Below are 72089 nucleotides of genomic sequence, written 5' to 3'. Positions count from 1 at the left end.
GATGATGACATGTGATCTTGATGATGACGAGGTGATGCTAGAGGATGAAGTGATACGATGATTAGATGATGATGTATACAGTTTTAATAAATTAAGGATGATGATGGTAAAGACGTATTAAGTTGATGATGTTATTATGATGATGATGTCCGACGAATAAACTATTTAAGTAGATTAGTTGCTAATTAGAAACAGAAAAGGAGTGGAGTAATGGTTAGGGGAGTGGGCGTTGGACGAGAGGACCAGGGTTCAATCCTCAGCCAAGATAAATATATATATATATATATATATATATATATATATATATATATATATATATATATATATATATATATATATATATATATATATATATATATATATAGTTTAATTCAACTGGGCTGCTAATTGGCCTGCTGAATGGGCCGAAAACCTGCTGTTGGGCCGTGAACTGAGTATTGTGATTGGGCCGTATTCCTGGGCCATTGATCTGCTCAACATGTTTGTTAATATAACGATAATGATGATGATTAATGGTGTTTGCAAGAAGAAAAGGGAATTAATTGTATACGGGTTATATATATAATTAATATCTGAATTAAATCTAAAAGGACGAAATAGATGGATGGTTTAGAGGTGTTTGTGAGTGAGCGGGAGGTCGCGGGTTCAAATCTTGTTTAGGGCATTTCTTTTTAAGGAAGCTTTCAAAGGGTATAATCTTTTAACTTTCATTTTTTTTATCATTATTATTATTATTATTATTATTATTATTATTATTATTATTATTATTATTATTATTATTATTATTATTATTATTATTATTATTATTATTATTATTATTATTAAGGATAAGTTAATTATTATTGTCACTATCATTAACATAATCAAATATTATTATCATTATTAATATTACTATGTAGTGTCATTAAGAATTAGGAGTATTATTAAAATTATTATTATTAATATAGGTATTATGATCGTTATTATGATTACGATCATTATTATTATTATTATTTTGAAAGCAATACAAATTATTATTATTTTCATTAACATTAGTATTAGTATCATTTTTATTAGTATTATTATTACTATTATTAACATAAGTATTTTATTAATGTTATTATCACCTACTAATATTAATTTAGTATAATTAGAACTCCTGTTTTGGATAAACAAATGAAATACATAAATATATATGTTTAACACATACAATATAACAAAATATTTTATTGTATAAAAGGAATATATGAAATATAAATATATTATTAATATAAAAATAATATCATTAATAGGTTATAAATATATAAACTTATTCAATTACGATTATGTGTATTAATATATAAATATGATATAGGTTCGTGAATCCGAGACTAACCCTGCATTGTTCAGTTGTTCAATATCGTCATATGGATTTTTTACTACAAAATACAGTATGGTGAGTTCATTTGATTCCCTTTTACTCTTTACATTTTTGGGTTGAGAATACATGCAAATGCTTTATTAACTGTTTTACAATATTTATATGCGTGAGTTCATTTGATTCCCTTTTACTCTTTACATTTTTGGGACCTGAGAATACATGCGCTGCTTTTACAACTGCTTTATTAAATGCTTTTGAAATACATTTTGAACTGCGAATACATGAAATGCTTTTATAAATGTTTGACGAGATAGACACAAGCAAAACATTCCTCGAATGAATTATGTGGATGTAATAATTGCCACCATTGAATTATGTGGACGTGATAATTGCCACAATTGATATGAATATTTTTCCCCTGATTATTATTGCTTGGTAACCTAAGAATTAGGGAACGTCACTAATTTTGAGAATTAGTGCACGCCTAATTGACGCGAATCCTAAAGGTAGCTACCGGGTTTAACACCCCCACCCAGAATGTTCACTAGACGGAAGGGCTAGTGGGCGTGGTCTTTAGTACTTCGAAGTTTATATGATTATTATACAGACGAGATGTTCTGTTTTGGGGATATTATTATGCGCATTATATGTTAAGGTCGGTTACCAAGCCAAGCTATGAAAGCAATGAAAAGTGAATGTTATGTATCGAAAGAATGATTTTATACATAGGTTATGTGTATGTTATTTTTGTGCACGAGATATGTGTACGGTTACTAAGATTTATGAAAGATGATTTCGTACACGAGAAAGGTGTACTGTATTTAAAAGATATCGCATGTACATTACAGGTGGGTATAGGATTCGGGCCCATTTGTACCATGCAACATTTAAATCTTGTGGTCTATCAAAATGATGAATTTTATTGTTTTATGATAAACTTATGAACTCACCAACCTTTTGGTTGACACTTTAAAGCATGTTTATTCTCAGGTATGAAAGAAATCTTCCGCTGTGCATTTGCTCATATTAGAGATATTACTTGGAGTCATTCATGACATATTTCAAAAGACATTGCATTCGAGTCGTCGAGTTCATCAAGATTATTATTAAGTCAATTATAGTTGGAGGTATTATGAAATAGTATGCTTGCCGTCAACTTTCGTTGTAAAGAAAGTTTGTCTTTTAAAAACGAATGCAATGTTTGTAAAATGTATCATATAGTGGTCAATTACCTCGTAATGTAATCATCTATTGTGAATCGTTTATATTGTATATGAACGGGACATTTCAATACGCGTCATGAAAACATTCTTATTGTTAGCCATGACGACCTCACTCAAATTTCGGGACGAAATTTCTTTAACGGGTAGGTACTGTGACGACCCGGAAAATTTCGACTAATTTTGAACCAAACACTCGATACAATATTATATTTTGACACGATAAGCAAAGTCTGTAATATTAAGTCTCAAAATTTTTGAACTGTTTCAGTTACTCTTCGACTGTTCTCGACGATTCACGAACAACTCTTTGTAAATAGATGCATATATATTTAAAAATATAAATAAATATATATATATATATATATATATATATATTAATTTGAAATATATAATTTGAAATATTATATTATTTAATTATTAGAATTAATTTTGTAAAATAAAGTAAAATAAGATATAATAAAACCTATTATTAAAACGCATATATATATATATATATATATATATATATATATATATATATATATATATATATATATATATATATATATATATATATATATATATATATATATATATATATATATATATATATAATATATATATATATATAAATAATTTCAAACACAATTATTATATGATGGTAATATTTGTCCTTTAATTCGATTTCATTAAATAAATTTAATAATAAACTTTTAAAGTGCCAATAGCATTATATATATATATATATATATATATATATATATATATATATATATCACCGAATGGTTTATTGTTGCTGGAGAATACGAGTAGACTTGGACCCTACTATATGTCTCATCTTCTTTCTTAGCCATAAGAGAATTAAACTAAACAACAACAAATAATCACGAGTAATATTCATGAATTGAAAACAAGAAAATAATGACTATTTTTTTTATCTCATCCGTACATCATGCTGCTAAAAAAAAAATTTAATTCAATTGTTTCCATATTTGTCTTTTTAGTAGACATCTATACACACACATGTGATTTCATGGATTAACTTTAACTTTTAAATTATTGATGATGATTCAAGGACCACTTGTTGTGGTTGTTGGTTTCTTGTGACCTCCTATCCAAATATGCATGCATAAATGATACATACATGCATCTAAATCAATCCCATCATTTAACACTATCAACCACATCAACATCACCTTTTCTTTCTTTCTTCATCCCACTGAAACATAAATATATATTATATACATGTACTTGATATTATATCTCAAGTTGCATCACTTTATTTTATCAAATACTAGAACCAATCCAAACCATCTTGTTCACTAATGTGTTCTTCTTTTGTCCGATTACAAAACTAACTCGAACACCTTCTGTCATAAATTTTTTTTCCCTTTGTCTATTATCCTCACAAATCACGGGATAGTTTGATTCTTGACAAACAATAAAGATTGGGACCATGGTAGATGTCGGATATCTTTTTGTTTGTTATCTGCACACATCCATCCAGCTCATTCGTTAGACCACAACTTGCCTTCCCTTTTTATTATATATTTTTTTTATTGCACGTTATAATATATTATTAATATATATACATATTTAGATATTTAAATGGAAAACACCAATACCATCAATTGTTTTACATGCTGCTGCTATAATTCTGTGAACCAGCAGCCACCCTCCATCTCCATAACCTTTAAAACCGCCATCTCCTCCATCAATCATCCACCACTCACGGCTGCTGCACACTAACTGTTTTCTGTTTTGATCATGAACACCGACACCATCTCCAATTAGGTAAGCAAATGCCACCACTTTTATTTCGATTACTTAACAAGTTTCTGTTTCCTTTCGTTGATCACCAACAACAAATATTTTTTGAATCACAACAATGATCACAATCACAACCAAACCCTCACCACCACGACACCATGGAGAATCACTACCACTTTTTACGATCAAACCACCCAATACTTCTCTTTCTTCTTCCTTGAGATTTCTAAAACGAACCCATAACTCACAACCTATTTCTATTATTTTTTTGTGTCGTGCTAAACTGTTGCTTCCACAATTGTGTGCACCAGTATATTTTTTTTTTAAAATGAATCATGAGTGGGTTACCTGTTTTTGTGTGATATTCCTTTTGGCTGACACAATATATTCTGGTTTATCTAATAATGGATTGTACCGCTGGATAATTCCTTTTTATATGAAGGCTACTACACCTGGACTAGCGTTTACAGGTTTAGGTTGCGTATAAGGAAGCCTATCAGCCGCATTATATTGTCCAAGCCCAACTGAAATCTTTTCAAACCCAAATAATTATTTCGGCCCAAACAGCTAATAAAGACTCGATTCGATGTATTACTTAATTGATTCGATCAAATCTAAATATTTAAAACCCATGATCGAATAAATATGAAATGATGGTACGTATATAATATAGATTAAGATATTGATGATGAAGTAATGATTAAGGATATAACATGGTTACACGAGATAGGTATATGATTTATATATTTATTTCTGTGAGTTAAATCAGAAAGAAACAGATGGTGTAACGGTTAAGGGTGATGTTGGATTATCAGAAGGTCGCGAGTTTAATCCTGATTTGTAGCGTTTTTTTTTAGAAAATAAAGAAGAAGAAAGGAACAGCTCAAATTATGGGTTATATATTTATTTCCGCGAGTTATAACAGATAAATAGAAACAGACGAATGGTTAATGAGGGTTGGGTGTGTTTGTGTGTAACCGAGAGGTCATGGTCCGAGCCCTGTTTAGTGCATTCTTTTTGGGAAAACTCTTTGAGGTAGTTTTACTTATTATTAGTAGTAGTAGTAGTATTATTATTATTATTATTATTGTTATTATTATTATTATTATTATTATTATTATTATTATTATTATTATTATTATTATTATTATTATTATTGTTATTATTATATTATTATTATTATTATCATTATTATTACAATATATATTATTTACATAAAATGTATGTAACACATATATAATACTATGTTAATATTACAAACTATTTTGTTTTCAAAATAAAATGTTGTTATGTAATATTAATTAAATTACATATAAGATATAAATATATTCTAATATAAGCTTATATATAAATTTTAATATATCGTATATGTTTTAATTAAAATACTTTAATAAGAATCCGATATATATAAATATTATGAGTATCATTATTATTATACTATTAAAAATTACTATCCTAACTATTAATAACAGTAAAATTACTATAGTTATTATTATTATCAAGTATTGTTATTACTAATATTATCATTTTAATCAAATACAAATTTTTACTAACATTATTATTATGTATATAAAAATATATTTATAAGTAATATTACATATACGTATATATTAATTATATTAACAATTTTCATATAAATATTCATATATAACAAATTAGGTATTTTTATATAAAATACCAATCAGATATATATTTATTAATACAACTATATAAGTATTAATCATTTTGAATATATATATATATATATATATATATATATATATATATATATATATATATATATATATATATATATATAAAATTTAAGTTATAAAATATGAAATTGTTCAATTACGGTTATATGGTTTAATATATATACAAATGATATAGGTTCGTGAATCCGAGGCCAACCCTGCATTGTTCAGTTTTATCGTATGAATATTTTTACTACAAAATATTGGATGTTGAGTTTCATTTGCTCCCTTTTAAATGCTTTTGCAATATATATTTTTGGAACTGAGAATACATGCGCTGCTTTTATAACTGTTTTACGAAATAGACACAAGTAATCGAAACTACATTATATGGTTGAATGATCGAAGCCGAATATGCCCCTTTTAGCTTGGTAGCCTAAGAATTAGGGAACAGACCCCCTAATTGACGCGAATCCTAAAGATAGATCTATTGGGCCCAACAAGCCCCATTCTGAAATTTGGAATGCTTTAGTACTTCAATTTTATCATGTCCGATGGGTATCCCGGAATGATGGGGATATTCTATGCATCTTGTTAATGTCGGTTACCAGGTGTTCAATTCATATGAATGATTATTTTTGTCTCTATGCATGGGACGTATATTTATGAGAAATGAAAATCCTGTGGTCTATTAAAATGATGGAAATGAATATTTATGATAAACTAATGAACTCACCAACCTTTTGGTTGACACTTGAAAGCATGTTTATTCTCAGGTATGAAAGAAATCTTCCGCTGTGCATTTGCTCATTTTAGAGACATTACTTGGAGTCATTCATGACATATTTCAAAAGACGTTGCATTCGAGTCGTCGAGTTCATCAAGATTATTATCAAGTCATTTATAGTTTAGATATATTATGAAATGGTATGTATGCTGTCAACTGTCGATGTAATGAAAGTTTGTCTTTTAAAAACGAATGCAATGTTTGTAAAATGTATCATATAGAGGTCAAGTACCTCGCAATGAAATCAACTATTTTGAACCGTTTATAATCGATATGGACTTCGTCCAGATGGATTAGGACGGGTCGTTAGATTTGGGCCTTTAGGGATCCGTTTTCTACATAAAAATACAAAAAAAGAAGAATTTAAGAAGGGGAATTTTAGGCCTTTGATTAAAAATCATTTTATTAAGTACGTAGTCGGAAGAAAACAATTGAAGCGCAAGAAATGCCGTGAAAAGCATACTTGGTATTAAAGGTTTATTATCGATGATTTGATGAAGAACTCGGATCAGGACGAGTGTGTTTGCCATTGCAACTGTGATTGTGACTGTGGTTGCGGGTGCGATGACGACCGCGATTATGATTACGATTGCGACTCGGTTTCATCCTCTGACTCGAAATCGTAGGAGGCTATAGTGTGGAGTTTTCGTGTTGTGTGTTTGACTCTATGAGTTTAACTCCCATTCGTGTTCAAGTTCGTTTTATTTGTGTTGTGTGGTTGTTTGAGCTATTTTGTCGGGGTTTTTCGTGGTAGCATTTTGTGGGTTTTGTTGGTTAGCTAGTGTGTTCTACGTAGGTGTGTTCTTTTCGTGGTTCTGAAGTCTTTTCTAGCTTCTTGCTAGCTTGTACTTCATTTTATATTTATAGAAACACTTGTCTTTTAAAAAAAAAAATTATCAAATGGTTAATTGTTGTTAGGAAGGTAGCGCGTGAATGGCATGTGATTATTTAACTGACATTAACGATATGTAACCGAAATATCTAACGGAAAGTAACGGTCCGTGACATATTCATGACATCTTGATTTTGCACATAAGAGTTGTGTATGGATAGCAACACCTCTCATTTTGTCAAACTTTTTATCATGTCATCATATTGGCAAACAAATAGATGAAATAAAATATGACATTTGACATATCACATTAGATATTGATATCTTCACATTAGATCTTAAGATCAAGTATCACTAATAACATATTTTAGATTGTCAGGGAAATAGTTGAAGATAAAACAATAACAACAACAAAATTCAATCTTACAAAAGTGAAGTATAGGAATGTAAATAGAAGTCATTTCTCCACCTAGAGTAAAACACCCCAAGAGTAGTCCTCTCACTCAATATTTTATGAATAGAGAGATTGATTCTGAATGGACCTCCGGCCAATAAGTAGGTTGATAAAACATATATATATATATATATATATATATATATATATATATATATATATATATATATATAGCCAAAAGTTCAAACGAGAACTATAAAAAGGCAAGAACTGCGAGAACTTTTGATTTATAAAGATTTTCACATGTAACCAGGTTAAATCACACATAAACCTTGATGAAGAGTATGAATGAATATAAAATAGTTGAAAACCACTTATATTTTACCTATATAATTAAATATATAGTTTCTCGTTCACATATGCATATTTGTTTCCGAACATGTGAACAGTTTCATATAATTAACAATTTAACATGTAATTTGAGCTAATGAACATACGTTTATTAATGAAATGTGCATTAATTAACATTTGCATGTAATTTGTTGGATTTAAACGCATAAAAACTATTAAATTGAATAGTTCTCGCAATTCTCACATTTTTAGTGGTTCTCGTTTGAACCTGCCCCATATATATATATATATATATATATATATATATATATATATATATATATATATATATATATATATATATATATATATATATATATACATATATATATATATATGAAACGCCATGAAAATGATAGAATTAAATTTTCATAAGTTTTAAACCTACCTGAAGTTCAATAGTTGAAGATAGTCACATGATAATTAAATTAGACCGCGTCTGCATCGGAATATAAATACTCATCAATCATTTATAGCCTAAACATCAAAATATTATCCGTTTATCCATTTAACCGTTCTACATTTAACATTTATATTATATGCATACATTCAGATTTTTATAATAAAAGAAAGTTACAATAAGCAAGCTATTTAAAAACTATAAAATGAAGCGAGTCTTGGGTTTAAATACAAGCCAACTACCCAGTCAATTTTCTTCTTTTATACTTCAAAATGTTTTAGTGGATGGATGTTTGAGTTTTACCTATTGCAATCGCCTAGAAGATTTGTATGAAGGAGCCACTCACACTTCAAATAATTAATTCAATGTTTTAGCCGTCTTAAATATTGGTCAATATTTTATGGGGATATAGTTAATTTTATATTTTATATGAAAATCATAATGTAATAAATTAGCAAATTCAATATGCGTTATAAAATCAGTTGTAATATATTAAATTAAATTAAACTCTTATCTTATACACGAAGTGTCATGAATAATCTACTTTTTAATATTTTTAAATTAAGGGTTAAGGCTACTTAAGGGCCATATACTTTTTATTTTGTCCCGATGTAGTCCATATACCCCAAAAAAATACTATTATAGGCCATAAACTTTAAAAAATGTGTTAATGTAAACCGTTAACCTGATAAATAAGGTTGATCGATTTTGTAGGTTGATCTTCAAAAAAGTATAATTTTTTTTGTTCCAATGTAAGCTTCTACAAAAAAAAAGTACTAATGTAGTTCACATACTTTCAAAAAGTGTATCGATGTAGGTCACATATTTTCAAAAAGTGTATCGATGTAAACAAAAGGGACCTGTTTAGCCGGTAACATGTTACCTTTTGTTTACATCGATACACTTTTTCAAAGTTTATGGCCTATAATAATATTCTTTTGGGTATATGGACTACATCGGGACAAAACAAAAAGTATATGGCCCTTGAGTAGCATTAACCCTTAAATTAACACAAAACTTTTATTTTTTACAAATCAACTCAAAATAGTCTACTTTTCAAGATTTTCAAATTGACACCAAACTCTTCTTTTATAAATCAACCCAAAACTTTTCAATTATTATAGATCAATCACTTATTACAAATTAACCTCATAGCTTTTTACTTTTATTATTACAAATCGATCACAAAACTTTTACAAATCGATCACAAAACTTTTCATCTATTATAAATCGACTACGTAGTTTTTCACTTTTATTATTATTATTATTATTATTATTATTATTATTATTATTATTATTATTATTATTATTATTATTATTATTATTATTATTATTATTATTATTAATTATTAATTATTAACTAGTATTTTCACTTAGTACAAAGATAAATTTTTTACTTATTATAAATCAGCTATTATTATTATTGTTATTGTTATTATTATTATTATTATTATTATTATTATTATTATTATTATTATTATTATTATTATTATTATTATTATTATTATTATTAAAACTATTATTTTTTTTCCTTCATTTTATTACATGGTTCGCGTCAGAAACAAGATCCTTGCGATGTTGTTAGATGGTCCGGGGTTGAGTAATTGATCGCAAAGGAGAGATCTTTAGCCTAGTTAGCAGTACCTTAGGATATCTGAGATTGCACATCTGTTAACGTTAAAGCATAACTAAGTATTAAATGGAGATCGTGATAGCAGTTGAACCAACTAGGATTAATAAAAGCTAAGACATTCCTTAGGGTATACCACTTTATTCATGTACCTAGGATTCCATTCACAAGGTCGTTTAAACCAGTTAAGGTTAACGTTGGGAGTGTGTATATCTGTCTTAGCCAGAATCTTTAGAGCCTGAACTCTCAGTGACAAATTGATTAGGTTAATTACCAGATTAATTGAGGTTTAGTGTTCATTCTAGGAAGTTAGATTCTATTAAAAATTCACCATCAGTACTAAAATATCACATACCTATCCTTTTACTATATAAAATGTTTATTACCTTACTTAAGAATTAATTTATCACCAATTGTCATTAGAGTTAACTTTAGACGAACTTTGATCCCCACGTTACTGATAAACGTACAAAAATGCGAATCTGAGTTATACTTATCGCTTACTCGTTATAGGAAGACAAGTAGGTGAAATATAGCTAGGAAACCCAGCTAAATATAAATAATAAAACCACCGCCTCCCTCTGGTAATTTAGATTGATGATTTGCGACCTAACGACATCGTATAAACAAATCGTTCGTTTTAGTCATATCAATCTTCGCTTAATACCTAGTTATGCCTCAACATTAACATACGTGCAATCTTAGGTATCCAAAGGTACTGCTAATTAGGTTAAGGTCTCTCATTTGCGATCAATTACTCAACCCTAGATAATCTTACAACATCGCTAGGATCTTTCTTCTGACGCGAACCATGCTTCTGAGCAAGTCAGTGTTCACTGAATACTATATTATTCAATTTAATCACAACCAAAATTTGGGCAGCTCTTATCCAATACATAGATTCCTATCTATACGTAGGTACTAGCACTACTGTGACGTTAAACATGGATAACTACTTACCCTATATTCTAAGATAGATCAAGTCCTAACAATGGGTTATAGCCACATGGGTAGTTGGAAAAGGTGGTCCGTAAATTAGACTTGTAAACCCAACAAGGTTTTAGCATAACAACAGTATAAGTTTCAGATAAATATTCAACATATATATAAAACAATTATAACAGATAGACAAGTACATAAGATGAAAGCAACTTTAAATTACAAAACCATATTATTAAATTAAGGAAGGCATTCACCGTGTACAAACGAAGTCTTGACCGTTATAAGTATTGACATTCTCTAGACCACTCCTAGTACAAACTCTGACATTTGCCTTTAGGTACTAAATTTCCTCTAAAAGTGAGAAAACCTTGAAATCATCTAGCTTTCTAGGGAGAGAAAGATAGAGATAGTGTGTATTGTAGTGAGGGGGTGAAGAGAGAAGTGGTAAGAGCGGATCCTTAGGGGCACAAGATCTCTTAGTTTGGTTCAACTCGATGTTCTTTTATTTCGGTTTCTCCTAATCTCCTTAGGTTTTTTGGTGTATGTTTCATTTGTTGTTGGCTTTAGATACTTCGTTAGTTTCTTTGTTTGTTATATGGTTTGTTTATTTGGTTGTGTTGCTTTTAGCTTGCTTTTAGGTCATTGATGCGGTTTTTGTTGGGTTTCGGCTATTGATATCACTCAAATTAGTCATGTTTTTTCTAATGATATCACCCTGTAACAAACAGAAACCCGAGCTAGTTGTAAATGGACTATTTTCCCCTAGGTTTATACTTGATTAATTATATGTCTTTATTTTGGTGAAGTGTTTAGTGTTATCTGATAGTTTGATTAAGACCAGTTTGTGATGAGGGTCACATAACAGGTTTATTTATTTAATTTGGACTCCGTTAGGGCCACCTAACGAGGTACAAAAGATTTCAGATAACTGTTAAATACCCGTGTGTGATGGGGTATGGGTTTAACCCAAATAAGTGACTATGATCTGCTTCTTTATCTCATTTCCTTATTTACTAACTTTTCCCTCTCTCTCAAACCCTAATCATTTAATCTCGATTTGGTTCATGAATTGTGTTAAGAAATCATCCCAATGTGTCATTGTGAATCTATCAAGGTAAGATTTGTCAGATTTCATATCCAAATCAGTATCAAATTGGGTGTTTTAGTTAGGTTTTTGTTAAGAGTGATTTTGGTGCCAAAATTGCTCAAATTGATGTTGTTTTGGTTTAAAACTCGTGGGTTTATGTTTCTTAACGTTTTATGTATAAGATGTGGTCGGTTTTGAGGTCAAAAACGGATCCAAGATCGAGATTTGGTGATTTTTGCTCGAAACTCGTCACTTTGCTGCTGCTGCAGCTGATAGACTACATTCGGTCGATGGTCGTTGACCATCGACCGATGTTGATTGACAACCGGCTGATGGTCATTGACCATTGCAGATGGTCATTGACCATTGCCGATGGTAGAAGTCCTTCGGATAGTGAATTTTAATTATATGTTCGGCCGGTGGGCGAGACCATCGTCCGATGGTGTGGCAACGGTCGGTCGAGTGTCTTGGACAGTCGGTCGAAGGACTTTGAGTGAAAATTTTACTAAGTGTTGTAGACTAGCTGTTATGCTGTACGCGTGTATAATTTTGATTAGAACACTTACTAACTTAGTTTATATTATTCTCAGGTGATAAGAACAAGGAAGAAGCTCAAAAGTAAGATAACTGAGTTGTAGCTGGTAATCGGTGAGTGGGTTTATCTCCAAATAGAGTTTAAGTAGCATGTCATGCTACTGTGATTAACTCTTTTATCATGCTTTGACTTAGTGATATTTCCATGTTTAGATAATGTTTACATGTTAGTTAGATGATTGCATGCTTACTAATTATGTGATATTATGTGCGCCATATGTTTGGCACTAGTCGGGCCAGAGGAGGCTGGAGACTCATAACCAGGCCAGAGGAGATTACAGTCCGCATGAGGTCAACCAAGCTCGAGGAGGTTGGGTTCATTTCTGTTGTCTGTGTTTTGATTCAACAGGAAAGGATTATCGATAGACACTAGCCCGATCAGCTAGGTGTCATGTGTCCGTACAAGCTGCCGATCCTCATATTATCTTTACTTGTATGCTAGTTGGTTGTTAGCATGTTAGTGATATTGATTGCATGTGTGGTGCTTATGCGATATTTGTTAGATAGATTCCATTCACTTAGCGGTGTACTAATCCCCCACATTCCTCCCTTGTAGGATTAGGTACTGCTATTTAGGGCTAGAATTTAATAGCTCCTGACCCAGCTGTACGCTATGAGGCACGTCGCGCCTCATTCTTTCGCGTCTCGCAATAAGGCGAGCCAGCAAAGACCGTTTTGTAATTAAATAAAATACGTTGGAGGATCTTTTTGCAATAATGCATAGACGAATTTGGACTGAAATTGGATCCCAATTCAGTCACTTATCCATTCTCATTCATCTCCAACACTTCCAAGTTAGAGAGAGACGAAATCCTAGAGTGAGAAAGTTAATTTTTGTGAAGATGAAGCTATTCCATTCCCAAATTGAAGCTCTAAGCTAAGTGTAGCTTCTCCTAGCTTTATTCTACATTTGTGGTAAGCCCTAAATCCGAATTTTTCTTGTTTAATTTCGAGTTGAGGTTTGGGTTTGGGTTGGTGTTGAGTCTAAGACACATTTCCTTGTGAAATTAGGGTTCTTGGGGTGTAAATTGTGTGTGTAATCCCTATTTGGTGACTTAAGGTTTTTTGATTATGAATTTGTAAGACTCTGGTCTTGCATGAGTTTGTTACTAGAACTATTGCAAAATAGTGATAGTGTTACTTGTGTAAAGTTGATTTTGGTTATAAACCCTTAATTTGGGTCAAAATAGGCTTGGTGTTAAAATGGGTCAAGAAGTACTTCAAGTACTTGACCTTAAGTCACATTTTGGTGGATTTGAGCCATAATCACTAGTTCTAGTGATTAGGTGTGTAAGGGTCTTGGTTTGACCTAGTTGGGAGTTTAAAGTACAATTTGGGTGGAAATTGCACTTATGTGTTTTGGGTCAAGCTATTGGTGTTCGTAGCTTGGTGTTGTGATTTGAATGCTAGGTAAATTACTTTTGGATCGATTGAGAATCACTAGCTCATGTTAAACTCATCAAGTTGATCAAGGTGACTAGAATATTATGCGCGTATGTATATAATTTACTTGCTTGCGGTAGATGTGGTTTAGTGATCTTCTGTGCGTCGGGTTCACTAGAGTGTATCTGTATGTTCGGTTCTCTCAAATTTGTGTGTTCAATATTACATCAGGTGAAGTGATGGAAAACGTGTGTTCGTATCACAACGATTGTTATGGTGAAAATCGTGTGTTCGTATCACCATGTCATGTGAGGAATGGGTGGGTGTGGCAAATCTCATTTGTCACATTAGTTCATGTGTTCGATACCACCCGTGGGTTTAGTGAAAATCGTGTATTCGTATCACTAATGGTTGTTGTGAATAACCGATGGTTCACTCATGAGAACCATTCCCTTGTGCTTATGGTTAATCATGGAGTGTTGTTGCATATAGTTGTGTTTATCATGCTACTTGATTACTTGTGCTATACTTGTTACGGTGCCTTTTATGCGATGAATTGTATGGTATAGGGGTGGGTAAGTTGCATGCAAAACGTATATTTATTCTTCTCACTAAGCATTGCTTACCCTCATTGTTTTAATCCTTTTTATAGATTCAAGCGCCGCAAGGGATAAGCGTAAGGCTTTGAAGTAGCTATGGATGGGATTTTGCTTTTTGTAGTTGACCCGGATGATCATGCTATTCTTTTGGGTCAAGTGATGTTTTGGTTTGAAAACTAGTACTTAACGAAATTGTAGGTCAAGTGATACCCGATGTTTAAAACTTATGGATATGTTGTATTTTGTATTTCGTCATGTTAAACGGGTTTTGAAATGGTGAAACTTGTAATTTGGTTGGAAATATTTGTTGTTTACACTTGTTGAAGAAGGCAGCATCACCTCCAGCGCAATGGCGCGTCGCGGAGTGTTCTTGCACGTCGCTCATCATAAAGGAATTTTGATGCCAAAGCTAAAAAGCTGTTCTGGGATCCTGACCAAGTGTTAGTGCGCGTCGCGCGCTAAGGTGTGAATTGGATCCCGAAGCTAAATCATGTTTCTGATTATCTGGCACTGGTGTGGTGCGCTTCGCGTGAAAATTTGTCACTCGGCGCCTTATGCCTGGGTCAGGTCACTGACTTTTATTTAAAAAATGGCATATATTTTCGGTAACGGTTTGCGGTCGTTTCAGGATACAGGTGTTATTACCTATGCTCTGATGTGTCATTTGTAACCGATGTTTTGTAATAACGTAACACTGTTGTGTATTTATAAACCTATGATGTGGATTTATGTAATGTTGTAATTTATGTCATCGTTTTAATATAAAAGTCTTCCGCCGTGTTTTTTTTAAATAATGGTGTTATAAGTTAGTATCATAGCATAGGTTTTACAGCAAGTACATGCGTGTATCTAGTTCTCAAACCTTGAGTCAAGTCAAACATGTCTATGGAGTGAGGATTAAGTGAATGCAGGGATACGTGTGTGTTAGTTGTGTGTGAACTAACTGTTATCCACTAAGCATTTGTGTAAACTGTTTTGTTGAATAGGTTTGGCAGATCATGATGGAAACGCAACTGGCTCTTATGCCCTTGGAACATATTTAGCTTCAAATGAAGGACATGTGTTAGATAAAGGCCCGCATGAACAAATATTAGAATTACAAAGTCAACTACAAAAGGCCCTAGATCGAATTCGCAGATAGGAATAACAACAAGTTCAAGAGAACTTGAGTATCAGTGTTCCCAATCAGACTACCTTGTCAGTGATAAATGGGTACTTTGTTTCACCAAACATGTATCAGCAAACTGGGAATGCTCTTCAACAGCCGATGTTGCCACCACAATATTCATTTTCTCGACAGAATCAACTACTACCCCAATTTAATCCACAGCTTCCTAATCAACTGGTGTAACACCCCCCCCCCCCCCCTTCCCCCCCTATCAGATGGTTTCTTGGAATAAAATGATAGGATATGATATGCCACAACTAAATCAAGAGGTGGGTCAGTCGAGCTCTAAGTCGAATAGATTGGTGGGAAGAAATCGTAAGGAAAAGTCAAAGCAAAACAGATTTGGGTCGAGTAAGAATTCATGGTCTTATGGTTGTAGGGCACTACATAGTGGACGGTGCTCAGACATAACCAAAAGATGTTTAAGAAGTGGTATAGTGGGTCACGAGATCCAGATGTGTTCGTTCAGCGAGGATTTGTGTTGAAGATGTCAATATGTAGGGCATAGATCCGTGCAATGCTCGAGTGTAGGAAAAGGTAATAGTGGTTCGAGTGGATCAGGGTCCGAGTCAGGGTGGAAGAAGTCTCTTCGACGTTGTCGTTGTAGATCCTCACACGATGGGCTAACATAATGGTAACAAGAAGGTGTTTAAGGTGCGGGGTGATCAGGCATGAGTCCCAAACATGTTCTTTCTCAGTAAAAGTATGTTTGAACTGTCATAAGGTAGGTCACCAAGCACCACAATGTTCGTCATTTAAAATAGTGGGTTCTGGGGCATGGGCGCAGTTGATGTCAGTAAGAGGTTCCTCTGCTTCTCTGGTAAATCATCAGAGAAAGGACCCTTCATTGTCTATAGCTAGAGGATATCAGATATGCATAGAGACGAATGATGACGTCGGTAAGTCTTTATTGCCATTGAAATCCGTTATTACACTTTGTAAATTATGTTGTGTTGACATTGTTTTGTTGACCATTAATTGCCTGGGTATATTATAAATTGCCTTAGACGACCTAAGTGTAGTTTTCTTTTTCCTTAGTGCACGAGATCTAATTTCTGTGATATGTTGTTTCTTTACCGTTGACTGGCAGGACACACGTAGTGGCCCATAAGGATCGGGTCAGATAGTTTTCGACTTGTTAGTGATGAATGGCTTGAAGCTCGTGTTCTAACGCCATGTTATATGTGAATTGCATGCATATGGTTTATGACTTAACTAATATGAGTGACTGGATCTGTTGTATCGTCACACGACTGGACTAGTTGTGTTGGAACCGTAGTATTGTCTTAAGATATTGATCTCCTTCTTTGGAATGATGTGACTTCTTATGTGAGCCTTAGAATGTAAGGGTGGGATGTGTTCCTGTAATTATCTATTTGGTATATAGAGAACAATTTTGACCTGATTGGAAAATAGTATGGAGTTAAATAAAGATGAGTCTTAGTAAGATTCGTAGTGATGCCTCAGAGAATTGTTTTCCTTATGGACCCTCGTGACTTTTGTTATGATTTTTAGAAGTGAGTGTGGGTAGCTCTCTTTATGTTGCGTCTCTAGAAAATAGTGAACCGTTTGACCTGAATGAGGATTTGTATCTGATTTGTGTTATGACTTGGAGACAGATCAAGTGGGTAGTTGAGTCTTAGAATTGTGATTAGTATATCATTAAAAACGGAATGGTGTATCGTAATATATTCCTATGCTTTGAGGGTCGTGTGACATCCTTGCGTGACAGTTATAATCTTCAGAACTTGAATTGTAATGATGGGATTAGTAATTGTGTTAGTGAACTTATGAATCAAATTTGCAAGTGTGTTCGTGAAAGGTGATCTTTTGGGTGGGCTAAGAACAGTGTATATAGTGACTGATTTGTTGACAGATTGAGATAGTTATTATTGGGCGATAAGGCTTGGGTCAACAAACTTAGTGATCTTTTAGAATTACTTAGTGGATTATAACTAACAGTGACCAGTGGGGGTGAGATCTCGATGAATTAATAAACATGATGAGGGTCTTGTTCTGAGATACTCGAAATGAAAGTATAATTTGGATAATGTATAACGTTTGGCCAACAAAAATACATTGTAGCAAATAACACGGTAGTTTCAAAAGTCGAAGGAGATGTAGAACGAGTTCTATTGGATCTGGATTGACCATTGTGCTTAAGGAGTAGGTGGAATTGATTACGTATGTATATATCTATATTGATTGGATAATATTATTTTGATTAATTGTAAATTATGAACTGTATCGATAGTGATATAATCTTTTTGAAGAACTTGATAAAACATGATTAATATGTATTCATGGAATTACCTTTAATGTTGGTCTATTGCGATTTTCGGAGAATTTTGACCGAGAGATGACTTTTTGGTATAATAAGGACCATCGTGTTGTATCTATCCGTCAGTTTATTATTGGTTAAACAAAGTTGAACTGTGAGTTCTGATGGAGTTTTAACCATTTAATGACTATTCTGAAGCAGTTGTCATAGTGTTAGATTTGTGTATTGTGTTGTTGGTTGGAATTAACGCTTTGATAAATGTTGTATGACTGTATTAGTGGATATCCATTACTCAGAATCATTGGTGGAATGATTGAAATTGATGTGAGAATTACGTTTATACTAATTTCATTGTTGATGATATGATTTGAGACGTGTTCTAGTCGATGGATTATCATGTGTGTGACAACATTTTGCGAGGATTATGATAAAATTCTTAATTACTAAGTTGAACATAAGTATTTAATTACAGAATTGGGTAATATCAATGAAATCAGTGATGACATTGTGATGTAGTACATGTGAAAATTGTTAGAATTTGTGTTTTCCTGTAAAGCATTGATAACATATTGATAACATGGAATAGACTGAATTGAAAAATTCAATGGCATTATCTTATGGGTAATCTCAAAATTTGAGGAATCAATTCAATTCGATGGATTTGAAAGTATATAACCATTAGTGTCTACGAATTGAAATGCAATGTTAGTTTTGACGTGGAACTTTTGTTGAAAACCATAGAAACTAGACTGGTTGTTACAATTTGGTGGCCTAAGTAACGGACACTTACCTATGATTCGAGAATACAGTGTGTAAGTAACTAGAGGGGGGTGAATAGTTACTTAATACATTTTTAACACTTTTTCGATTGATCACCAAATTCGATTAACTATGATCAACCAATTCAACTCAAACTTGATGTGTGTAGTGTATATGTTCAAAATGATGAATAAAGTAATGTAAAGAACATAGACACAAGGATTTATAGTGGTTCGGGTGGATGTTAACTAATCCACCATAATCCACTTCCCGATTACACTGATCGGGATTTCTTGCTTCACTAAGCACTTTTCTCCAAATCCGGTGGAGATCCGATTTACAAGTCTTCAACTTCTTTGGTAGACAATAAACCTAATCTTTCTATCCCTTTGAAATATCAATTCCAACCTAGATCAACTTGTCTTCACCTTGGACAAGTATTAATCTCCAAATAAGATTAATCAACTTCCTAAGTCCCTTTAAGGAAGTAGATCACTAAGCTAGCCTATGCTTCTACTAATTGAAGTTACAAGACTTATACACTTTGCAATGATGATCCTAAGACAATACTAGGACATACATTACACTAAGTAAACTCACAAGATTAATGATTTTGATTAGTAAGTTTACAACAACCAAATTCTATATCTATAAGATCATAGAATCTTCTCTTGCTTGATCACATTTGATTAGTAATTGGTGCCCTTGTGATCTCTGGAAATAAGCTTTTAAAATATGCAAGAGGGTCAGCTTCAAATGCTCTTCAATGCTTGCATTTTATAGTAGGATTCAAAAAATAGCCATTGACACACGGTTGCCAGCAAGGTCGACCGTGGTTCGACCGTGCGTGCTCCAGTCCAAAATGGGTATCCATTGTATAGCCGTTTGAATTAAATTTGAACACCACATTTTGGCACCTTTACTCCATCTAGCACCTGCAAAAGAAACCCAACATCCTATACAAGTACTATATGCATTAAGTGTGTGAGATTTGGTCTTATTGAGTGAAAGTGACATAACACTCCAATAGTGGTAAACCCAACATTCTTGGAGAAGTGTCTTGATTGATATTTTGGGAAATCTAAGTTTGGTCAAGACTTAGTTAGTCACATTAATGAATTTGGTTCAATTCTAAAGACTAGTCAATATGTCATTAACTTCCTAGTTTCAATTAATCACAAGTCATGTTCATTTTAAGCTTAGGTAGAGATTAATTGAATGATGTATTTCTAAGATAATCATTAAGTATGTAGAGACATCAAAGTTAAGTCATACTTGAACAAGCAATCACAATTTGTTACTTAGACAAGACCAAATAAACAATTGACCATAATTCCATTGTGAACCATTTTACACTTAATTTATTGGAGTAGGCTAGTTACTTGAATCTTAGAATTCTAACTAGTAAGCACCTAGCAAGCATATTAATTAAGTTGACAAATTTATGAGTATTAAACACATTTAGCAAGTAGCAAGTAATACTCACACATAGCAAGAGATAGTTACTCTAAGATCAATCATATAGATATTTGCCCAACTTATAATTTAAGCTTTTAACAAGCTTACTTGCAATATAACATATTGCATGATTAATGTGTAAGCACACATTAATGTCCAACACATGCATAAGGGAAGAGCAATCTCTAGTTGGGACTTGGTGACCATCCTAAATATATCTAAGTGTATATTAGGATTACAAGTCTTTACTAGTTATACTTGAAAGCATTGTTCTTCATTTAGCTTTAATTAATCACTAAGTCATTTTTTATAGTAATTATTGTTCTAGTGATATTGGCTTAAGTGTGTTGGTACTTGATGATCATACTAAGGATGTCTAGATAAGATTTCAGATCACAAGTTATTGTTTAACACTTATATTATGCCTAATCTTGGTTAATTTGTCATTAAGATCTCATTAGGTGTAATTAACCATGATTAGTGTTTTTATGACCAAAACTTAATTGAGTATGGAGAGGGTATCTATTCTAAGCATGTTGAGAAAGGTTTCATGAATTATCGATGTCGGGAACTAGTCAAACTTAATTTGGTCAAAAGTGGTGACAGAGAAAACTGTGGTCGCACTGCGGTTGACCGTGGTGGCGACCGTGCAACTTGTTTTCATAAAACTGCATTGCAATTCAGTTTGGGGTTCTACGGCTGGGTATGCGGTCGACTGTACCTTGACCGTATATTTTGCTGATCTTTAATTCCATTCTTTAAGCTATGTTTGACTTGGTCATTTGCAAGATAAAGTTTGGATTAGTGACCTTGCGTGTTTTATGTTAAGATGTCGATCATCACTTATGCATATGTATGTGTCATCATCAAAACATATTCTTTGGTTAATCATCATACTTAACTTTGTCATTTAGTTCATTAACCAACATTCAACCAAAATTCTCCCCCTTTTTGATGATGACAAACATACAAGTGATGAGGGACATTTTGCTATAAATACGCAAGTGTTAACAATCACTTTTATCCATATTTCTCCCCCTTTTGTTGAAGCAAAAAGGTTAGCTCCCCCTAGAACTATGCTCGCCCTTAGAGCAAAGCTCCCCCTTAAATTGTGCACGTTAGAAAATATTTATTAAAACATAACAAGCACACATTTTATTCAAAGCAAGCAAGAAACATAGTTATGCATTTATGAAAATATGCATGGAAAATACAGTAGATCAATCCTAGGTTCGTTCAACATGGGGTGAGATGTGCTTGGCTGAGATGAGCATTTTCCACAGACAAGATTCTTCAGAAAGCGTCGCAGGATTTTGTGAGTTCGAAGATTCTAACGATGAAGGATGGACATTTGAGTGGAAGATAATAGTGCAATGAACTGGTCATCTTCAACACTATCATCAGATCCCGTAACACTCTAGGAAGTTGTGTTCTCACCTTCCGTTTCTTCACTAAAAGGTTAAACCGAATCGTAGTTGATTGGGAGAGTGGTTAGACCAATATGATGTAAATCTCAAATACACAGTTGTGTGAAGAGCTTCGTTGTGTGCCCCATAAGGAAGGGAGAGTGATTCATTGTACACCAATCCACTCATCCTCTTTGCCATGAACAGTGCCATGTTGACTTGAATTCGGTGTTGGAGACACCGGAGTAAGGAGGCTTCACAGGCATGGACATTTGTGGAGAGTTTTTCCACCTTGCAGTAGATGTTTTATTTATGACCTTGAGCCAAAGGTCAAAATTTGGTGCAAGATGATTTGCCTTAAGACCATCATTTTGGATTTCAATGTGATTGATGGGCCTTTGACAAAAGGTGTTGATAATGTCACCTTTAGTGATAAATTCGGGAAGACAGAGGAGGTATGGACTATAGGTGAAGAATTCTACACCTTCATCAAGAACATGCATAAATTTTCCAAAGTCTTTGAGAGACATGGAAAACCCTTTATCAAACAACCAGAATTTGACGTTATTTGGGGGAGTGAATTCATAGTTAGTATAGAATTCATGAACAAGGGTGGAGTGAATGGGACCTCTTAAGGTTAAGAATTAATCCCACTTTATGTAATCAAAATTCTCGAGAAGATCCTCGGGAAAGTGCTCAATAGTGACCATACAACCTTCGACAATTGGTCTAGTGCTAACCATTTTGTCCGTTGTGATTGATCATATCCCGTTCTTCTTGGGAGTTAGGAAAGTGATTGTCAAAGGAGTCGGAAACAGAAGAGGACAAGTCATTCACAAAAGGATTGTTATGGGGGTTATTTGTTTGACTCATTTTAAATGAAGTGGTGTAGTGAGTTTTGCATCATGATCTTCTCAATTTAAAGGGAAGAAGATGAACCTTCATTTAATCTTTCATTCTCTTTTGGAGTAATTGAATCTTTTGAGAAATTTGATCATATTCAAGTATGCTAATTTGTGAATGATACTTTGAAAACAGATCCATTTAGGTTTGAAGGATTCAATGTGCATTTATTTTTCAAGTAGAGAGAAAAATAATGTCAGACTGATACACGGTCGATTCTACGATCGACCGTGTGGTTGGCCGTATGAGATCTGAAAGATATTTGTGTTAATTTAACAACCCAATTTAATTCATTTAAACAGATACTATGCAAGAAATATTTAAATATTCAAACATTCAATTATTATAAAACAAATTATTTAACCAACATTATAGTAAATTCATCTTCTTCCACTTCCTTCACCTCTACTTCTCACATCGCTGCTCCTTCGACACGAGAAGGCCCTTTTCGCTTTCTTCAATAGCAGTCGAATCTTGGATTGATACTTCTTTATCTTAGCTTGATTCAGGTAGATTCGTTCAGCTTTTGAATCACGACCCAAGCCATAAAAAGGATCATTAGCTTCATCCAAAAATAGTTCTTCATCACTGTCGGATATCTCTTCCAAGTTGATTTGTGCCTTGGTCATAGCTTCATAGACCCTTTCAATCTCATCAGAGTCATGTTCATCATCACATCCCATCAATGTTAATGTATGGCGATTAAATATTTGATTGGTTGGATTTATGTGAATGTCATCTATTATTCTTTGTTTTTCGAATATCCTTGTAAGATGCATTCCATAATGAAGAGCTCTTGTTGAGTCCTTTGGTACATTACTCATTCGTATGGCCATAAAATAAACCATGTTCACTGGTTCTTGCATTTCCAGACACCAAAGGAGAGCCATCTGAACAACGTGAAAATGCGAAATATTTTCCATTTTACAGTAAACATTGTAGTTGATCACTGTGTTCCATGTGCGGAACTTCGTTCGCAGGTGTTTGCCTAATACACCTCGACTGAGAATTTCTTCTCTTAGAGCGTTATCTTCACACAGTGTTCAAATAGCAGCGTCTTTATTAACAAATTCTGGAAGATAGGTCAGACTGTGTCCTGTGTGGAAGAACCTTTGTCCACTTGCTGGAACTCCTAAGAGTTTTCCGAATTCTTGAAGAGTTACCGTTGTTCTTGTTTCTTGCAACCTAAAGGTAACTAATCCATTGGTATATACGAAGCTAGAGTAAAAGTCTTGAATGAGTGATGGATAAATTGGTCCGTTTAAATCAAGAAATACATCACAGTTTAAATCTGAGAAAGCTGCCACCATTTTAGGAAAACCTTCTGCTTCAATTCTTCTTCCTTATGCTATTCTTCGATTTCTCACTTTTTATCTGTTGAGTGTCGATTGGTGTGGACAAAAATTGGATGAGATTTCTCCTTGATTAGCCATTTTCTGCACATTGACACTTCAAATTAATTCAAAGTGTATGTATAGTTCAATTGTGGGTAACGCGTTTTGCAAACTTTTATTATCATCAATACTTAGGTGCTTTGATGTTAATGTTCTTCTCATTTTCACTCGTCATTAGTGTTAATGAGTTTGCAACTAGATTATGATTTTCATAAGGTTCATATGTGTTCTAGACTTTTGAGATCATCATCAACACATGTTTTGACATCTAACATTATTACACTCAATTTGTAACAATGTCATTTATATCATATGAACAATGATTCTATGAAAATCTAACCTAGATATATAATAAACCCTAGAATTGTTCAAGGTTAAATTAATGCATTGATAGGCATTACTACAATCGTTTCCAAGTTGTTCTTCAAGAACAATTTTGATTGTTTGCATCAATTTAAGTTTTGATTATTTCTAGTTAGGGTTTCTTCATAAACCTAATTCATCATACAAACACAATTGAATGCTAGGAAAGCAAGTATTAATCATACCGAAATTAGGAATTGAGATTGAAGGAATGAGTGTTCTTCTTTGTGCGGTCGATCTTCTCAGCCGTGTGGAAGGTGTGTGTATTGAAGTGAGTTTGAATGAAATAAAAGTGAGGGTTTATTTAATTTAAAATAGAATCAGACCACGCACGGTCGAAGCACGGTCGAAGCACGATCGACCGTGGTGTTAGCCGTGAAAGAAATTTCCAGACGTACAAAACATGAATCTGCGGTCGAGTATGCGGTCAGCCGTGATTCAGCCGTGGATTCTTCTGACCACCAATTTGTAACGACCCGTCAAAATCGCTATTGACACGGTACGTTAATCATTGATTCCACAGTGAGGTTTTGACCTCTATATGATACATTTTGATAAAATATTGCATTCATTAAAATAAATGACTTTTTAAACATACAAAGCTATAAACATGTGGGCGAGTGCTTAAGTATAAACCAATTCCCCAAATACATAAGTCTTTATTTTACAAGTTGACATCACGGTCAATTTATTTATTACACAATGTAGTTTTGTTTCGAATGCAATAAACTTTATACAAAGCATGAGAGACTCCATGCAGGCAACAAGCACATCGCAACTGTAACGATCCTGGATTTTCCAACTTATTATTATTAATATTTATTATTAATACTTGCGCTTTAATAAATGTATTTTTATACATTTACTTGTTATCGTAATTGACTTTACATGTCCCGACTTGTCTTTGTGACACACGTACTTTTCACGAATAATATTTTGAATATTATTTACATTCATGATTAACTATTATTAATCATTTTTAATTAACTAGTGTAAGTAGTTAATTACTTGGGCTTTATTTATTTAATTGTTGCATACATACTTGGACTTGGGCTTTTATTAATGGACATGGACTTGGAAGCCCACCCTACACACTTAATGGACTAGTAAGCCCATCTTTATGCTAGTGTTACATTAAGACTAAACATGGTTTAATTAAGCTAAGTAGGAGACAAAAGGTGCAAGCATGCTAGAACTCTTTCCCATACATTTAACTTTAAATCATTCTAAGCTTACACCATCTTCCCATGCATGAAAGTAGCTTTTGACCCTTCCCCTTTGAGCCACCAAACCGTCGGCCTTGGTTGTGTGAGGGAGGGATTCAAACTTTTTTTTTGGTTACTTATTTACTTGTAATACTTCATTCCATACACACACATACTTGCACTTCTCTTTCTCTCATCTTTTTCTCTCAATATTGTAAGTAACAAAGCTTTATTTCCTTTCTTTTTCTTCCATTAAAATCGACATCCACCATCATCATTTTTACTTGTTTTGTTACTTGTTACTTGTTTGTGTTAAAGATCAAGTTTTCTAACTTGTATCTTCATGTAATCTTGGTTACTTTCATCTTTGTTTGATGAATAACCAAGAACATGGATCTAAGTTCTATAACTTATGGTTCTACACTTAAAATGTTATAAGATTTAAAGTTCATAAGCTTTATAATCATACTTATGTTCATGTTTTGTAGACTTGAAGTTTATTTCCTTAAGATCCAAACTTAGATTTGAATCTTCTCAAGTATGAAACAAACATGAACATAATACTTGTAACTTTAGTTTATTTCTTTCTTTTGTAAGTACTTTAAAGTTGTGATGTTGTTAATTTGGTCAAGTATTACTAGTTAAACTTGATCTCATATTTCTTGAAACTAAAGTTAACTTTATAAGTTCAAGAACATGGAAGTATAACTTTCTAGTTATAACTTCACACAATTATGTTAGATCTAAGTTTTTATAGCTTATGGTCTTCTAATTTTGTTGTAAATAAGAGCTTATAATCTTACATACATTCTACAAGATTAAAATCTAAGTTTCATAACTTATGGTTTCATTAAAGTGAAGATCCAAGTTCTATAACTTAGGATCTAACTTAAGAACACTAGATCTAGACTTTCTAGTCTAGTATCTTTAAGATCTAACTAAGATCTAAGTTCTACAACTTAAGATCTTGTTTATTTAGTTTACTTTCAAGTTTATAGCTTAATAATATTATTAGAACTCATGTATGTGTCGGATCTAAGATCTTGATGTAACTTTGGTTCATCAAACTACTTACAACCCTTGATTGAGTTGTGCTACATATTTTAGAATTACACTAGTGTTATGATGGTCAAAACTTGGTTAAGATGATGCAAACACATCAACGAGTTGTACACTTGAAGCTATAAGCATCAAGGATGAGAACCGTGATGAGCATCAAGCACCAAGAACCCACCGGAGCACATTACCTACTGTTTTCTGGGTCTGATCAATAACCTGGGCTACTGGAAAAGTTTATTTCCAGCTATTTCGGTTCGATTAGATGATTTTCCGTTTAGACCTCGTCTTAATCCGAGTTACGGTTTAGGATTTATGGCCATCTGAAAGTCACTACACCCTTTTAACGTTGTGCTGAAATTTCTGACCTACTCGTACTTAAACCGTCACCACGGTCAAACGAAGACGAATTTGGTTCTGGAAATTGGTCAGCCTCTAGGGGACTCATATATGGAGCCATGGCCACTGTTCTCACCTCATTTCAGTTTGTATAGAGGTCGTGGTGAGTGAACGAAATCAGCCTTTATTTCAAACTCTATTCTTGATTGAAACTTACTTTACACTTTTTGATTAATGATGAATGATGATGATACTTAAGACCTAATTTACATACTTTTAAAACTTTGGGAACGATTTACTAACTTAGTAACTTTTAACTTAGGTTGAGTACCTTTCGGACCAACCACTTGCTTACTATTCCCGCGTATCAACTTTTACTACTTTCCACTGTGAGTTATAGCATCCCTTTTTTTACTTTAACTATTTTGGGACTAAGAATACATGCGCATTTTACATTTTACATACTAGGCACGAGTACTTAAACTTTATATATGTGTGGGTTATACAACGGCATAAACTTTCCCCTTAGCTCGGTAACGTTTAGTCATTGGTCTTTGAACCGGTGAACGCGAATCTTAGATATGGATCCATAGGGTTTGACATCCCCACTCGGGCTAGTCGCGCTAGCATTTAACGGGTGTTTAATACTTCATAAACTTACGCACTCGCCAAGTGTACTTTTAGGGGGTGTTATTTACGTTAAGTTAGTTACCAAGTGCCCACGGTTATACATATACTTTTCATACTGTTTTGAAATACTGAAATCTCGTGGCATACCTTACATTACTGTTATACTTAAACTATAGCTCACCAACCTTTGTGTTGACATTTTTAAGCATGTTTTTCTCAGGTGCTTAAGGTTTGATTGCTTCCGCTGTAGTTGCCATGCTTTGTAGACTCCCGCTACGCTTATTAGAGATGTCTTCGCATGAAACGTTTATTTTTCATTCAAACATTATTACTTTTGAACAATGAATTTGTAACGACCTATGGGTCACGTACTATTATCATTGCATTCTATTCGTAGAAGCACACTATCTATTGTAAAACTTTTAATGTTGGTTAAGACGTCACTCCGTTTTATGAATGCAAACTTATTTTAAAACAGCATATATTGTTTGACCTTGTAATGGTCATGTTGTTGATGATCCGTACACGTTAATTTTGTACGGGGGATCACATTTGGTATCAGAGCATTGGTTGTAGGGAATTAGGTTGCATTAGTGAGTCTAGACCGGACCGAGTAGGATTCACTAATAGGACTAATCTACAACTTGGTAATGTTTACTTGTTTCTCCGGAACTTGCTGCATGCTGCTGCTTACTTTTACTGCTATATGTCGTATGCTACTACATGATTTCACTACTGCATGCTATTATCTGCTTTCGATTGCATGATACTTGTCGTTATTGCCATGCTACTTACTGCTATAGATGATCTAGACTGTCGTAGTTACTTTGCCTAATACGTGCTTGCTTTATGACTTACTGACATGAAAAAGTTATTTTTCCTTGTTCAGATGTCGGATATCCCGCCCGTTATCATTTTGGAGAGCGATTCAGACTCATTCGCCACCTCGCCTGCTACTGCTACCGACACACAGATCCCGTCATCGACACCCTCCAGCGACTCTGGCGCTTCGTCCTCTGGAGCCAGTAGCCACACACCCGACCCAGTGATCATCTCAGACGGATACGAGGATCCACCAGAGATTCCAGCTCCACTTATCCCAGGACCTTCGGAGCCACAACACCATTCAGGTGGTTCTGTGATTCCTGGGGATCATGGGGAGGGTCCGTTCTGTAATGAGCATAACCATTGGGTCAGACGCCTTCCTGATGGACGTGTCGTGCCGATTCCACCCGCCACATCCGCCTTCCGATGATTCCGATGACTCAACATCTGACGATTCCAGCGACGAGGATTCCGACGAGGACCCTGAGGAGACGCCCGTGCAGCCGCCCTCTACCTCGCCGAAGAAGAGGTATCATTTTGATGGTACTGTTATTCTAGGGGTTAACGGAGGTAGATCATTCATTAACGCACATGGACTGAAGGTTAGGGTCACCGCCCGCAAGCGGATTGTGCCTTACCCTGTCGATCCATTCATACGTAAGGCTCCCCATTATGCATCATCTACTTCTGGTGCTGGACCGTCTGCTCCACCAGCTCCACCAGCATTATCTGCACCACCAGCACCACCTGCACCATCAGCACCGCCTGCTCCACCAGCCTCTCCCTCTGTCAAGGAACTGACGAGGGAGGTGGATACCCTCCGTGCTCGGGTAACTGATCTCGAGGACCAGATATCCCACATAATGGACATTCTTTACCCATCGTCACCATAGGGCTTTTGTATTAGGTTTCTTTATGTAATCCCGTTTGTAGTTTCATGTTTCACTCATGTATTGTACGAATCTTATGCGAATGTATGCAACTTTTTATTAATGAATGGAACTTAGTGTTGTTTAATCTTTATACGGTGTTCTATTTACGTTATTGTATGATGATTTTGTGGTATCTGGATCTATTTGCGTTACTTAATTAGCATGTGTTGTGTTGATTCCATGATTGGTTACCGTATACTGTATTATTATTATTTGAATGCTGGATTTTGACTTGAGTTAAAATTTTGTTTAGAAGATCAATGGCCAACGGAAGATCAACGCCCACAGCAGCACATATTAAAGAAATGATAGCCGAACAGGTAGCCACAGCTATAGCGGAAATGAACCCTCAAGCTCCACCGGTTATCTAGCACAATCATAACGGGTGCACATACAAGGAATTCCAAAGCTGCAAGCCCCAAAATTTTAGTGGTACTGAGGGGCCAGTTGGACTTACAAGGTGGTACTGTGTTCCGTGTAAGCAACCGTTCAGAAATGAACAAAACTAAGTATGCCTCCTGTACACTGTCGGACGGCGCCCTAACCTGGTGGAACATACTTGCTCAAGCTAAGGGTATTGATGAGGCGTATGCTACCCCGTGGGAGGAATTTAAGGGGGCCATGATTGAAGAGTATTGCCCCAGGACAGAGATACAGAAAATGGAGGCTGAGTTCTGGGATTTGAAGGTTGTGGGAACCGATCTCGATGGTTATAACCGTAGGTACCTGGAATTAGCTCTGATGTGTCCCACGATGGTTACCCCGGAATTTAAGCGAATGGAACGATATTTGTGGGGACTTCCCAAGTCCATCCAAGGAAATGTCACCTCTTCAAAACCAGCTGACGTCCCGGAAGCTATGCGCATGACGCATACCCTGATGAACCAAATTACCAGCAAGGAACCAGAAAAGGCTAAACCCGAATCGGGTAGTAGTGAGAAACGTAAGTGGGACAACAACAAGGGGAGAGCCTTTGAACAAAACCCTACTAAGAGGCACAAAGACGGAAGGAACCCCAACCCGAACCCGAACCCTAGCTCAAACTCTAACTACAAGGGTAGTCTGCCGCAGTGCAAGAGATGCTACAAGCATCACACCGGGAACTGCAACGTGGTCTGCGAAAAATGTAAAAGGACTGGACATATTGGCAAAGACTGCAAGATCACCACCCTGAATGTGAAGACAAACCCTACTGGAACCAGAAAGTGCTATGAATGCGGACAGACATGCCACTTCAGAAATGAGTGTCCCAATAAGAGAAAGGACGGCGGACCACCGCGTGGCAGAGCTTTCAACATAAACGCAAGGGATGCCCGTGAGAACCCCGACTTGGTCACAGGTATATTCACTATCAACAATCTATTAGCTTCTGTCCTATTTGATACTGGTGCCAATAGGAGTTATGTATGTAGACATTTTTGCTCTAAGATAAATTGGTCGTTAGTTCCTTTAAAGGAGAGTATGCTTGTTGAGGTAGCCAATGGAAAACTTGAGAAAGTTGACCAAATTAGCCGAGGAGCTATTATCAACATATCTGGTGTGGATTTCAAGATTGACTTGATACCCATTAAATTGGGAAGCTTTGATGTTATTGTCGGTATGGACTGGTTGACCAAGATAAGGGCTGACATTATCTGTGGAGATAAAGCTCTTCGTATACCACACGGAGATGGTGAGCCACTGATTATTTACGGAGAGAGATGTAGCTCGAAACTGAATCTCATTAGTTGCATGAAAGCCCAAAAGATCATGAAGAAAGGACGTCTTGCTGTTTTAGCACATGTGAAAACATTAGAAACCGAAGTGAAGAGCGTTGGCGATGTACGAATTGTGAACGAATTTTCCGATGTCTTTCCGAAAGAATTGCCTGGATTACCGCCACCGAGAGCAGTGGAGTTTCAGATCGATTTAGTGCCAGGGGCTGCACCTGTAGCTCGCGCACCTTATCGACTCGTACCTTCTGAAATGCAAGAGTTGCAGAGCTAATTACAAGAACTGCTAGACCGTGGATTTATCCAACCAAGTTTCTCGCATTGGGGTGCACCTGTTTTATTTGTGAAGAAGAAGGACGGATCATTCCGCATGTGTATCGACTACCGTGAACTCAACAAATTGACGATCAAGAATCGGTATCCTCTTCCCTGAATTGACGATCTTTTCGATCAGCTACAAGGATCGAGCGTTTACTCTAAGATCAATTTGTGATCCGGTTATCACCAGTTGAGGGTGAAAGAGAGCGACATGATGAAGACTGCATTCAGAACTCGTTATGACCATTATGAGTTTCTCGTGATGCCATTCGATTTAACCAACGCACCTACCGTATTTATAGATCTCATGAATTGTGTATGCAAGCCATACCTGGATAAGTTTGTTATCGTCTTTATAGATGATATCCTCATCTACTCCAAAAGTGAAGAAGAACATGAACAACATCTTCGTCTAGTGTTGGAACTCTTGAGACAAGAGAAACTTTATGCAAAATTCTCCAAGTGTGAGTTTTGGTTGAAGGAAATCCAATTTCTGGGTCACATTGTGAGTGATCAAGGTATCAAAGTTGATCCCGCAAAGATCGAAGCTATCAGCAAGTGGGAAACCCCCACTACTCCGACGCATATCCGCTAATTTTTAGGCCTCACCGGTTACTAGTGAAGATTTATTGAAGGTTTCTCTCTGATTGCGTGTCCTTTGACTGCGCTGACTCATAAAGGGAAGAAGTTCATTTGGGAACCCGAACAGGAATCAGCATTTCAAACCTTGAAAAAGAAGTTAACCAACACACCTATCTTATCACTTCCTGAAGGCAGTGAAGATTTCGTCATTTATTGCGATGCTTCGAAAAGTGGTTTTGGTTGTGTACTGATGCAACGAACAAAGGTTATCGCTTACGCCTCTCGTCAACTGAAGATTCACGAGAGAAATTACACAATGCACGATCTCGAGCTTGGAGGCGTTGTCTTTGCATTAAAGTTGTGGAGACACTACCTTTATGGAACAAAGAGCACTATTTTCACCGATCATAAAAGCCTCCAACACATCTTTGATCAGAAGCAACTGAATATGAGACAGCATCGATGGATCGAGACACTGAACGACTATGATTGTGAACTTCGTTATCACCCTGGCAAGGCCAATGTTGTAGCTGACGCTTTGAGCTGAAAGGAGAGGATGACACCTCTTCGTGTTCGGGCACTGAACATCACCATTCATTCGAACCTCAATAGCCAGATCCGAGCAGCCCAAGATGAGGCTCTCAAGGAGGAGAATATATCTCATGAATACTTGAACATTCTCGTTTCTCGATTTGAAGTTAAGGAAACTGGACTCCGATGCTATGCCGGAAGAATTTGGGTACCTCATTATGGAGATCTACAGAGCCTTATACTAGATGAAGCCCACAAGTCGAGATATTCGATTCACCCAGGAGCCGGTAAAATGTACCACGATCTTAAGGAACAGTACTGGTGGCATAATCTTAAGAAGGACGTTGCAACTTATGTTGGTAAGTGTTTGACTTGCTCGAAAGTTAAGGCCGAACATCAGAGGCCCTCTGGGTTACTTCAGAAACCGAAAATCTCGCAATGGTAGTGGGAAAGGATAACGATGGATTTCATTACGAAGCTACCAAAGACGGTGGGCGGATACGATACCATTTGGGTTATCATTGACCGTCTTACCAAATCTGCACACTTTTTAGCCATGAAAGAAACAGATACGATGGAGAGACTCGCTCAACTATACATAAAAGAGGTTGTATCTCGTCATGGTGTGCCCTTATCGATCATCTCAGATCGCGATCCCCGTTTTGCTTCCAGATTTTGGCGTTCTTTGCAAGAAGCCTTGGGGACTCGTCTCGACATGAGCACTGCGTATCACCCACAGACCGATGGACAAAGCGAACGCACGATTCAGACTTTAGAAGACATGTTGCGTGCATATGTCATTGATTTCGGAAAGGCTTGGGAATGGCATTTGCTGCTAGCCGAATTCTCTTACAACAACAGTTATCATTCAAGTATTAATGCTGCACCTTTTGAAGCGTTGTATGGCCACAAATGCCGATCTCCTATTTGTTGGGCGGAGGTAGGCGAAACGCAAATCACCGGACCCGAGATAGTCCATGAAACAACTGAGAAGATTGTCCAAATTCAAGCGAGACTCAAGACGGCCCGTGATCGCCAAAAGAGTTATGCCGACCTTAAACGTAAAGACTTTGAATTCAACGTTTGTGACCGTGTAATGTTGAAGGTCGTGCCTTGGAAAGGTGTGATTCATTTTGGAAAACGTGGGAAGCTCAACCCGCGATACATTGGTCCTTTTGAAATCTTGGAGCGTGTTGGACCCGTTGCTTACCGTTTGGATCTTCCGACTCAAATGAGCTCCGTTCATCCTACCTTTCATGTATCAAATTTGAAGAAGTGTCTTGCTGAACCGGAACATGTCATACCATTGGAGGAACTTACGATTGATGACAAACTCCACTTCGTGGAAGAGCCTGTCAAAATTATGGACCGTGAGTTCAAAACTTTGAAACACAATAGGATTCCGATAGTCCGAGTCCGGTGGAATGCCAAACGAGGACCTGAGTTTACCTGGGAATGAGAGGATCAAATGATGCAGAAGTATCCTCACCTTTTCCCAGCTCCTCCATCTCCCTCAGCTTAAAATTTCGGGACGAAATTTTCTTTAACAGGTGGGTAATGTAACGACCCTGGATTTTCCAACTTATTATTATTATTATTATTATTATTATTATTATTATTATTATTATTATTATTATTATTATTATTATTATTATTATTATTATTTATTATTAATACTTGCGCTTTAATAAATGTATTTTTATACATTAACTTGTTATCGTAATTGACTTTACATGTCCCGACTTGTCTTTGTGACACACGTACTTTTCACGAATAATATTTTGAATATTATTTACATTCATGATTAACTATTATTAATCATTTTTAATTAACTAGTGTAAGTTGTTAATTACTTGGGCTTTATTTATTTAATTGTTGCATACATACTTGGACTTGGGCTTTTATTAATGGACATGGACTTGGAAGCCCACCCTACACACTTAATGGACTAGTAAGCCCATCTTTTATGCTAGTGTTACATTAAGACTAAACATGGTTTAATTAAGCTAAGTAGGAGACAAAAGGTGCAAGCATGCTAGAACTCTTTCCCATACATTTAACTTTAAACCATTCTAAGCTTACACCATCTTCCCATGCATGAAAGTAGCTTTTGACCCTTCCCCTTTGAGCCACCAAACCGTCGGCCTTGGTTGTGTGAGGGAGGGATTCAAACTTTTTTTTTTGGTTACTTATTTACTTGTAATACTTCATTCCATACACACACATACTTGCACTTCTCTTTCTCTCATCTTTTTCTCTCAATATTGTAAGTAACAAAGCTTTATTTCCTTTCTTTTTCTTCCATTAAAATCGACATCCACCATCATCATTTTTACTTGTTTTGTTACTTGTTACTTGTTTGTGTTAAAGATCAAGTTTTCTAACTTGTATCTTCATGTAATCTTGGTTACTTTCATCTTTGTTTGATGAATAACCAAGAACATGGATCTAAGTTCTATAACTTATGGTTCTACACTTAAAATGTTATAAGATTTAAAGTTCATAAGCTTTATAATCATACTTATGTTCATGTTTTGTAGACTTGAAGTTTATTTCCTTAAGATCCAAACTTAGATTTGAATCTTCTCAAGTATGAAACAAACATGAACATAATACTTGTAACTTTAGTTTATTTCTTTCTTTTGTAAGTACTTTAAAGTTGTGATGTTGTTAATTTGGTCAAGTATTACTAGTTAAACTTGATCTCATATTTCTTGAAACTAAAGTTAACTTTATAAGTTCAAGAACATGGAAGTATAACTTTCTAGTTATAACTTCACACAATTATGTTAGATCTAAGTTTTTATAGCTTATGGTCTTCTAATTTTGTTGTAAATAAGAGCTTATAAGCTTACATACATTCTACAAGATTAAAATCTAAGTTTCATAACTTATGGTTTCATTAAAGTGAAGATCCAAGTTCTATAACTTAGGATCTAACTTAAGAACACTAGATCTAGACTTTCTAGTCTAGTATCTTTAAGATCTAACTAAGATCTAAGTTCTACAACTTAAGATCTTGTTTATTTAGTTTACTTTCAAGTTTATAGCTTAATAATATTATTAGAACTCATGTATTTGTCGGATCTAAGATCTTGATGTAACTTTGGTTCATCAAACTACTTACAACCCTTGATTGAGTTGTGCTACATATTTTAGAATTACACTAGTGTTATGATGGTAAAAACTTGGTTAAGATGATGCAAACACATCAACGAGTTGTACACTTGAAGCTATAAGCATCAAGGATGAGAACCGTGATGAGCATCAAGCACCAAGAACCCACCGGAGCACATTACCTACTGTTTTCTGGGTCTGATCAATAACCTGGGCTACTGGAAAAGTTTATTTCCAGCTATTTCGGTTCGATTAGATGATTTTCCATTTAGACCTCGTCTTAATCCGAGTTACGGTTTAGGATTTATGGCCATCCGAAAGTCACTACACCCTTTTAACGTTGTGCTGAAATTTCTGACCTACTCGCACTTAAACCGTCGCCACGGTCAAAGGAAGACGAATTTGGTTCTGGAAATTGGTCAGACTCTAGGGGACTCATATACGGAGCCATGGCCACTGTTCTCACCTCATTTCAGTTTGTATAGAGGTCGTGGTGAGTGAACGAAATCAGCCTTTATTTCAAACTCTATTCTTGATTGAAACTTACTTTACACTTTTTGATTAATGATGAATGATGATGATACTTAAGACCTAATTTACATACTTTTAAACCTTTGGGAACGATTTACTGACTTAGTAACTTTTGACTTAGGTTGAGGACCTTTCGGACCAACCACTTGCTTACTATTCCCGCGTATCGACTTTTACTACTTTCCACTGTGAGTTATAGCATCCCTTTTTTTACTTAACTATTTTGGGACTGAGAATACATGCGCATTTTACGTTTTACATACTAGGCATGAGTACTTAAACTTTATATATGTGTGGGTTATACAACGGCATAAACTTTCCCTTAGCTCGGTAACGTTTAGTCATTGGTCTTTGAACCTGTGAACGCGAATCTTAGATATGGATCCATAGGGTTTGACATCCCCACTCGGGCTAGTCACGCTAGTATTTAATGAGTGTTTAATACTTCATAAACTTACGCACTCTCCAAGTATAATTTTAGGGGGTGTTATTTACGTTAAGTTAGTTACCAAGTGCCTTCGGTTATACATATACTTTTCATACTGTTTTGAAATACTGAAATCTCGTGGCCTAACTTACATTACTGTTATACTTAAACTATAGCTCGCCAATCTTTGTGTTGACATTTTTAAGCATGTTTTCTCAGTGCTTAAGTTTTGATTGCTTCCGCTGTAGTTGCCATGCTTTGTTGACTCCCGCTGCGCTGATTAGAGATGTCTTCGCATGAAACATTTATTTTGCATTCAAACATTATTACTTTTGAACAATGAATTTGTAACGACCTATGGGTTACGTACTATTATCATTGCCTTCTATTCGTAGAAGCACACTATCGGTTGTAAAACTTTTAATGTTGGTTAAGACGTCACTCCGTTTTATGAATGCAAACTTATTTTAAAACAGCATATAGTGTTTGACCTTGTAATGATCCTGTTATTGATGATCCGTACACGTTAATTTTGTACAGGGCATCACAACAATGGAAGCAGTCTAAGGACCTGAGAATAAAAATGCTAAAAAGGTCAACACGAATGTTGGTGAGTTATAGGTTTAATTTGCTCGAGTCATAAATATATAAAGATGGACCACAAGATTTCATCAAAAGTTTATCAATAGATTCTACGTAACAGAGCACCCTGGTAACTAAACTTAATGCTATAATAACAATTACCCTATTCGTTTTAATACACGCAAACCAACGTGTCATAAACTCAAATAACATATGTCCGTTAAAAGGCTAGCGCTCTAGCTCGGACGGGGATGTCAAGCCCTATGGATCCATATACAATTATTCGTGCCCACCAGTCTACATCCTATGTACTAACAGCTACTAGTTACCAAAGCTAAGGGATTTTCGGTTTAAACTCAGTGTAGAATTTAGTATGTACTTGTGTCCATTGCATTTAAAATAAAGTGCATGTATTCTCAGCCCAAAAATACTTAAAGCGTTTAAAAAGGTATCTATAAACTCACAGTTCAATATTGAGATTCGATATTGTAGGCAAATTGCGTAGACGTAAAGATAGTGGATGACTGGATGGTTGGCCTTGGATTCACGAACAATACCTAATATTTTCTTAGCTATAATCCGTTTGAAAACCCGTTTTGAAATCACCCGAACATAACCCCGTCGTAGTATTTTATGTATATTTATAATAATAATAATATTACTAATAATAATACAATAAGATTAATAATAATAACAATAATATTAAGAATAATAATTATTATATAGGTAATAATGATATGAAGTAATATGAATTTAGGTGTCATTCGCTATAAACGGAGTAAAGTATTTATATAGAGAATTTTTCAAGCATGCACTCGACAACAAGTTGATAGCTAACCCTACCTAGTTCACGTGGAGATAAAAAAAAATAGTACAAGTACACGTATATATGAGTGTGTGTCCAAATCAAAAATGAACCTCATATCTCTAACTCCACATGCATATATATATATATTTGTCCAATATAATTTTATGAAATGGCCACATGCTTAAGACTAGTAGTCGCCATCTTTGAGTTAAAATGATCCGTGAACCTTTTTATTTTACTTTTTGACTATAACACTTAGCCACCAAACCATGACCTACTTCATATTATTATTATATTTAATCAATCTTTGATCTTTTGTATTTATTGCTCATCTTCAGTTCACGGGCTTAGTTTTATACTCCGTATCAATAATAAATGACAAAAAGTTCTATAAAATTCTATATTTTAGGATAACGTTAAAATAATTATTTTAATCATGACTAAAGAAAAACATGTGGTAAAATGTGTACCCATATCTAAAATACTTTATACATTTGTTTAAAGAAGACTAGCCACCCAAAATGTAATATATAAAGTTTATAGTTTATATAACTAAAAATATTATTATATTCTTAACAAAATCTAAGTTTTAAAATTAGTTACTAACCCTCTCCGTCTTAAAATATAATATCTATATAAATAATTTACCTTGTGAGGAAAAAAAAATAAAACATCCATCACACTTTTATCGTAAAATAAAAGTTGGTTTAGTCCGTGAAGTTATCATGTTGGGACCAAGTCGTTTTGTACGTAAGCTATAATAGATCTTTCTAGCATAAAGATCAGGCTTTAAGTTTAACATATATAGATTAATTTATTACTTATATTCATAAAAAATATATCATATAACGTTAATTTACTTATACCTTTTATTTTTCTCAAACATTTTAATTATTAAATAATGTACTTAAATAATATAAAATTTAGTTTTTTCAAAACTAATTATATTCAAATTACTTTATGTAAAAAAAAATGTTTTAAATAATAGAAATTATTATATCGTAAAACGTTTGCATTTAAGAAGTTTAATCATGTAATATATATTATCGGGTTTCGAGTTTTTAAATTATAATTTGTTCGTGAATCGTAGGATAAAGTGCAATTGTTAATCATATGTATGCAATACATTTTAAATTCATCACAACAATTTGCTTATCTTGTCGGAAACATTTTATCTTGTAATTATTTATTAATGTCATTTTTTCTGGGTCATCACAGTACCCCACTGTTAAAGAAAATTTCTTCCCAAAATTTTGAGTAGTACCTGTTTTATGAGAGATATCAGTAAACAAATGTGGATACTTTTGCTTCATTTGATCTTCACATTCCCAAGTAAACTCGGGTCCTCGTCTAGCGTTCCAACGAACTCTAACTATCGGTATTTTGCTTTGCTTTAATTGTTTGACCTCACGGTCCATGATTTCAACAGGTTCTTCGATAAAATGGAGTATATCATTGATTCGTATTTCGTTAAGAGGAATTACGACATCCTCTTCAGCTAAACATTTCTTCAAATTTAACACGTGGAATGTGTCATGAACACTACTAAGTTCTTGCGGTAGCTTTAATCGATAAGCAACTGTTCCAATTCTTTCGGTGATTTCAAAGGGTCCTACGTACCTAGGACTTAGCTTTCCTCGTTTACCGAATCGTACAACACCTTTCCAAGGTGATACTTTCAACATGACTTTGTCGCCCACTTGAAATTCTAGCAGTTTTCTTCTTACATCAGCATAACTCTTTTGGCGACTCATGGCCATTTTCTATCGCTGTTGTATTTGAATGATCTTTTTGGTGGTTTCATGAATAATTTCTGGTCCGGTAAGTTGTCTTTCTCCTACTTCACTCCAACAAATAGGAGATCTGTACTTTCTACCATAAAGTGCTTCAAATGGCGTTGCGTTGATGCTCGTATGATAGCTGTTATTGTATGAGAAATCAGCCAAGGGTAAGTGTCGATCCCAACTGGTTCCAAAGTCAATCACGCATGCCCGTAACATGTCTTCTAATGTTTATATTGTTCTTTCACTTTTATCATCTGTCTGTGGGTGATAAGCGGTGCTCATATCTAATCGAGTTCCTAATGCTTTTTGTAATGACTGCCAAAAATGTGATGTGAATCGGGTGTCGCGATCAGATATGATGGAGATAGGTACACCATGCATGGAAACTACTTCCTTCAAATATAGGCGTGCTAATCTCTCCATACTGTCTGTCTCCTTTATTGGTAGAAAGTGAGCTGATTTGGTGAGGCAATCAACTATCACCCAAATAGTATCGTGAGTACTTGCAGTCTTTGGCAATTTCGTAATAAAATCCATGGTTATTCTTTCCCATTTCCACCGAGGAATTTCCGGTTGTTGCAGTAATCCTGATGGCTTTTGGTGCTCAGCTTTGACCTTCGCACATGTCAAACATTTGCTTACATAAGCAACAATTTTTGTCTTCATATTAGGCCACCAATAGAATTTCTTGAGATCGTGGTACATTTTTCCATTTCCCGGGTGAATTGAGTACCTCGTTTTGTGTGCTTCATCCAGTACTAGTTGTCTTAGGTTACCATGTTTTGGTACTCATATCCTACCAGCAAAATAGAGGGTTCCATCGGCTTTTACTTCAAGCTGTTTTTCTAACCCTTTGCTCATTTCCCCTTTTTCATTTTCTTCTTTTAAAGCTTCTAACTATGCTGCTTGAATTTGCTTTGTGAGATCAGTACGAATTGTAATGTTCAAAGCTCGAACCCTAAGAGGTTTTACTCTTTCTTTCCGACTTAGGGCATCAGCTACAACATTAGTCTTTCCGAGGTGGTAACGGATTTCACAATCGTAATCGTTCAATAACTCTACCCAGCGACGTTGCCTCATATTGAGTTGTTTTTGATCAAAAATATGCTGAAGACTCTTATGGTCGGTGTACACTGTACACTTGGTTCCATATAGATAGTGTCTCCATATTTTGAGTGCAAAAACTACTGCTCCAAGTTCCAAATTGTACGTCGTATAGTTCCTTTCGTGAATTTTTAGTTGTCGTGAGGCGTATGTGATAACTTTTGTGCGTTGCATTAATACACATCCTAAACCTTGACGCGAAGCATCACAATAGATCACAAAATCATCATTTCCTTCCGGTAATTACAAAATGGGTGCAAACGTTAACTTCTTCTTTAACAGTTGAAATGCGGACTCCTGTTCCGTGGACCAATCATACTTCTTTCTCTTTTGAGTCAATGCGGTTAAAGGTTTGGCGATTTTAGAAAAATCTTGAATGAATCTTCGGTAGTAGCCAGCAAGACCTAAAAATTGGCGGATTTGTGTTGGAGTCTTCGGTGTTTCCCATTTACTAATGGCTTCGATCTTGGCAGGGTCAACTTTAATTCCATATTTACTGACAACATGGCCCAAAAACTGTACTTCTTGTAACCAGAAATCACACTTCGAAAATTTTGCTTATAATTCTTCTTTCTTGAGGATTTCTAGTACCAGTCTTAAGTGTTGCTCATGTTCTTCCTTGTTCTTCGAATAAATCAATATGTCGTCGATAAAAACAATGGCAAATTTGTCTAAATACAGTCTGCAGATGCGATTCATTAGATCCATGAATACTGCTGGAGCATTAGTCAATCCAAAAGGCATAACTAAAAACTCATAGTGACCCTAACAGGTTCTGAACGCGGTCTTAGGAACATCTTCTTCCTTCACTCTCAGCTGATGATATCCGGAACGTAGATCGATCTTAGAATAAACACTTGATCCATGCAATTGATCAAACAAATCATCAATCCTCGGTAATGGGTACCGATTCTTGATTGTTAATTTGTTTAATTCTCAGTAATCTATGCACATTCTCATAGATACATCCTTCTTCTTGACAAACAGAATAGGAGCACCCCAAGGTGAAAAACTGGGGCGAATAAATCCATGATCCGATAATTCTTGCAATTGGTTTTGTAATTCTTGCGTTTCTGAAGGTGCAAGTCTATATGGGGATTGGGCTACAGGTGCGGCTCCTGGCACGAGATCAATCTGGAATTCTACACATCTGTGTGGAGGTAGCCCTGGTAATTCTTCTGGAAATACTTCGGGATATTCTCTTACAACCGGTACTTCATCAATGCTTCTTTCTTCGGTATTGATCTTCTTCACATGTGCCAGAATAGCATAACAACCTTTTCTTATAAGTTTATGGGCCTTCATATAGCTGATAAGGTTCAGCCTCGAGTTGCTCTTCTCCCCATAAATCATTAATGACGTTTCATCCTTTCGAGGGATGCGGATCGCTTTCTCAGCGCAAACAACTTCCGCTCTTGTTTTAGACATCCAGTCCATGCCAACGATTACATTAAAACTTCCTAATTCTACGGGTATCAAATCGATTTTGAAGGTTTCACCAGCGAGATTCATTTCACAACCATGGAAAGTTTTATCGGCTTTTATCAGTTTACCATTAGCTAATTCAATAGTATATTTATCGTCTAGAGGCAATGATGCACATTTCAGTTTAGAACTAAAGTCTTTACACATATAACTTCTATCAGCACCCGTATCAAACATAATAGAAGCTAGTTGATTATTAACGGTAAACGTACCCGTAACAAGATCAGGGTCTTCACGTGCTTCGCTGACATTAATGTTAAATGCCCTCCCACGTGCAGGTTCTTTGTTCTTCTCCTTATCAGGGCATTGATTTATAAAGTGACCAGGCTTCCCGCATCCAAAACATTTCTTGACATCGGTCGTTTTTGTCTTTACTTCTGAAACGGTGGCATAACAATCTTTCGCCACATGTCCTTTCTTGTTGCACTTATCACAGACCACTTGGCAATAACCTGCATGATGTGTGTAACATCTTTTGCAGAACGGATGGGGTCCCTTGTAGTTTGGGCTAGCAATTGCCCCATCTTATTTGCCCTTAAAGGTCTCTCGCCTCTTCAGGTGAGTACTTTTGCTCTTAAAGTCTTCCCATTTCCTTTTTCCTCCAGTTGTCTTGACTTCGGTAATTAGTGCCTTAATCGAACTCTCCGTGATCTGTTCCATAAGTTGGTGTGCCATTCTCATGGCCTCCTGCATCGTATTCGGTTTGGACGATGTAACATTTCCCTTGATATTGAGTGACAAACCGTTAATATTCATTTCAATCTTTCGCTTCCCGTTTGGCACTAATTCGGGACACAACAAAGCTAGTTCCATGAAGGGTTTTTCATAGTTGGTGAGTTTCGCTGAAAGGACCCGTTCGTATACATTATAAACGATTCACAATAGTTGATTACATCGCGAGGTATTTGACCTCTATATGATATATTTTACAAACATTGCATTCATTTTTAAAAGATAAACTTTCTTTACATCGAAAATTAACAGGCATGCATACCATTTCATAATATCCACTATCCAACTATAATTGACTTAATAATAATCGTGATGAACTCAACGACTCGAATGCAACGTCTTTTGAAATATGTCATGAATGACTGCAAGTAATATCTTTAAAATGAGCAAATGCACAGCGGAAGATTTCTTTAATACCTGAGAATAAACATGCTTTCAAGTGTCAACCAAAAGGTTGGTGAGTTCATTAATTTACCATAAACGATCATTTTCATAATTTTAATAGACCACAAGATTTTCATTTTCATTTCTCATAAATATACGTCCCATGCATAGAGACAAAAATCATTCATATGGATTGAACACCTGGTAACCGACATTAACAAGATGCATATAAGAATATCCCCTATCATTCCGGGAAATCCATCGGACATGATAAAAAAAATGAATTCGAAGTACTAAAGCATCCGGTACTTTGGATGGGGTTCGTTAGGCCCAATAGATCTATCTTTAGGATTCGAGTCAATTAGTAGATCGGTTTACTAATTCTTAGGCTACCAAGCAAAAGGGGCATATTCGGCTTCGATCATGCAACCATATAATGTAGTTTCGATTACTTGTGTCTATTTCGTAAAACAGTTATAAAAGCAGCGCATGTATTCTCGGTCCCAAAAATATATATTGCAAAAGCATTTAAAAAAAAAGGAGTAATGAAACTCACTCTACTGTATTTTGTAGTAAAAATGCATATGACGATATTGAACAAGTATAGGGTTGGCCTCTGTAGTGACCCGAAATTTTCCATGTTTATATATATTAAATGAAATTTTTAATTACATGATTAAGTGTTTCCAACATGTTAAGCAATCAAACTTGTTAAGACTTGATTAATTGAAATAGGTTTCATATAGACAATTGACCTCCCAAGTTGACCGGTGATTCACGAACGTTAAAACTTGTAAAAACTATATGATGTCATATATATGGATATATATATATAGTTAACATGGTATTATGATAATTAAACATATCATTAAGTATATTAACAATGAACTACATATATAAAAACAAGACTACTAACTTAAGGATTTTGAAACGAGACATATATGTAACGATTATCGTTGTAACGACATTTATATGTATATACATATCATATTAAGATATATTAATATATCATAATAACATGATAATATAATAATTTAACATCTCATTAGATATAATAAATAATGGGTTAACAACATTAAATGAGATCGTTAACTTAAAGGTTTCAAAACAACACTTACATGTAACGACTAACGATGACTTAACGACTCAGTTAAAATGTATATACATGTAGTGTATTTGGATGTATTAATATACTTTTGGAAGACTTCAAGACATATATCAAAACACTCATACTTAATGAAAATGGTTACAGTTACATTCCCATTCTTTTTTTCATCAAGAATTCTAGTCGTATTCATACCCGTATTATACACAGCTTCTAGACGTACTTACTATGAGTATATACCAATAGGAACTAGCATGGGATTCCACTCTTGATTATGTCATGCATGACTAATCAATTTTAACTTCTACCATGAACTAGTCAACTAACTAGAACTCCTTTTAACCCCACTCACCACTCACCACTTACCACTCATCATTCACTCCATTTCACTTTCAATTCTCTTTCTAATTCTCTCTCAACACACACACACACACACACACACACACTTATGAATGAATTTTTCCAGTAGCTAATCATCATCTTCATCAAAAATTACTTCAAGAATCAAGCTTTAATCATCTTAGGAAGAACACTTCAAGAACACTTCGAAAATCCTTTCAAGTTTACTAGTTTACTTCCAAGCTTTCTAATCCATTCCAAGTAATCATCTAAGATCAAGAAACCTTTGTTATTTACAGTAGGTTATCTTTCTTATTCAAAGTAATATTCATATTCAAACTTTGATTCAATTTCTATAACTATAAACTATCTTAATTCGAGTAAAAACCTTACTTGAACTTGTTTTTGTGTCATGATCCTACTTCAAGAACTTTCAAGTCATCCAAGATCCTTTGAAGATAGATCATTTCTTATCACTTCCAGTAGGTTTACCTACTAAAATTGAGGTAGTAATAATGTTCATAACATCATTCAATTCATATATATAAAACTATCTTATTCGAAGGTTTAAACTCGTAATCACTAGAACATAGTTTAGTTAATTCTAAACTTGTTTGCAAATAAAGTTAATCCTTCTAAATTGACTTTTAAAATCAACTAGACACATATTCTATATCTATATGATATGCTAACTTAATGAGTTAAAACCTGAAAACACGAAAAACACTGTAAAATTGGATATACGCCGTCGTAGTAACACTGCGGGCTGTTTTGGGTTAGTTAATTAAAAACTATGTTAAACTTTGATTTAAAAGTTTTTCTTCTGGGAAAATAGTTTTTCTTATGAACATGAAACTATTTCCAAAAATCATGGTTAAACTCAAAGTGGAAGTATGTTTTCCAAAATGGTCATCTAGACGTCGTTCTTTCGACTGAAATGACTACCTTTACAAAAATGACTTTTAACCTGTATTTCTGACTATAAACTTATACTTTTTCTGTATAGATTCATAAACTTAAGTTCAATATGAAACCATAGCAATTGGATTCACTCAAAACGGATTTAAAATGAAGAAGTTATGGGTAAAACAAGATTGGATATTTTTGCTTGTTGTAGCTACGTGAAAATTGGTAACAAATCTATATTAATCATATCCTAGCTAACTCATATTGTATTATACATGTATTCTAATATATTACGTAATTTTGGGATACCATAGACACGTATGCAAATGTTTTGACATATCATATCGACCCATGTATATATGTTATTTGGAACAACCATAGACACTCTATATGCAGTAATGTTTGAGTTAGCTATACATGGTTGAGGTTGATTCCAAAAATATATATACTTTGAGTTGTGATCTAGCCTGAGACGTGTATATACTGGGTCGTGGATTGATTCAAGATAATTTATATCGATTTATTTCTGTACATCTAACTATGAACAACTATTTGTAGGTTACTAACGAGGATAGCTGACTTAATAAACTTAAAAATTAAAACGTATTAAAAATAATGTAAATGTATTTTGAACATACTTTAATATATATGTACATATTTGTTATAGGTTCGTGAATCGACCAGTGGCCAAGTCTTACTTCCCGAAGAAGTAAAACTCTGTGAAAGTGAGTTATAGTCCCACTTTTAAAATCTAATATTTTGGGATGAGAATACATGCAATTTTATAAATGTTTTACGAAATAGACACAAGTAAATGAAACTACATTATATGGGCGAATGATCGAAGTCGAATATGCCCCTTTTTAGCTTGGTATTCTAAGAATTTGGGAACAGACCCCCAAATTGACACGAATCCTAAAGATAGATCTATCGGGCCCAACAAGCCCCATTTTGGAATTTGGAATGCTTTAGTACTTCGAAATTATCATGTCCGATGGGTGTCCCGAAATGATGGGGATATTCTATATGCATCTTGTTAATGTCGGTTACCAGGTGTTCACCGTATGAATAATTTTTATCTCTATGTATGGGATGTATTGAAATATGAAATCTTATGGTCTATTATTATGATTTGATAATATATAGGTTAAACCTATAACTCACCAACATTTTTTGTTGACGTTTTAAGCATGTTTATTCTCAGGTGATTATTAAGAGCTTCCGCTGTTGCATACTAAAATAAGGACAAGATTTGGAGTCCATGCTTGTATGATATTGTGTAAAAACTGCATTCAAGAAACTTATTTTTGATGTAATATATTCTTATTGTAAACCATTATGTAATGGTCGTGTGTAAACGGTATATTTTAGATTATCATTATTTGATAATCTACGTAATGCTTTTTAAACCTTTATCGATAAAATAAAGGTTATGGTTGTTTTAAAAATGGATGCAGTCTTTGAAAAACGTCTCATATAGAGGTCAAAACCTCGCGATGAAATCGATTAATATGGAACGTTTATAATCAATATGAACGTGACATTTCAGTCGGTATCAGAGCGTTGGTCTTAGAGAACCAGAAAATTTTATTAGTGTGTCTTACCGAGTTTGTTAGGATGCATTAGTGAGTCTGGACTTTGACCATGTTTTCTTTAAAAATGATTGCTTAACACTTTTTGTTGGAAACTATATATTATTAACATGTAAATATTATGTGATATATTAACCTCTTAATGTGTTTGATATTGTGTGATAGATGTCTACCACTAGTACAAATCCCATCGACTCGCCTAATAATAATGAAGAGTCGAATATACTTTGGGAAGATTCACAAATTCCCGAAGAGGAACCGGAAGAGGAGGAATCGGAAGAGGAGGAACCAGAAGAGGATGAACTGGAAGAAGAAGAGGTTCCAGAGGAAGAAATATTGATACCTACTGTAAACCGTTTAAATAAAAGAAAATCCTCAACCAACGGACCAAAGTTAAAAATGGTCAATGGTGTTTTCGCCGGGGAAGCAAAATATTGGGAAGATTACCAATTTTCTGATGAATCGGATCCCGATGAAGATTCCGATGTTGTTATAGAAATTACCTCGACCCAATTTAATATAGCAAAAGAAAATAATAAGGGAAAAGGTATAAAAATAGAGAAACCTGATTCCAACCCCGATGAGCTTTATATGTATCGGCAACATCCGTATTTCCTAAAGTGTAACAATAACCCGGGAACCTCTAAACCACCAGATTTTTCTAAAAACTGTAACGACCCAGAATTTTTCGATCGTTCTATACTTATGAGATTAATATTTACACAAATTAAACCTTACCAACATAATAAGCAATCCAAACTGTTGAGACTTATATTTTTAAAAAGAGTTTTACACAACGTTTGACCGTCCAATTTGACCGATGATATCACGAACTATATAACACACGATAATTATACGATTATGTATATGTACATATCTATACATATTTAACATGATTTAAGGATGGTTTAACATTTCATTGTGAACTAACAACAATGAGTTATAAGTATACTTTGAGACCACTAACTTAAGTTTTCAAAACGATAACTATATGTAACGTTCTTTGACATATATACTTACAATCTATAATGTGTTGTGATTTATGTCACCAATATGATTTAAGTGTAATGGGATTAATTCGTAACCAAAATAATCTTGATAAATATCAAACAAGTTTGGGGAAGTGTGGAGTGCACACTTGTTTAAACTTATCTTGATTATGAGGGGGGTTCGGGGGCAGCGCCCCCAATAAGCAGGGTCCAAGGGGTGGCAACCCCTGCCGGGGTCCAAGGGGCAGAGCCCCCGGTTGGACCCAAAATTAAAGCCCGATTTTGAGCTTCTTTTACCGTATCATACACATCATCTATACGTATTTACTATTGGTAAATACACATCAAATCAATATCCTTATCAGCCTTAGATCTGCCCTAGATAAGAGGGAATCTTATTTGTAAGCTAGCATACATTATTACTCAAAAATTCAACACAATAATTTGTCCTTATTCCCTCAACAACCAGACTGTCCTATAAGTATCACCATGTGATGACCCGGAAATTTCTGATCAAATTTAAACTTAATCTTTGTATGATTAACATTTCTGACACGATAAGCAAAGTCTGTAAAACTGAATCTCAAAAATTTTAAACTATTCAAATACCCTTCAGTTGTTCTCAACGATTCGCGAACCATTATATGTAAAGAGATACATATATATACTATAACTTGAAAACGTAACAAAGTTTTAATTGCATGTTACCGTACATTAAACTTATTGGTTTATATATCTATTTGAATATATATGATTTCAAGTTATTTAGTAAACGATAGTAACATTCGATTATTGATTCGATTGATATTTAGATAAGTTAACTAAAACGTTTAAGATGAACAAGTAAAACACTAATTTGCTACAGTATTTTCAAATTGCTACAGTACCCAAAATGCTACAGTGTTTTCGAAAATCACTATTTGCTACAGTAAAATTTACTTTGCTACAGTGAATTGCTACAGTAAAACACTCTAAAGTTTGCTACATTAAAACACTATTTTAAAAATGTATTTTAACAAATAGTGAGACGATGATTTATAGAAGTAAATGACCAAAACACTCTAAAGTTTAAGATATACTTTGAGTGGTATAGTTTATGGATAACTTAAGGCTATATTTTGACAAAGGTACGTGACACGAAACGTAAAATGCAAGTTTTCTAAAGGTACGAAAGGACATTCGAAAAACCGGAACCGGGACATAAGTCAAGTAATGACGTACGACTTATCGGAACAAAAATTACAAATCAACTATGCACGGGAATAAAATATAATATATAATTAATTAATTTAAATTATATATTATATATATATTATTTAATTATGTCGACAAGCATTAGGACAAAATTATGTGAGCTGGAAAAATGGGCCATGCGATCGCATGGCCAATGGCCTTCAGAACCATGCGATCGCATGGGGTCTGGGGACATGCCACACCTATAAAAACTCGATCATTCTGTTTCTGTTTTAACATATATTACTCCGTATTTATTTTATTTATTATTATTATTATTTTTATTATTATTATTATTATTATTATTATTATTATTATTATTATTATTATTATTATTATTATTATTATTATTATTATTATTATTATTATTATTAATAAGATTATTATTAATCTTATTATTTTTATTATTAATGTTATTATTTTTGCGATACAAAAATAATAATGTACATAAAATATTAAGACGGAGTGCTGTCCAAGTAATTTTCAAAACGAGTTTTCGAGCGAGCTAGAGCTAAGGAAAATATGGGTTATTACCAAGGAGGTTATGGGTAATGTTCGGGGATATTTTTGTGAATCAAACCTCGTGTTTATCATCTCCGATGCGTCTACGTGCTTTCCTGCAATATTGTATATCAATATAAAACTGTGAGTTTCATATGATCCCTTTTACTCAATATATTTTTGGGCTGAGAATACATGTAACTGTTTATAAATACTGAAAATACTAGATTTATATGCGTGAGTTTCATTTGCTCCATTTTTAAATGCTTTTGCAATATATAGTTTTGGGCTGAGAATACATACACTTTATTTTAAACACAATGGATACAAGTACATACTAAATTCTACACTGAGTTTGAACCGAAAATCCCTTAGCTTTGGTAACTAGTAACTGCCAGTTATAAGAACTGGTGGGCGCGAGTAGTAGTATATGGATCCATAGGGCTTGATATCCCCGTCCGAGCTAGAGCACTAGCCTTTTAACGGACGTATGCTATTTGAGAAGCGTACACGTTGGTTTGCGTGTATTATTAAGATGATTATACAAAGGGTATAAATTATATATACGTTAAGTTTAGTTACCAGGGTGCTCAATTTCGTAGAATATTTTGATAAACGTTTCTGGATGAAACAACTGAAATCTTGTAATCCACTTTTATATACAGATTATGCGAAACACTAAAACTATGAACTCACCAACCTTTGTGTTGACACTTGTTAGCATGTTTATTCTCAGGTTCCCTAGAAGTCTTCCGCTGTTTGCTTACATGTTATACAAGCTATGTGCATGGAGTCTTGCATGCTTTATTCAAGAAAACGTTGCATTCACAAAACCATCATCATGTATCTATTTTGACTGCATTGTCAACGGAAGTATTATTGTAAACTATTATTTACGGTGGTTGTCTATATGTAGAAATCATCAGATGTCGAAAACCTTGGAATTAAATATTCATTTATGGTATGCCTTTTCAAAAGAATGCAATGTTTACAAAACGTATCATATAGAGGTCAAATACCTCGCAATGGAATCAATGAATGACGTGTTCGTCCATATGGATTTGGAGCGATCGTCACACACCATCACCTTGGTTTTTCATTTCATTCTTACAACCATCTTTCTCTAACCAAAAACATACTCTTAGGAACTCTAAGTGTTCTTCACAATCTCAGCAAATACTCACGAAGAACTAGCTTCATGAACAACCTATAATCATCATAAGAAAGTTTGATCAAGATTATTTTCTATCTTTTCCAGTAGATTTATCCAAGTAACTTGAGGTAGTAACCTTATTCATAATCTTATTCGATTCATATTTATATAGCTATCTTATTTTGTGTTATAAAATTTTTAACAACAAGAACATAGTTTGAATGATTTCAAACCTGTTCGCAAACTAAATAGATCCTTCTAATTTGATTTTTAAAAAACACTTCAAAACCTGTAATATATCATATTATGACAAAATCGGATTAATCATATCTTGGCTAATTAACATAATATTTAATATATATTTACTTATGATTTGATTTTATATATATTTCAGGACCACCCGTAAACAACACGAGAAGATTAATCATAAGACCTCATGATTGTACGCAACACGTCATCTGACAACACGGTACTTTATGTACGCAACACGTCATTTGACAACATGGTACCATGGGTCGAGATTAATTCTGATCAATACGAATACGATGGGCTCTTTATTTATTTTATTGAGCAACTAATTGTGGACCATTAACAACAGACTGCTAACTACGGACTAAGAAAATATTAAAAGTAATATAAGTATATATATATGTAACGATTACTTGAAAAGAAAATATGTTGATATATTATATATATGGTTAGGTTCGTGATATCTATCGGAGACCAAGTCGAGTTAAATACCTTCAAGGAAAGGTGAGTATATAGTCCCACTTTTAAACTCTAAATATTTCGGGATGAGAATACATGCATTTTATGATTTACGTTATAGACACAAGTACTTAAAAATATATTCTACGTTGAGTTGTACCACTGACATACTTCCCTGTAGCTTGGTAACTACTATTTACATGGGTATTGTAAACGCGAATCCTATTGATAGATCTATCGGGCCTGACAACCCCAACCGGACTGGACGACCAGTATTCAACGGTTGCACAGTACTTCGTTTCGGTGACTACACTTGGTACGGTGTAGTAAGATTTCATAATAAAGGGAATATGCGACGTTGATTAAATGTTAAGTATGGTTATCAAGTGCTCAACAACTTAGAATATTTTTATTAAAACGTTTATATATGAAATCTTGTGGTCTATATTCATAACGCTGCCGGCATTAAACCTATATCTCACCAACTTTATGTTGACGTTTTAAGCATGTTTATTCTCAGGTGATAACTAAAAGCTTCCGCTGCAACATGTTGAATTTAAGCAAGATCTTGAGTATGCATATTTGTGTCAAAAATAAAACTGCATATCGGAGGATTTGTAATGTAAAATATGTTGGAAGTCGTATTGTTATTATCACATGTGAAGTTTGTAAGTCTAAGATTATCGCTAAACGATAATCATTATTATCTTGTTTAAACCTTGTATTTGTAATAAAAGTTATGGTTTGTATTGTAAAAACGAATGAACTTTTTGAAAAACGTCGCATATAGAGGTCAATACCTCGCGATGAAATCATATGTTATTGTATTCGTCCTTATGGTTAAGGTCGGGTTTTGACATGTGGTATCAGAGCGTTGGTCTTAGAGAACCAGAGAATTTGCATTAGTGTGTCTTATCGAGTTTGTTAGGATGCATTAGTGAGTCTGGACTTTGACCGTGTTTGATTTCGAAAACTATTGCTTATCCTTGTTGGTTAAAAATTAATATTTAAATATTATATGGTATTAACGTGCTAGTTGTTATGTGATAGATGTCTGGCTTAGAACTTATTATCACATTCAGCGACTCCGAACCAGACTCTTCATATGGTGTTCCAGTCATTAATCTATCCGATGATGAAAACGACACCTTTGGGGAAGACTCACAAGTTCCGGATGAATCAATTGAAGAGGAACTGGAAAGTGATCCTGAGGAGGAAGAAATACAGGAAATTACGAAAGACAAGTTCGAACGAGGAAAGAAACGAAAGGCTACTGAAATGGAAAATCTAAATCCCGAGTCTAGAGAGGATGTTGTGGCACCAACTCCACCAGATACTTCCACACCTATTCCCGCTATTCCTATTAGTTCTATCCCGACATCCAGTTCTTCGGTTCCTCAGCCAAAACGCAGGGAGACAACTAGGATAACCTTTAAGCGATTTCTTTGAACACAAACGCTTTGGGTTAAATGATGCGCTGTTGTTTTAAACCATGGGATCATATAATGTTTTGTATAATATTACTAGTGTGGTTTGCTTAATGTTTGATGTAAGATAAGCATATGTAAAATAGTGAAGTGTGAAATGCAATAATTTTCCATGGTTAAGTATTATTTGGGTGGTAGTAATTGATTTTCGTACTAAGCTATTAAGTATGAACTTTAACGGGTAGGTACTACCCTAGATATAATTATAAAACGCTAATAAGAAGAAAAGGCTTTTATAATAAACTGGTTCATATTATTAATAAGCTACGATGTACTGTAAATACATACTACATCTATAATATTCCATGTGAATAATTATTTTTTCATTCTTATTGAAGATTATGGCGCGATTGAACCGAATGACGGAACAAGAAATCTAGGAACTCATTAATCAGCGAGTGAACGATAGAATGTTATGGGTCGAGGCTGCAAGAGGTGCTGCAGTTAACCCAAATCCTCGTGTGGGGTGCACTTACAAAACTTTTCAAGGTTGCAAGCCCTCATCATTCAGTAGAACAGAAGGACCGGTCGGTTTAACCCGGTGGATCGAAAAGATTGAGTCTATGTTTAAAATCAGTGGTTGTATTGAGAAGGACATGACCAAGTATGCATCGTGCACCCTACAAGATAGTGCACTCACGTGGTGGAACAACTATGTGAAGGCTGTAGGAGGAGATGTAGCTTATAATACTCCTTGGGAAGAATTCAAAACAATGCTAATCAACGAATATTATCCAAGGAACGAGGTTAGGAAGTTGGAAGCTGAATTACGAAGCCTAAAAGCTGTTGGTACTGAACTCACCAACTACAATCAGCAATTCATGGAATTAGCTTTGCTATGTCTCGAATTGGTACCAACCGAAGAACGGAAGATTGAACTGTACAAAGACGGTTTGCCTAAAAAGGTCAAGGCAAATGTTACAGCATCCAAACCCAAGACTATTCATGAAGCTATCACCATGGCGAACGAATTGATGGACCAGATTATTCTAGATAAGAACACCGATGTCAAGACATCGGGAAACAAAAGAAAGTGGGAAGGTAATCATCAACAATCCAACAAGAAACAAGAAACCACGCAAGGTGCGGGTAGCGGTTCAAACTCAGGTTACAAAGGACGAAATCCTTTATGTAACAGATGCCACAAACATCACTCTGGTTATTGTAATATGGTGTGCAACAATTGTAATCGAAAAGGTCATCTTGCTGAAGATTGTAGGATTCCCGCTACAAATACAAACGGTACCAAGACTCCTGCCGCCAATGCAAATAGAACTGCCTTGGCCACTGTTACTTGTTATGGGTGTGGGAAACAGGGTCATTATAAGAGCCAGTGTCCGAATCCAGAGAAGAATAATGGATCTGCACGTGGAAGAGCATTTGTTATTAATGCTAGAGAGGCGTGTGAAGACCCGGAGCTTGTTAAGGGTACGTTTACCATTAATAACTTATCCGCATCTATTATATTTGATACTGGTGCCGATAGAAGTTACGTGTGTAGAGACTTTTATGCTAAATTGAATTGTTCATCATTACCTCTAGATGCTAAGTACATGATTGAGTTAGCTAATGGTAAACTAATTAAAGCCGATAAAATTTGCCGTGATTGTAAAATAAATTTAGCCGGAGAAACATTTAAGATTGATTTGATACCCGTAGAATTAGGAAGTTTTGATGTAATAGTCAGCATGGACTGGATGTCCAAAATAGGAGCTGAAGTTGTGTGTGCCAATAAGGCAATTCGCATTCCTCGTAAGGGTAAAACGCCAGTAATGATTTATGGAGAGAAGGGTAACTCAAAGCTAAAACTCATTAGTTGTTTGAAAGCTCAAAAACGCTTGAAGAAAGGGTGCTATGCTATCTTAGAACATGTTAATAAAGTCGAAACGAAGGAGAAAGTGAAGAGCATCAATGACGTGCCTGTGGCAAAAGATTTTCCTGAAGTCTTTCCGGAAGAGTTGCCGGGATTACCTCCATTTAGATCTGTAGAATTTCAAATAGATCTAGTACCAGGAGCTGCACCAGTGGCTCGTGCTCCATATAGACTTGCACCATCTGAGATGAAAGAGTTACAAAGCCAGTTACAAGAATTACTGGACCGTGGTTTTCATTCGACCGAGCACTTCACCGTGGGGAGCTCCGATTTTATTCGTCAAGAAGAAAGATGGATCTTTCCGAATGTATATAGATTATCGTGAATTAAATAAGTTAACTATCAAGAATTGGTATCCACTACCGAGAATTGATGATTTATTTGATCAATTGCAAGGATCATGTGTTTACTCGAAAATCGACCTAAGGTCGGGCTATCATCAACTACGCGTCAAAGAAGAAGATATTCCGAAAACTGCTTTTCGGACACGCTACGGTCATTATGAATTTTTGGTCATGCCGTTTGGATTAACGAATGCGCCAGCTGTATTCATGGACCTCATGAATCGAGTTTGTAGTTCGTATTTAGATAAGTTTGTTATCGTTTTCATTGACGATATTCTTATCTATTCCAAGAGTGAGCAAGAGCATGAGCAGCATTTAAGATTGGTATTAGAATTGTTAAGAAAAGAACAATTATACGCCAAATTTTCTAAGTGTGCGTTTTGGTTAAAAGAAGTGCAATTTCTTGGTCATGTTGTTAGTAGCAAAGGAATTCAGGTTGACCCAGCTAAAATTGAGGCCATTGAAAAATGGGAGACTCCTAAGACACCAACACAGATACGCCAATTTTTGGGTTTAGCCGGTTATTATAGAAGGTTTATTCAAGATTTTTCCCGAATAGCTAAACCATTGACAGCGTTAACACAAAAAGGGAAGAAGTACGAATGGACCTTTGAGCAGGAGAATGCATTTCAATTACTCAAGAAGAAGTTGACCACGGCACCTATTTTATCGTTACCTGAAGGGAACGATGATTTTGAGATATATTGTGACGCTTCGCGACAAGGTTTTGGTTGCGTCCTTATGCAACGAAAGAAAGTTATTGCATACGCATCCTGACAATTGAAGATTCACGAGCGGAATTATACGACGCATGATCTAGAATTGGGGGCAGTAGTGTTTGCATTGAAGATATGGAGACACTATTTATATGGAGTTAAATGCATTGTGTTTACTGATCATAAAATCCTTCAACATATTTTCGATCAGAAACAGCTGAACATGAGGCAACGTAGGTGGGTCGAGCTGATAAACGACTATGATTGTGAGATTCGCTATCATCCCGGGAAAGCGAATGTAGTGGCCGACGCTTTAAACAGAAAGGAATGAGAACCAATTCGAGTACGAGCGATGAACATAAAAATTCGCATGAATCTCAACTCACAAATCAAAGAGGCTCAACGAGAAGCTCTTACTAAAGAAAACATAGGAAATGAAATAATGAAGAAGTATGCGAAGCAACTCGTTATACAGGAAGACGGAATTCGATATTTTGCAAACCGTATTTGGGTACCGAAGTTGGGTGGATTAAGAAAGTTGATATTGAATGAGGCACACAAGACAAGATACTCGATACATCCTGGAGTTGGAAAGATGTACCAAGATCTTAAGACGCATTATTGGTGGCCTAATTTAAAGACAGACGTTACAACGTATGTTGGGGAATGTTTAACTTGTTCTAAAGTTAAAGCAGAACACCAGAAGCCGTCAGGGTTACTTCAACAACCAGAAATCCCAGAATGGAAATGGGATGGTATTACCATGGATTTCATCACAAAGTTACCTAAGACTGCCTGGGGTTATGACACCATTTGGGTAATAGTTGATCGACTCACCAAATCTGCACATTTCTTGCCTATAAAGGAAACGGATAGAATAGAGAAACTATTACGACTGTACATAAAGGAAATTGTTTCAAGGCATGGAATACCTATTTCCATTATATCCGATCATGATAGTAGATTTACATCAAAGTTCTGGCAATCACTACAGGAGGCCCTAGGAACTCGTTTGGATATGAGTACCGCATATCATCCGCAAACTGACGGGCAGAGTGAAAGAACAATTCAGACTCTTGAAGACATGCTTAGGGCATGTGTGATCGATTTTGGAAACGGATGGGATAAATATCTACCATTAGCAGAATTCTCGTATAATAATAGTTATCATGCGAGCATTAAAGGTGCACCATTCGAAGCACTTTATGGAAGGAAGTGTAGATCCCCTATCTGTTGGAACGAAGTAGGAGATCGACAATTAACTGGACCCGAGATCATCCATGAAACTATTGAGAAGATAGTGCAAATCAAGGAGAGATTGAAAACAGCCCGTAGTCGCCAAAAGAGCTACGCCGATGTCCGAAGGAAACCATTAGAGTTTCAGATCGGTGACATGGTTATGTTAAAGGTGTCACCTTGGAAAGGTGTAATACGTTTTAGAAAAAGAGGTAAACTGAACCCAAGGTATGTAGGCCCGTTCAAGATCATCGAACGCATTGGACCGGTAGCTTATCGACTCGAATTACCACAACAACTCGCCAGAGTACATAATACATTTCACGTTTCAAACCTTAAGAAGTGTCTTGCAAAGGAAGACCTCACCATTCCTCTTGAAGAAATCCAAGTCGACGAGAAACTACAAATCATAGAAGAACCAGTCGAAATCATGGACCGTGAAGTTAAACAACTCAAGCAGGGTAACATACCAATCGTTAAGGTTCGTTGGAATGCTCGAAGGGGTCCCGAGTTTACTTGGGAATGAGAGGATCAGATGAAACAAAAGTACCCACATTTGTTTCCCGAGAACGCAAAATAGGTACAATTTTAAAATTTCGGGACGAAATTTATTTAACGGGTAGGTACTGTAACGACCCGGAATTTTCCGATCGTTCTATACTTATGAGATTAATATTTACACAAATTAAACCTTACCAACATAATAAGCAATCCAAACTGTTGAGACTTATATTTTTGAAAAGAGTTTTACACAACGTTTGACCGTCCAATTTGACCGATGATATCACGAACTATATAACACACGATAATTATACGATTATGTATATGTACATATCTATACATATTTAACATGATTTAAGGATGGTTTAACATTTCATTGTGAACTAACAACAATGAGTTATAAGTATACTTTGAGACCACTAACTTAAGTTTTCAAAACGATAACTATATGTAACGTTCTTTGACATATATACTTACAATATATAATGTGTTGTGATTTATGTCACCAATATGATTTAAGTGTAATGGGATTAATTCGTAACCAAAATAATCTTGATAAATATCGAACAAGTTTGGGGAAGTATGGAGTGCACACTTGTTTGAACTTATCTTGATTATGAGGGGGGTTCGGGGACAGCGCCCCCGATAAGCGGGGTCCAAGGGGTGGCAACCCCTGGCGGGGTCCAAGGGGCAGAGTCCCCGGTTGGACCCAAAATTAAAGCCCGATTTTGAGCTTCTTTTACCGTATCATATACATCATCTATACGTATTTACTATTGGTAAATACACATCAAATCAATATCCTTATCAGCCTTAGATCTGCCCTAGATAAGAGGGAATCTTATTTGTAAGCTAGCATACATTATTACTCAAAAATTCAACACAATAATTTGTCCTTATTCCCTCAACAACCAGATTGTCCTATAAGTATCACCATCACCTTGGTTTTTCATTTCATTCTTACAACCATGTTTCTCTAACCAAAAACACACTCTTAGGAACTCTAAGTGTTCTTCACAATCTCAGCAAATACTCATGAAGAACTAGCTTCATGAACAACCTATAATTATCATAAGAAAGTTTGATCAAGATTATTTTCTATCTTTTCCAGTAGCTTTATCCAAGTAACTTGAGATAGTAACCTTATTCATAATCTTATTCGATTCATATTTATATAGCTATCTTATTTTGTGTTATAAAATTTTTAACAACAAGAACATAGTTTGAATGATTTCAAACATGTTCGCAAACTAAATAGATCCTTCTAATTTAATTTTTAAAAAACACTTCAAAACCTGTAATATATCATATTATGACAAAATCGGATTAATCATATCTTGGCTAATTAACATAATATTTAATATATATTTACTTATGATTTGATTTTATATATTTCAGGACCACCCGTAAACAACAAAAGAAGATTAATCATAAGACCTCATGATTGTACGCAACACGTCATCTGACAACACGGTACTTTATGTACGCAACACGTCATTTGACAACATGGTACCATGGGTCAAGATTAATTCTGATCAATACGAATATGATGGGGTCTTTATTTATTTTATTGAGCAACTAATTGTGGACCATTAACAACAGACTGCTAACTACGGACTAAGAAAATATTAAAAGTAATATAAGTATATATATATGTAACGATTACTTGAAAAGAAAATATGTTGATATATTATATATATGGTTAGGTTCGTGATATCTATCGGAGACCAAGTCGAGTTAAATACCTTCAAGGAAAAGGTGAGTATATAGTCCCACTTTTAAACTCTAAATATTTCGGGATGAGAATACATGCATTTTATGATTTACGTTATAGACACAAGTACTTAAAAATATATTCTACGTTGAGTTGTACCACTGGCATACTTCCCTGTAGCTTGGTAACTACTATTTACATGGTATTGTAAACGCGAATCCTGTTGATAGATCTATCGGGCCTGACAACCCCAACCGGACTGGACGACCAGTATTCAACGGTTGCACAGTACTTCATTTCGGTGACTACACTTGGTACGGTGTAGTAAGATTTCATAATAAAGGGAATATGCGACGTTGATTAAATGTTAAGTATGGTTATCAAGTGCTCAACAACTTAGAATATTTTTATTAAAACGTTTATATATGAAATCTTGTGGTCTATATTCATAACGCTGCCGGCATTAAACCTATATCTCACCAACTTTATGTTGACGTTTTAAGCATGTTTATTCTCTGGTGATAACTAAAAGCTTCCGCTGCAACATGTTGAATTTAAGCAAGATCTTGAGTATGCATATTTGTGTAAAAAATAAAACTGCATATCGGAGGATTTGTAATGTAAAATATGTTAAAAGTCGTATTGTTATTATCACATGTAAAGTTTGTAAGTCTAAGATTATCGCTAAACGATAATCATTATTATCTTGTTTAAACATTGTATTTGTAATAAAATTTATGGTTTGTATTGTAAAAACGAATGCAGTTTTTGAAAAACGTCGCATATAGAGGTCAATACCTCGCAATGAAATCATATGTTATTGTATTCGTCCTTATGGTTAAGGTCGGGTTTTGACAAAAACCACCAGGTTTTTCTAAACCATTATGGAAAACGACGGCTCGTATTAGAGGAACACCATATATCCCTAGAAAATTAGGAAAGCGAACCAAGTCCAAAGAAGAAGAAACCAGTGATTCAGATTAGGGAGTTGTAATCATGTTTTGTATTATATGTATTGTAATGTGCTTGTACTTTTATGTTCTATGTAAAAATTGCTTGTATTGTTTGTTAATTATCTTTTATGAATCTAATCGTTGTCTATTTTACAGTATAAAAACAAAATGGATGTTAAGGGCAGACAACCAAATATTGTAGAAGACCTACCAGAGGATATAATTGAGGAAATCTTGTCTAGAGTCGGTCAGAATTCATCAGCACAATTAGTTATGGCGAAATTAACTTGTCAAACATTTGAAAGACTTTCCAGAATGCCTTAGTTTATAAAAGGCTTTCCTTTGATAGGTGGGGTATATCACATTGGGGAGACCGTAAGTTACGCCGTGTTTTCTTTAAAGCGTTAAATGCGGGGAACCCAAATGCAATTTTTCGCTACGGGTTAAGAACCTATTTTGACTCAACATATCCCAACATAGGATTTTGTGAATTAGAAAGAGCTTCTAACATGCAACATAAAGAAGCATGTTATGCTTACGGGTTAGTGATGTTCGCTTCTCACCAAAGTGAGAAAAAGAACATCGGATTACAACTATTAAATGAAACATTCCCACAAGTGACGGACTCAGTAGTTGGGGTAAGAAACGAGGTTTTTAGATTGCTACGAGGCTGTTGGGCATTACGAAACCCTCGTCCTTTTGATGACATTACAACATGCTGCCTAGCCAATGGTCATAACGGTTACTTTCCATAAGATCAAGGATAGGAAGTCGTTTTAGTAAAACCAGAATGCATGACCTGTTTCTGGACTTATGAATTACGTGTCTTTATTGCCTTTGCTGAACAACTTACGTATTAATTAGAATTACCTTTATAGCTGCCGTGTAGCAAGTTATTATGTGCTATATTTCATTCTATATGTATAATAGTGGTATTGTATGTTTGTAAAATATTGTATAAAAGTTTGAACGTGAACAATTATTGTAATAAGTTTTTCATATAGAAACGTAGTAGTTGAGTTGTATAGTAGCTAGTAAGTATGATCTTAACGGGTAGGTACTACCCGAATATAAACTATAAAATGCTAATATGAAGAAAAAGCTTTTATAAATAAGTTCATATAATACTACAAGATACTATTGACTACTCTTAAATTCTATATGATTAACTCAATTCTTTTGCCTATTTTTGAAGGAAATGGCACCGACGACTCGTCAGAATTTGAACATGAGCGAGGAAGACTTCCGTGTTTTCCTTGCAGCAAACATAGCCGCAGTACAGGCTGCGATGCAAAATAACAATAACTCTGGATCTAGCAGTGGAACTAATTCCACAAGAAATCGTGTAGGATGCACCTACAAAGAATTCACTGCCTGCAAACCTTTGGAATTTGATAGAACCGAAGGACCAATTGGATAGAAATGGTGGACCGAGAAAGTCAAATCGGTGTTTGCCATAAGTAAGTGTTCTGAAGAGGACAAAGTTACGTACGCTACGCATACCTTCATAGGTACTGCATTAATGTGGTGGAACACCTATCTTGAATAGGTAGGACAAAATGCTGCTTACGTACTACCGTGGTTGGCATTCAAGCAATTGATGAACGAGCAGTACCGTCCTAGAAACGAAGTCAATAAACTCAAGGTAGAACTTAGGGAGTTACGAACACAAGGGTTCGACATTACGACATATGAACGACGATTCACAGAGTTGTGCCTATTGTGTCCGGGAGCATTCGAAGATGAAGACGAAAAGATCGACGCGTTTGTAAAAGGGTTACCAGTAAGGATTCAAGAAGATGTGAGTTCACATGAGCCCGCTTCCATACAAAAGGCAAGTAGAATGGCTCATAAACTCATAAATTAGATTGAGGGAAGAATTAAAGAGCAGGCGGCCGAAGAATCCAACACGAAACAACTCAAAAGAAAGTGGGAAGAAACCAGTGACAAGGGTCACCAATACAACAACAACAACAATTACAACCACAACCGCAACAACAATCGCAACAATAACCGCAATCCTAATAATAACTACAACAAACGTCCCAATAACAACAACAACTACAACAACCGTTCCAACAACAATAACAATCTCAACAACAACCTCAATAACAACAACGGCAACAAAAACCAAAAATGCCAAAGGTGTGAAGAGTACCACCAGAATGGGTTCTGCACGACATTTTGCACCAAGTGTAAAAGAACTGGCCATGGTGTGAAAAAGTGTGAGGTCTACGGACCAAAGTTTAACAGAACTAAAGGAACAAATTGAAATGTCCCGTTCTTATTGATTAAAAACGTTCCATATTAATTGATTTCGTTGCGAGGTTTTGACCTCTATATGAGACGTTTTTCAAAGACTGCATTCATTTTTAAACAAACCATAACCTTTATTTCATCAATAAAGGTTTAAAAAGCTTTACGTAGATTATCAAATAATGATAATCTAAAATATCCTGTTTACACACGACCATTACATAATGGTTTACAATACAAACATGTTACAACAAAATAAGTTTCTTGAATGCAGTTTTTACACAATATCATACAAGCATGGACTCCAAATCTTGTCCTTATTTAAGTATGCGACAGCGGAAGCTCTTAATAATCACCTGAGAATAAACATGCTTAAAACGTCAACAAAAATGCTGGTGAGTTATAGGTTTAACCTATATATATCAAATCGTAACAATAGACCACAAGATTTCATATTTCAATACACATCCCATACATAGAGATAAAAATCATTCATATGGTGAACACCTGGTAACCGACAATAACAAGATGCATATATAAGAATATCCCCATCATTCCGGGACACCCTTCGGATATGATATAAATTTCGAAGTACTAAAGCATCCGGTACTTTGGATGGGGTTTGTTAGGCCCAATAGATCTATCTTTAGGATTCGCGTCAATTAGGGTGTCTGTTCCCTAATTCTTAGATTACCAGACTTAATAAAAAGGGGCATATTCGATTTCGATAATTCAACCATAGAATGTAGTTTCACGTACTTGTGTCTATTTTGTAAATCATTTATAAAACCTGCATGTATTCTCATCCCAAAAATATTAGATTTTAAAAGTGGGACTATAACTCACTTTCACAGATTTTTACTTCGTCGGGAAGTAAGACTTGGCCACTGGTTGATTCACGAACCTATAACAATATATACATATACATATATATCAAAGTATGTTCAAAATATATTTACAACACTTTTAATATATTTTGATGTTTTAAGTTTATTAAGTCAGCTGTCCTCGTTAGTAACCTACAACTAGTTGTCCACAGTTAGATGTACAGAAATAAATCGATAAATATTATCTTGAATCAATCCACGACCCAGTGTATACGTATCTCAGTATTGATCACAACTCAAACTATATATATTTTGGAATCAACCTCAACCCTGTATAGCTAACTCCAACATTCACATATAGAGTGTCTATGGTTGTTCCGAAATATATATAGATGTGTCGACATGATAGGTCGAAACATTGTATACGTGTCTATGGTATCTCAAGATTACATAATATATAATACAAGTTGATTAAGTTATGGTTGGAATAGATTTGTTACCAATTTTCACGTAGCTAAAATGAGAAAAATTATCCAATCTTGTTTTACCCATAACTTCTTCATTTTAAATCCGTTTTGAGTGAATCAAATTGCTATGGTTTCATATTGAACTCTATTTTATGAATCTAAACAAAAAAAGTATAGGTTTCTAGTCGGAAAAATAAGTTACAAGTCGTTTTTGTAAAGGTAGTCATTTCAGTCGAAAGAACGACGTCTAGATGACCATTTTAGAAAACATACTTCCACTTTGAGTTTAACCATAATTTTTGGATATAGTTTCATGTTCATAATAAAAATCATTTTCTCAGAATAAAAACTTTTAAATCAAAGTTTATCATAGTTTTTAATTAACTAACCCAAAACAGCCCGCGGTGTTACTACGACGGCGTAAATCCGGTTTTACGGTGTTTTTCGTGTTTCCAGGTTTTAAATCATTAAGTTAGCATATCATATAGATATAGAACATGTGTTTAGTTGATTTTAAAAGTCAAGTTAGAAGGATTAACTTTTGTTTGCGAACAAGTTTAGAATTAACTAAACTATGTTCTAGTGATTACAAGTTTAAACCTTCGAATAAGATAGCTTTATATGTATGAATCGAATGATGTTATGAACATCATTACTACCTTAAGTTCCTTGGATGAACCTACTGGAAAAGAGAAAAATGGATCTAGCTTCAATGGATCCTTGGATGGCTCAAAGTTCTTGAAGCAAAATCATGACACGAAAACAAGTTCAAGTAAGATCATCACTTGAAATAAGATTGTTATAGTTATAGAAATTGAACCAAAGTTTGAATATGATTATTACCTTGTATTAGAATGATAACCTACTGTAAGAAACAAAGATTTCTTGAGGTTGGATGATCACCTTACAAGATTGGAAGTGAGCTAGCAAACTTGAAAGTATTCTTGATTTTATGAAACTAGAACTTTTGGAATTTATGAAGAACACTTAGAACTTGAAGATAGAACTTGAGAGAGTTCAATTAGATGAAGAAAATTGAAGAATGAAAGTGTTTGTAGGTGTTTTTGGTCGTTGGTGTATGGATTAGATATAAAGGATATGTAATTTTGTTTTCATGTAAATAAGTCATGAATGATTACTCATATTTTTGTAATCTTATGAGATATTTCATGCTAGTTGCCAAATGATGGTTCCCACATGTGTTAGGTGACTCACATGGGCTGCTAAGAGCTGATCATTGGAGTGTATATACCAATAGTACATACATCTAAAAGCTGTGTATTGTACGAGTACGAATACGGGTGCATACGAGTAGAATTGTTGATGAAACTGAACGAGAATGTAATTGTAAGCATTTTTGTTAAGTAGAAGTATTTTGATAAGTGTATTGAAGTCTTTCAAAAGTGTATAAATACATATTAAAACACTACATGTATATACATTTTAACTGAGTCGTTAAGTCATCGTTAGTCGTTACATGTAAGTGTTGTTTTGAAACCTTTAGGTTAACGATCTTGTTAAATGTTGTTAACCCAATGTTTATAATAACAAAAGAGATTTTAAATTATTATATTATCATGATATTATGATGTACGAATATCTCTTAATATGATATATATATACATTAAATGTCGTTACAACGATAAACGTTACATATATGTCTCGTTTCAAAATCATTAAGTTAGTAGTCTTGTTTTTACATATGTAGTTCATTGTTAATATAATTAATGATATGTTTACTTATCATAATATCATGTTAACTATATATATAACCATATATATGTCATCATATAGTTTTTTTTTTACAAGTTTTAACGTTCGTGAATCACCGGTCAACTTGGGTGGTCAATTGTCTATATGAAACCTATTTCAATTAATCAAGTCTTAACAAGTTTGATTGCTTAACATGTTGGAAACATTTAATCATGTAAACATCAATCTCAATTAATATATATAAACATGGAAAAGTTCGGGTCACTACAGTACCTACCCGTTAAATAAATTTCGTCCCGAAATTTTAAGCTGTTGAAGGTGTTGACGAATCTTCTGGAAATAGATGCGGGTATTTCTTCTTCATCTGATCTTCACGCTCCCAGGTGAACTCGGGTCCTCTACGAGCATTCCATCGAACCTTAACAATTGGTATCTTGTTTTGCTTAAGTCTTTTAACCTCACGATCCATTATTTCGACGGGTTCTTCGATGAATTGGAGTTTTTCGTTGATTTGGATTTCATCTAACGGAATAGTGAGATCTTCTTTAGCAAAACATTTCTTCAAATTCGAGACGTGGAAAGTGTTATGTACAGCCGCGAGTTGTTGAGGTAACTCAAGTCGGTAAGCTACTGGTCCGACACGATCAATAATCTTGAATGGTCCAATATACCTTGGATTTAATTTCCCTCGTTTACCAAATCGAACAACGCCTTTCCAAGGTGCAACTTTAAGCATGACCATCTCTCCAATTTCAAATTCTATATCTTTTCTTTTAATGTCAGCGTAGCTCTTTTGTCGACTTTGGGCGGTTTTCAACCGTTGTTGAATTTGGATGATCTTCTCGGTAGTTTCTTGTATAATCTCCGGACCCGTAATCTGTCTATCCCCCACTTCACTCCAACAAATCGGAGACCTGCACTTTCTACCATAAAGTGCTTCAAACGGCGCCATCTCAATGCTTGAATGGTAGCTGTTGTTGTAGGAAAATTCTGCTAACGGTAGATGTCGATCCCAACTGTTTCCGAAATCAATAACACATGCTCGTAGCATGTCTTCAAGCGTTTGTATCGTCCTTTCGCTCTGCCCATCAGTTTGTGGATGATAGGCAGTACTCATGTCTAGACGAGTTCCTAATGCTTGCTGTAATGTCTGCCAGAATCTTGAAATAAATCTGCCGTCCCTATCAGAGATAATAGAGATTGGTATTCCATGTCTGGAGATGACTTCCTTCAAATACAGTCGTGCTAACTTCTCCATCTTGTCATCTTCTCTTATTGGTAGGAAGTGTGCTGATTTGGTGAGACGATCAACTATTACCCAAATAGTATCAAAACCACTTGCAGTCCTTGGCAATTTAGTGATGAAATCCATGGTAATGTTTTCCCATTTCCATTCCGGGATTTCGGGTTGTTGAAGTAGACCTGATGGTTTCTGATGCTCAGCTTTGACCTTAGAACACGTCAAACATTCTCCTACGTATTTAGCAACATCGGCTTTCATACCCGGCCACCAAAAATGTTTCTTGAGATCCTTGTACATCTTCCCCGTTCCAGGATGTATTGAGTATCTGGTTTTATGAGCTTCTCTAAGTACCATTTCTCTCATATCTCCAAATTTTGGTACCCAAATCCTTTCAGCCCTATACCGGGTTCCGTCTTCCCGAATATTAAGATGCTTCTCCGATCCTTTGGGTATTTCATCCTTTAAATTTCCATCTTTTAAAACTCCTTGTTGCGCCTCCTTTATTTGAGTAGTAATGTTATTATGAATCATTATATTCATAGATTTTACTCGAATGGGTTCTCTATCCTTCCTGCTCAAGGCATCGGCTACCACATTTGCCTTCCCCGGGTGGTAACGAATCTCAAAATCGTAATCATTCAATAATTCAATCCACCTACGCTGCCTCATATTCAGTTGTTTCTGATTAAATATATGTTGAAGACTTTTGTGGTCGGTATATATAATACTTTTGACCCCATATAAGTAGTGCCTCCAAGTCTTTAATGCAAAAACAACCGCGCCTAATTCCAAATCATGCGTCGTATAATTTTGTTCGTGAATCTTCAATTGTCTAGACGCATAAGCAATCACCTTCGTTCGTTGCATTAATACACAACCGAGACCTTGCTTTGATGCGTCACAATAAATCACAAAATCATCATTCCCTTCAGGCAATGACAATATAGGTGCCGTAGTTAGCTTTTTCTTCAATAACTGAAACGCTTTCTCTTGTTCATCATTCCATTCAAATTTCTTCCCTTTATGCGTTAATGCAGTCAAGGGTTTTGCTATTCTGGAAAAGTCTTGGATGAACCTTCTGTAGTAACCAGCTAGTCCTAAAAACTGGCGTATGTGTTTCGGAGTTTTCGGGGTTTCCCACTTTTCAACAGTTTCTATCTTTGCCGGATCCACCTTAATACCTTCTTTGTTCACTATGTGACCGAGGAATTGAACTTCTTCCAACCAAAATGCACACTTTGAAAACTTAGCGTACAATTCTTCCTTCCTCAATACTTCTAACACCTTTCTCAAATGTTCACCGTGTTCTTGGTCATTCTTTGAGTAAATAAGTATGTCATCAATGAAAACAATGACAAACTTGTCAAGGTATGGTCCACACACTCGATTCATAAGGTCCATGAACACAGCTGGTGCATTAGTTAAACCAAACGGCATGACCATAAACTCGTAATGACCGTAACGTGTTCTGAAAGCAGTCTTTGGAATATCATCTTCTTTCACCCGCATTTGATGATACCCGGAACGTAAGTCAATCTTTGAATAAACAGACGAGCCTTGTAGTTGATCAAATAAGTCGTCGATTCTCGGTAGTGGGTAGCGGTTCTTGATGGTAAGTTTGTTCAACTCTCGGTAGTCGATACACAACCTGAATGTACCATCTTTCTTCTTGACAAACAAAACAGGAGCTCCCCACGGTGATGTGCTTGGTCGAATGAAACCACGCTCTAAAAGTTCTTGTAATTGGCTTTGCAGTTCTTTCATCTCGCTGGGTGCGAGTCTGTAAGGAGCACGAGCTATTGGTGCAGCTCCTGGTACAAGATCTATTTGAAATTCAACGGATCGATGTGGAGGTAATCCCGGTAATTCTTTCGGAAATACATCGGGAAATTCTTTTGCAATGGGAACATCATTGATGCTCTTTTCTTCAGTTTGTACTTTCTCGACGTGTGCTAGAACAGTATAGCAACCTTTTCTTATTAGTTTTTGTGCCTTCAAATTACTAATAAGATGTAGCTTCGTGTTGCCCTTTTCTCCGTACACCATTAAGGGTTTTCCTTTTTCTCGTATAATGCGAATTGCATTTTTGTAACAAACGATCTCCGCTTTCACTTCTTTCAACCAGTCCATACCGATTATCACATCAAAACTCCCTAACTCTACTGGTATCAAATCAATCTTAAATGTTTCGCTAACCAGTTTAAATTTCTCGATTCCGACATATATTATCTGCTGAAATTAATTTACCATTTGCTAATTCGAGTAAAAATTTACTATCCAAAGGCGTCAATGGACAACTTAATTTAGCACAAAAATCTCTACTCATATAGCTTCTATCCGCACCCGAATCAAATAAAACGTAAGCAGATTTATTGTCAATAAGAAACGTACCCGTAACAAGCTCCGGGTCTTCCTGTGCCTCTACCGCATTAATATTGAAAACTCTTCCACGGCCTTGTCCATTCGTGTTCTCCTGGTTCGGGCAATTTCTAATAATGTGGCCTGGTTTTCCACATTTATAACAAACTACATTGGCATAACTTGCTCCGACACTACTTGCTCCGCCATTACTCGTTCCGACACCATTTGTTCCTTTCGTTCTATTAACCCCTGGTCCGTAGACCTCACACTTCGCCGTGCTATGACCATTTCTTTTACACTTGTTGCAAAATTTGGTGCAGAACCCCGAGTGATTCTTTTCACACCTTTGGCATAGTTGCTTCTGATTGTTGTTGTTGTTGCGGTTATTATTGTTGTTGGGATGATTGTTGTAGTTGCTGTTGTTGTTGTTGTTGTTGTTGTTGTTGTTGGGCCGTTTGTTGTAGTTGCGATTGATGTTGCGATTGTTGGGATAATTGTTGCGATTATTGTTGTAATTGCTGTTGTTGTTGTATTGGTGATTCTTATCACCGTTTTCCTCCCACTTTCTTTTGACTTGCTTCACATTGGCCTCTTCAGCAGTCTGTTCTTTAATTCTTTCTTCAATCTGGTTCACTAGTTTGTGAGCCATTCTACATGCCTGTTGTATGGAGGCGGGCTCGTGTGAACTTATATCTTCTTGGATTCTTTCCGGTAATCCTTTCACAAACGCGTCGATCTTCTCTTCCTCATCTTCGAATGCTCCCGGACACAATAGGCACAATTCTGTGAATCGTCTTTCGTACGTGGTAATATCAAATCCTTGGGTTCGTAACCCTCTAAGTTCTGTCTTGAGCTTATTGACCTCGGTTCTGGGACGGTACTTCTCGTTCATCAAGTGCTTGAATGCTGACCACGGTAGTGCGTACGCATCATCTTGTCCCACTTGCTCTAGATAGGTATTCCACCATGTTAACGCAGAACCTGTGAAGGTATGCGTAGCGTACTTCACTTTGTCCTCTTCAGTACACTTACTTATGGCAAACACCGATTCAACCTTCTCGGTCCACCGTTTCAATCCGATCGGTCCTTCGGTTCCATCAAATTCCAAAGGTTTGCAGGCAGTGAATTCTTTGTAGGTGCATCCTACACGATTTCCTGTACTGCTAGATCCAAGGTTATTGTTGGTATGTAGCGCAGCCTGTACTGCGGCTATGTTTGAAGCTAGAAAAGTACGGAATTCCTCTTCATTCATATTCACGGTGTGTCGAGTAGTCGGTGCCATTTCCTTCAAAATAGTTAAATGGAACAAGTTAATCATACAGAATATTAAGAGTAGTTAATAGTATTTCGTAGCATAATATGAACTCATTTATAAAAGCTTTTTCTTCATATTAGCGTTTTATAAGTTTAAATTCGGGTAGTACCTACCCGTTAAGTTCATACTTAGTAGCTAATATACAATTCAACTACTACAATTCTATATGAAAAACTGATTATAATAATATTTCGCGTTCAAACTTTTATACAATATTTTACAAACTTACAATACCGCTTATTTTACATAAAGCATGAAATATAGCACACAATAACTTTGATACAAGATAGTTGTGAAGACAATTCTAGCTAGTACACAAGTCGTTCAGCAAAGGCAATAAAGACACGTAATTCATACGTCCAGAAACAAGTCATGCATTCTGGTTTTACTAGGACTACTTCCCATCCTTGGTCTTGTGCAACATAACCGTTATGGCCGTTGATAAGACAGCGTGTTGTAACGTCATCAAAGGGACGAGGGTTACGTAATGTCCAACAGTCCCGTAATAATCTAAAAACCTCATTTCTTACCCCAATTACCGACTCCGTCACTTGTGGAAACGTTTTGTTTAATAGTTGTAGCCCGATGTTCTTGTTCTCACTTTGGTGAGAAGCGAACATTACTAATCCGTAAGCATAACATGCTTCTTTATGTTGCATGTTAGCCGCTTTTTCTAAATCACGAAGTCCAATATTCGGATATATTGAGTCAAAATAATT

This window comes from Rutidosis leptorrhynchoides, chromosome 10 (assembly GCF_046630445.1).
Source record: "Rutidosis leptorrhynchoides isolate AG116_Rl617_1_P2 chromosome 10, CSIRO_AGI_Rlap_v1, whole genome shotgun sequence".
Lineage (NCBI taxonomy): Eukaryota > Viridiplantae > Streptophyta > Magnoliopsida > Asterales > Asteraceae > Rutidosis > Rutidosis leptorrhynchoides.
The sequence above is the reverse complement of the archived record's forward strand: the minus strand, read 5'-3'. Positions refer to the sequence as shown.